Source organism: Oncorhynchus nerka, linkage group LG22, assembly GCF_034236695.1.
Source record: "Oncorhynchus nerka isolate Pitt River linkage group LG22, Oner_Uvic_2.0, whole genome shotgun sequence".
Classification (NCBI taxonomy): domain Eukaryota; kingdom Metazoa; phylum Chordata; class Actinopteri; order Salmoniformes; family Salmonidae; genus Oncorhynchus; species Oncorhynchus nerka.
The window spans coordinates 25323198-25385581 of NC_088417.1; the positions used below are offsets into that span (position 1 = coordinate 25323198).

The 62384-nt window shown below is 41.7% G+C and overlaps 4 protein-coding genes across 12 annotated transcripts in view; 3 read left to right on the top strand and 1 right to left on the bottom strand.

Annotated features, from left to right (window-relative positions):
- LOC115105035 (rho guanine nucleotide exchange factor 4-like) overlaps positions 1–18377 on the top strand; it is a 171078-nt gene extending 152701 nt beyond the window's left edge. For 5 of the 6 annotated variants that reach the window (XM_065007081.1, XM_065007083.1, XM_065007082.1 and 2 more), the window contains 9 exons: positions 6618–6797; positions 7221–7421; positions 7753–7932; positions 9824–10056; positions 10294–10423; positions 10593–10724; positions 11249–11492; positions 12098–12175; positions 17683–18377. In XM_065007081.1, coding sequence (XP_064863153.1) covers positions 6618–6797; positions 7221–7421; positions 7753–7932; positions 9824–10056; positions 10294–10423; positions 10593–10724; positions 11249–11492; positions 12098–12175; positions 17683–17840 — 1536 coding nt within the window. In that variant the 3' untranslated portion in view covers positions 17841–18377. Of the gene's footprint in view, positions 1–1607; positions 2565–6617; positions 6798–7220; positions 7422–7752; positions 7933–9823; positions 10057–10293; positions 10424–10592; positions 10725–11248; positions 11493–12097; positions 12176–17682 lie in introns of those variants that run through there. The other variant, XM_029626571.2, reaches the window with a different exon arrangement.
- A 7308-nt stretch (positions 18378–25685) lies between these two features.
- LOC115105037 (myelin-associated neurite-outgrowth inhibitor-like) lies at positions 25686–34156 on the bottom strand. 2 transcript variants are annotated; one of them, XM_029626574.2, is made up of 7 exons: positions 33791–34156; positions 33158–33252; positions 32929–33015; positions 29811–29953; positions 28279–28465; positions 28024–28136; positions 25686–27724 (listed from the first exon to the last, which is right to left on the bottom strand). In XM_029626574.2, exons 2-6 carry the CDS (start codon positions 33231–33233, stop codon positions 28036–28038), a joined length of 594 nt encoding a protein of 197 aa, XP_029482434.1. In that variant the 5' UTR covers positions 33234–33252; positions 33791–34156; the 3' UTR covers positions 25686–27724; positions 28024–28035. The 2 variants fall into 2 exon arrangements, with proteins under 2 accessions (XP_029482434.1, XP_029482435.1); XM_029626575.2 differs by having other exon boundaries at positions 28279–28462; positions 33791–34154.
- Positions 34157–38028: 3872 nt separating this feature from the next.
- Positions 38029–41728, top strand: fbxo45 (F-box protein 45). Of its 2 annotated transcripts, none has more exons than XM_029626573.2 (3): positions 38029–39065; positions 39508–39864; positions 40309–41728. In XM_029626573.2, the coding sequence occupies exons 1-3, from the start codon at positions 38748–38750 to the stop codon at positions 40492–40494; spliced, it is 861 nt and encodes a 286-aa protein (XP_029482433.1). In that variant the 5' UTR covers positions 38029–38747; the 3' UTR covers positions 40495–41728. The 2 variants fall into 2 exon arrangements, with proteins under 2 accessions (XP_029482433.1, XP_029482432.1); XM_029626572.2 differs by having other exon boundaries at positions 38034–39065; positions 40288–41728.
- Positions 41729–44505: 2777 nt separating this feature from the next.
- On the top strand, positions 44506–56589 carry nrros (negative regulator of reactive oxygen species). 2 transcript variants are annotated; one of them, XM_029626576.2, is made up of 3 exons: positions 44506–44650; positions 46185–46305; positions 52513–56589. In XM_029626576.2, exons 2-3 carry the CDS (start codon positions 46198–46200, stop codon positions 54478–54480), a joined length of 2076 nt encoding a protein of 691 aa, XP_029482436.1. In that variant the 5' UTR covers positions 44506–44650; positions 46185–46197; the 3' UTR covers positions 54481–56589. The 2 variants fall into 2 exon arrangements, with proteins under 2 accessions (XP_029482436.1, XP_064863158.1); XM_065007086.1 differs by lacking the exon at positions 44506–44650 and adding an exon at positions 47391–49911 and having other exon boundaries at positions 46218–46305.
- Positions 56590–62384: the final 5795 nt, after the last annotated feature.

Consider the following 62384-nt stretch of genomic DNA (forward strand, 5'->3'; position numbering starts at 1 on the left):
ACAAAATCAATGGGGGCCCCACAGTGGGTAATTCGACCATGATAACAAGTTTAGATAGCTGCCCGCTAGTTATTTTTTGTTTTTTAAACAACTAATTGACCAACATAGGTTCAATTATATGAATTTAACTTAAATTGTAAACACTTCTGTGAGCTTAATGCGCACATTGCAGTTTCTCTAGAGAGAAATCAGATCCAGCCTGAACTGTGCGGTTTAGTAAGGAGTTGCAGTTTCCAACATGGCAAATATTCTATGTAGTTTAGCGCATAAAACATAGTCATTAACTACAATGACCATAATCCATTGCGCATCTACTTGTCCGGTCTGTGTCTGCTACGGAAGAGACAGAAGATTGCGCTATCTTGAGGAGATATAGTGAGCAGTTGTTGCTTCACGAGGTATCTCTACCTGAAAATTCATAATCAAAGTGATTGATAGTTGGTATTCAGCAGTCCTAAAAGTATGCCTTATTTACTGAGAATATTTTATCAGACAGCATAGGCAACAGCTCTATAGAGATGATGACCTGGAATTAAATAATAAAATTATTGAATACCACAAATATAATATACACAACAACCTGAAATATTTGAGTATTATGATGGTAATGTGATGGTTAATAAGTGATCAGCAGTAATGGACAGTCACTACCATCACGGGACTTGTATTGTTTTATTCTGTTGTTACAGCATTCAACCCACATATTGCATTTCATGTTAGAAAAATGACCAAAACTGAAATAATATAACATGAGAATTTTTTCATAATCGAATCAAAACCGAACCGACCTCAAAAAGCACTAATCACTCAAACTAATTTAGCAATCAAAAAAATGTTATCTGACATGGGCTTATTGACTGACTATCAGTGACTGACATAACAAGAGAAAAACTGATGATGCACAGCCATATTTCGAAATTGCATCTTGTGCATTCCACTATTCTAACTCGCAACAGTAAATTGAGTCCCAGACTGAGTTCCTAAAAGAAATACAAATAAAAGGCCTTCCATGTAGTAGACCGTCTAAATTAGAGTCGGAGTGAGGTGGCCTTGCTCATCATATTCTGTTTAGTTGAGTGGATACGGGCGGCTGCAGTAAATACTGTAGGTCTGTTTGGCTACACCTGGGTATCCAGGTCAGAGAGAGAGAAGAGAAAGAGAGAGCGAGAGAATAGAGAGAAAGGGACCGGGGGAGGGGGGAGAGAGTTGGAGAATCCAATAATTTCATCAGGTCAGTGATTGTATGTTAATTAATTGGCTAAAATAGCAGTATGATAATCCTGTATAATAATCCGATGCATTAATCCCGTTCTCTCCTGTTTTAATCAGACATATTAAGTCTGTGAGTGACGGGCCAGCCATCAGCTGATGAGGCTAATAAATTCTAGGCAGATCACACTCACACGCGCGCACACACACACACGCAGCCCACATACCCCCTCCCTTCCCTCACACACAGTCTATTATTCTGCATCCTCCTGCTCCCTCCTTCCCCTCCTCCCTCTCCCCATCCCCCACCCTCCCTGGAGTTGCTAAGGCCCTCCTCATCCACTCTGGTATCCAGGATACGGAGACACACTCAGCCACCTGATTGGCTGCTCGCGGTAGGAAGGTGAAAAAAAAAGAAAGAAAGAAAAAAAAACTGCGATCCAGGGAGTTGGATGGATGGTTGTGCTAGTGTAGCTTCAGGCAGACCCCAGCACCATTTTAGCTTCAGAGTACACTTAAAAGGGAGCGCAAGAGAGGGAGGGAGAGAGAAAGAGAGAGGGAGATAAAGGGAAAAGAGCTGCCATGTTAGAGGACCACAAATAGCGGTGTGGACGTAACCCAGATACGGGACGAGGAACGACAGAAGAGGACGGAGGACAAGAAAAACTAAAGGAGGTGGAGGGGAAATGAGGATTGTATTGAGAAAGATGCAGCATTATCTCTACCTCACATCCTGACAAGACGAAGAAATAGCGAAGACGGCGAGAGGAAGAGAGAAGAGGGAGAGAGAGAGGGGGAGAGAGAGGACGTGGAAAACAGGGAGGGAGAGAGAAGAGGGGAGTGCTCAGACACAGGCAGCAAGGCGTCGCAGTGAAGCAGAACGAGGGGAGCCTGGCGGAGAGAAGAGGAAGAGAGAGGCGGAGGACAGGCCGGCTGGCTAGTGAAGGAGGAGAAGAAGAGGAGGAAAGAGACGGACAGGGGGGGAGGGGTGAGGGCCCTGCCGGGGCCTACGTGATGGCTCGCGGTGGTGGCGCTCACCGCGCCCGGCAGCGTTTGGGCTACCTCAACACATTGCTGCGCTGCAACCTCCACCCAGAGACTCAGAAGGTGGTGGTTTTCATGATCATGATGCTGCTCGTCATCATCAACGTAGTGCTCATGTTCCTCCTGGCCTTCTAGTAGAGAGACACACACGCCGACGTCACACACACACACACACACACACACACACGCAGCGTATCGTCGATCAAGGAAGACAGAGAGGAGGAAGGAGGAGGAGAGAGGGAGGATTCCCTGGTGGAGAGTTGGGGGTACAGCTGTGGATGGGAGTCCAGGATAAAAGGACGAAACCACAGGTAAAACCGAGCAAAGGATGAGCTAGACTGGGTAGAGGATAGGACCACTATGCTGCTGCTTAGCCCAGAGAGTGTGTCGGACGGGTTAGCTAGCTTGCACCATGGGGGTTGTTGACAAACCGTGGACGGTAGCAAATATTCTGTCTTGTACATTTTGAACATTTTTGGTCTGTAGTTCAGTGTTTTCCTATGCCTGTGTTGTGAATGTGTGAGAAGAAGAACCGGTTGTGTTTATTATTTGTGTATGTTTGTGTTATTTATGTGCCTGAACATAATCCATTTCTCTGTTGTTGGGTCTATTCTTAACAATATGGCGTTGTACGTTGAGAATACGTGCGTTATTGCTTGAATGATAATTGGTCCTGTGTGAATCTACAGAATGCGTTTTGTATAGGCCACTGTTTAGCACCAGTTATGTGCTAAACATGAGATCTCTATGAGATATATGTAGGTTACAATGTTTAGCACGTACAGATGAAGTCGGAAGTTTACATACACTTAGGTTGGAGTCATTAAAACTTGTTTTTCAACCACACCACAAATGCCTTGTTAACAAACTATAGTTTTGGCAAGTCAGTTAGGACATCTACTTTGTGCATGACACAAGTCATTTTTCCAATAATTGTTTACAGACAGATTATTTCACTTATAATTCACTGTTTCACAATTCCAGTGGGTCAGAAGTTTACATATGCTAAGTTGACTGTGCCTTTAAACAGCTTGGAAAATTCCAGAAAATTATGTCATGGCTTTAGAAGTTTCTGATAGGCTAATTGACATCATTTGAGTCATTTGGAGGTGTACCTGTGGATGTATTTCAAGGCCTACCTTCAAACTCAGTGCTTCTTTGCTTGACATCATGGGAAAATCAAAATAAATAAGCCAAGACCTCAGAAATAAAATTGAAGACCTCCACAAGTCTGGTTCATCCTTGGGAGCAATTTCCAAATGCCTGAAGGTACCATGTTCATCTGTACAAACAAATGTAGACAAGTATAAACACCATGGGACCACGCAGCCGTCATACCTCTCAGGAAGGAGACGCATTCTGTCTCCTAGAGATGAACGTAATTTGGTGCGAAAAGTGAAAATAAGTCTCAGAACACCAGCAAAGGACCTTGTGAAGATGTTGGAGGAAACAGGTACAAAATCTATATCTACAGTAAAACAAGTCCTATATCGACATAAGCTGAAAGGCCGCTCAGCAAGGAAGAAGCCACTGCTCCAAAACCACCATAAAAAAGCCAGACTATGGTTTGCAACTGCACATGGGGACAAAGATCGTACTTTTTGGAGAAATGTATTCTGCTCTGATGAAACAAAAATAGAACTGTTTGGCCATAATGACCATCGTTATGCTTGGAGGATAAAGGGGGAGGCTTGCAAGCCGAAGAACAGCATCCCAACCGTGAAGCATGGGGGTGGCAGCATCATGTTGGGGGGGTGCTTTGCTGCAGGAGGGACTGGTTTACTTCCCAAAATAGATGGCATCATGAGGCAGGAAAACTATGTGGATATATTGAAGCAACATCTCAAGACATCAGTCAGGGCTTTAAAGCTTGGTCGCAAATGGGTCTTCCAAATGGACAATGACCCCAAGCAAACTTCCAAAGTTGTGGCAAAATGGCTTAAGGACAACAAAGTCAAGGTATTGGAGTGGCCATCACAAAACCCTGACCTCAATCCTCTAGAAAATTTGTGGGCAGAACAGAAAAAGCGTGTGCGAGAAAGGAGGCCTACAAACTTGACTCAGTTACACCAGCTCTGTCAGGAAAAATGGGCCAAAATTCACCCAACTTATTGTGGGAAGCTTGTGGAAGGCTACCCGAAACGTTTGACCCAAGTTAAACAATTTAAAGGCAATGCTACCAAATACTAATTGAGTGTATGTAAACTTCTGACCCACTGGGAATGTGATGAAAGAAATAAAAGCTGTCTAATGACAGGGAATTTTTACTTGGAATAAATGTCAGGAATTGTGAAAAACTGAGTTTAAATGTATTTGGCTAAGGTGTATGTTAACTTCCGACTTCCACTGTATATAACCGTCATACAGTGGAAGGAAACATGTGGATGATCCATGTGGTTGGGTCAGATGTGTGTGTTTACCGCTCGGCTGCTCTCGCTAGGGTTCAGCTGCACAGAGCGAGGGGGATCAGCTGTGTGTGTATGTGTGTGTGTGTTTCTTAGGGAAGGGGAACATGTGTGCCCTGGTTAGCTATGTGTGTGTGTGTGTGTGTGTGTGTGTGTGTGTGTGTGTGTGTGTGTGTGTGTGTGTGTGTGTGTGTGTGTGTGTGTGTGTGTGTGGAGCATTAGGGGCTTGGAGCGTTGCCGAGAGGGGTGACGAAGCAGCTCAGGACACAGAGAGGCTGGTTTGAAACGGAGGCAGGGGTGTGATGAGAGGGGCAGTAACAAGGCCTAGAGCTACTGACCAGGACACTCAGGGAGAAGTGCACTGTTTACATCCACCGCCTGGCAGAGATACACTCACATTACAGTGTGTTTTTATGTTTGGATTCTCCCTCTATGTTCCCCCTCTATACAAACTCATATTGATGTCCCAGTACAGCTAATACTACAATATTTATGTCTTCAACCTGGTTTCTACTCTCTGTGAAGGGAGATATTCTGGTGTTTTGTTGTATAATGATGGCAGGATCAGTAGAGGAGAGAAGAGGCGAGATGGTGGGTGTGTCGCCTAGCAACAGGCCCAAAGACCTCCTCGCCATGACGATGGATCGATGGCAGGACAGACATAGAAATAGACACTTAGTAGATCACCCTAACCAACAGAATAGACATAGAAATAGAAACACATAGATTACCCTAGCCCCCATAGAACCGACATGGAAATAGACACAGAGATCGTGTTCTGGTATCATTTAGCCTCTGCTTGACCTTCTGAAGGCCTTGCATAAGTATAGAAGCCAGCACTTGAGGAGTTACATTATAGTTAGTTAGTTAGTTAGTTGTGGCTTTTTGAGCAATAATACAATTATGACAAGCATCCTTTCCAGAGTGTTGTACTTGCTCATGCTATAGAAACAGGAGATGCCCTATGGGCCATTCTGGCTTTGATAAGGCTTACTGCTACTATGGAAGAATGACACAAATGCCCCTCTGACGCCAGCATGATGTTGACGCAGTAATGTGTGTGTGTATGTGGCAGTGTGAAATACGAGCACTGCAGTACATTTATAAGTAACGCAGGCTTTTTAGCTCTCTCTCATTCTCCCTCTCGATCTCTCTCTCTCCCTCTCCCTCTCGATCTCTCTCTTTCGCTCTCTCTTTCTCTCTCTCTCTCCCTCTTGATTTCTCTCTCTCTTTCTGTCTCTCCCTTTCTCTCTCTCTCTCGCTCTCTCTCTCTCTATCTCTCTTATCTCCACATTGATCTCTGTCAAGCCCCTCTCAGACTCAGTGGCTTGGCTCAACAGAGCAATCAATGCTTTAGGACCTGTCTCACTTAGCTTATCTAGGGCTGTAGCAGCAATATTATCATGTTGTGTCTGTTACTAAAATGTAGCTTACTGAGTAGAAATATTGTTGTTACAAAGTCATCATCTCTGTGTTGGAACAACATTGTGTACGTCTTGTGTTGTAGATGTAAAGTCATCCCTTGTGCGATGAATGGTATTCTATAGGTTGTTTGTGTCATGTCTTAAAGTCACACGTTACAGTTGAGTGATACGGGACAGACCCACTACCTTCTAAATCATGTCTCTACTCTCTCTATCAGCCACTTTGTCTTCCAGTGATGTTATTGATGTTATTTATAGACCAGCTTCACCTTGTTTTACAAAGTCATCCATTCTGAATGAAGAACGGACAGAGTTTTTCCGGACCACCTGACCAGGGAAACCTCCAGGGCCCCTAGGTAGACCATAACTAGAGTTTTCCTTGGTCAAGAATACAAATGTGGGCCTTCATAAAGTATTTCAAGCTTGTTCACCATGTATTACAAATGTTGTACATTTTTTGTTATGTCACTGTGAAGTCCTCCCATACTGACCTGTGTTGACCCCTGTCTGTCCCCTGTCCTTTTCCCCTCCCCAGCTGATCAGTGATGGCAGCTGTGTGTACGCCGAGGCCCTGTGGGACCATGTCACCATGGACGACCAGGAGCTTGGCTTCAAGGCGGGGGACGTCATCGAGGTAGTGGATGCCACCAACAAGGAGTGGTGGTGGGGACGCATCCTGGACAGTGAGGGCTGGTTCCCAGCTAGCTTTGTTCGGGTAAGAAACTAACTCTCCATATCTCCCATCTCTCTTCTTCTCTCTTTCTCTCACTCTTTCTCTCTCCATCTCTCTGGGAAACTAAAGACAACATGAATTAAATACTCTTTACCTTGCTTATCTTTGATATCTATTATTGCTGCTACAGTACAGGGTTAGATGGGCAGCTAGAGCTGTTGTCGGCAATTTGGGGCAACTGTGAAGCATTATCTCATTTAAAAGATAAAGATTGTTTTATTTTTTTTAATGTTGACTTTCTTATGGTCCTTACATACCAAATGAATGTTTGTACATTTTCTCAGTTGATCCACATAGGTAGCCTAACTGAAAAATAAGACAGTATAAGAAATGTTCGTAGCATCTAAACCGATCTGTTAGTGAGGCTATTCTATAACAATGACCCTTTCTTCTTGGTCCCTTTAGTTGCGTGTGAACCAGGATGAGCCCATGGAGGAGTACCTAGCCCAGCTGGAGGAGGCTGGGGCTGGGGAAGTGGACCGGCCAGGGGTGGGTCTGATCCTGGGACCAGGCCTGCCGTGTAAGGACCAGATGAGGACTAACGTTATCAATGAGATCATGGGCACAGAGAGAGACTACATCAAACACCTCAAAGACATCTGTGAGGTCAGTAAAGTTCCATTCAGACAACATCACTGTCCGCCTGTAGACCCTTTCCTTTGACACAGGCCATTATAGGACTTAGAAACTATTTGCATCAAAAACTCCCGGAAGAATCTGCCTTTTGTCTTCAAGTGTCTCTAAATAATCACACCAGCCTTTGTGCCATCATAACCAGCACATAGGACATTGTATTTCTGAACAATACAACTTCGTCCAATAAGACAAAATATATTCTTCAGTTTTAACTTGGATATTTCTGGGAATTCTTAACATGTAAAATCAGGTATAAGTCTGTTCTACATGTGGTACCATGAGTCTACTGTTCCTCTCTCAGGGTTACATCAAGCAGTGCCGTAAGAGGATAGACATGTTCACAGAGGAGCAACTGCGGTGTATATTCGGCAACATCGAAGACATCTACCGCTTCCAGAAGAAGTTACTGAAAGGTCTGGAGAAGAGGTTCAACAAGGAGCAGCCGCACCTCAGCGAGATCGGATCCTGCTTCCTCGAACACGTGAGTATTGTACAGCACACGACCCACTGGGATTCTACACCTGTGACCAACCGCCTAAATTCTGTCTTATGTAGCAAAATTTGAAATTGTTTTTACATTGGATAAAAGTAGAGACTCAGAGCTAGAAAATTATATATCATACGCTGCAGTCGAGGAACAACGGGAAAGTATTTCTGCTTTTAATGTGAGTAAACTTGTAACCCCACTTTTGAGTAAAAGGCCTTTGAATGTTTTGATTCACCTACTGGAGAGCTCTTCTTTGCCTACACCTATTCAGCATCATTCACACCCTTTAAGCCTTATTTCCACATATCTCTTTATGGATTCACATGTGAGACCATGTGGTAAACACATGCTATATCAACGTTTATTTGTCACATGCACGGGATACAGAAGGTGTAAACGGTACAGTGATAGTACTTGCATAGTAGCAATATCAAAAACAGAAAGTGTCCACATAAAAATATTTGATAAATATTTGATCGTTATTAGATGACGCTTACCTGGCACACTTAACTAAATTGATGGGTCATGTGAAGGAAATGCTATAACCACCCCCCAGCCACATCTAGCTGAGTGGATGGGTCACTATTGTCTAGGCATGTACACATGTTCATGAAATACAATCGATGGCTGTAATCACCCCCAGACACATCTGCTAATTTGATGGGTCATGTAATAATCCAGCCTAAGTGGAATCTTTTGTTTAGACATGTAGCTAGCTAGGTAGATAGCTAGCTAAACAATGAACTGTCATAACCCCAACTCATGCTACTACCAGTACAAACATTGTACTAGAGTAGGTTCAATGTTAACTAGCTAACATTAGGCTATAACTAGCAATGCAAATGGTTTTCTGATTCAAATAATATTACTACACAAATCATACACAAGCCAGCAAGCTAACGTTTGCTAGCTAACTAGTAGTATTCTTTAACTTGCAAAAATAATGACTTTCTGACAAAATTAGAAACTTATATCTGGAAAATGTAGCTAGACTCTTACCTGTATATATGGATGAATGCTTCACGGCAGACCGGAACCTTTTAACCGTTTTGTTTGTAGCTACATGTTGTTTGTCCAGCGTTGTGTGAAGTCACTGGTTTACACTGACCTTGGCATGTGCAGAAATTAGCCCATCACTTTTTCCTACTGATCTGTCGATAGCGCCTGCTAAATTCAGGGTATCAATATTGTTGAGAAAAATACCAGAACTTTTGTAGTTATCGATAGTGAACGTTATATCATTCAAAAACGGCATGGTAGAAAGGACTGTCAACACATACTGAACAGCTCACGTTATAGACAGAAGCATGCTACATGGCAGACCAATCCAAACTCATCTCCCGGCATGTCCAGCCCATTCATTATCTCAACCAATCATGGCTAGTGGGAAGGTTCCCGCTTTTTCCATGGCTAAACCAACTAGGCTCGTAATGTTACAACTTTATTCGTATTTATGGATGGAATACAAGTTTGTTATTAAGGCACATGAAAGTTCACATGTTCAAGAAGGCATTTCTGACAACAACAAAAAAAACGCATTTTGATTTTAAAAAATCAATGTTTACGTTCAAATGCTGCTCATCTGAAGTAGTGACGTGCGGCATACACCTAGTTTCATGATGCATTATGTAGCGTTATGGCTTGCATAACGCTACATAATGCTATCATAAACATGACATAACATGACATAATAGGGGACATTAAATCTGCTTAATAGATAACTACTGTATTATTATACACACTTTATGTTGGGGATTCAAGTCAAGCAACCTCTCTGGAGCCCAAACATTCATGTAACATTCCAGCAACCATCAATTTCGCCATTTTAAACCACCATTTTAAACTGCCATGTTAACGTTTCCTGTCTCCTCCTCACCATCCTCAGCAAACAGACTTCCAGATCTACTCGGAGTACTGTAACAACCACCCCAACGCCTGTGTGCAGTTGTCCAGACTGATGAAGACCAACAAGTACGTGTTCTTCTTCGAGGCCTGTCGTCTGCTGCAGAAGATGATTGACATCTCGCTGGATGGCTTCCTGCTCACGCCCGTTCAGAAGATCTGCAAGTACCCTCTGCAGCTGGCCGAGCTACTGAAATACACCAACCCTCAGCATAGGTAAACACACACACACTTGTACTGTGCACACATGCAAGGAGCTGCACGTGTTCCTTCTTATCTCCCAATTTCGCTCTCTGAAATCGCTGAAATTTCTTTCAGAAATCACATGACACTGATAGGTTATTAGTTGTGTTTCGTTTTTAAGTCGAAAGTTATTACAAGTCTATCATTAGACTAAAACAATCATGTAAGACCGAGAGGGCCTGATGTGTTTGTCTGTTCTGGGCAACCCAGGGACTATAAGGACGTGGAGGCTGCCTTGAACGCCATGAAGAACGTGGCCAGGCTGATCAACGAGAGGAAGCGGCGCCTGGAGAACATCGACAAGATCGCCCAATGGCAGAGCTCCATAGAGGACTGGGAGGTGAGTAAAGGTGCATCGAGGGTAATGGAACAGAATCCATGACTAGGGCCATGACTAGGACCAAGTGACTTGTTCTGGAAACATGTTGCCAGGACACAACTTTTTTTGGCTGAACAAACTCTGTCTGTAGGCTCTAACAGATGCTTGGTGTGCGTTTGAACATCCTCAGGGAGAAGACATCCTCAGTATGAGTTCAGATCTGATCTTCTCTGGAGAGCTGACGAAGATCTCCCAGCCTCAGGCTAGGAGCCAGCAGCGCATGTTCTTCCTCTTCGACCACCAGATGGTCTACTGCAAAAAGGCGAGCAGCACTGTTAAAATGATTGTTATAATGTGGACATGAAGCTGGTAAGGGTTACGGTTGAGGCTACGGTTGTGATTGAACCGTAATGTGGACATTAAGCTGGGCAGGGTAGCCTAGTGGTTAGAGCGTTGGACTAGTAACCGGAAGGTTGCAAGTTCAAACCCCCGAGCTGACAAGGTACAAATCTGTTGTTCTGCCCCTGAACAGGCAGTTAACCCATTGTTCCTAGGCCGTCATTGAAAATAAGAATTTGTTCTTAACTGACTTGCCTAGTTAAATAAAGATTTATTTTTTTTTAATATAAAAAAAAGTTATACCTGGAACCAAAAAGGGATCTTCAAAGGTTCTCCTATGGGAACAGCCAAATAACCATTTTAGGTTCTAGATAGAGTGTAGGGATGTTTATGAAGTGGGTTAGTAGCAGTTCTCTCCCCCCTATAGGACCATGCTGTACTATAAGGATTAGAGTTAGTAACAGTAATATATAACAGCATTATCACGTATCCCTATGGTTTTTTCAGGACCTCCTGCGCAGGGACATGCTGTACTATAAGGGTCGTATGGACATGGACCTGATGGAGGTGGTGGATGTGGAGGACGGGAAGGAGAAGGACTTCAACGTGTCGGTGAAGAACGCTCTGAAGCTGCGCTCGCTGGCGGGGGACGAGGTCCACCTGCTGTGTGCCAAGAAGCCTGAGCAGAAACAACGCTGGCTCCGAGCCTTCCAGGACGAGAGGACGCAGGTGCAGCACGACCTCGAAACAGGTGAAACAGTTATCTGTCTCTCTGTCTGATGTGCCACAGTTTGAAAAAGGACCCATTCCTACTTAGCTTGCTAAGCTAAAGCAACTCAGACATACAGAATGAGTAGAAAACACTAATAGAATACTAGGAGACTGCAATGAACTGCTTACCTGTAGTATTACTAGTCAGCTGTACAAAGCCACTGGGTGTGTATCCTTTCCTATTAGTAAAAATATGAGCTGTGTCCTCCTGTCTCTCTCTGCCCCCAGACTACTGCGGTATTAATAGTTTGTGATAAACGTTTCTGACAGTGGCTCCGGTCAGAGAATCAGGGAAGAGAAGTGTATGTGTAATATGTAACAGCTAATGGATCAGAATGTCGTTAATCCCTCAGATAAAAGGAGCTATAAATCCATTGAGCTGCCCCCTTCGCTTCTCAGCCATAGTCTCTGGGTTTTATCTGGGCTGTAACAGAGCATGCGGATATTACCGAAACTTTTCATCCAACAATCTGGCCTTCTATTATTCTGTTCCCTCCGTAATAGCTGGGTATTGATAGGTGGCACTGGCAGAATGAATCTGTGATATCCACATTGACCTGTGACCTATGTGGTTTCCTCCTCCAGGATTCTCCATCACTGAGGTCCAGAAGAAACAGGCCATGCTGAACGCCTGCAAAAGCCATCCAGCTGGGAAGCCCAAAGGTATGTCTGGGTAATGGGTGCATGGCAGGAAAACTCCATTTCCATGGCTGTTTGGATGGGTAGCAGCGTGTTGTGCGTGTTTAATTTTTTTTTAAAGAGGATTACGTTTGCCAATATTTATACAAATGTTGTTTATCATATGTGCTTAATATTCATATAAACCACTTTAGATTCAAATGTGGTCGTAATCCCCCCCCCCATCCTCCCTATAGATATGTATAACCCCTAGTCTCTCTATGGATATGTATAACCCCTAGTCTCTCTATGGATATGTATAACCCCTAGACTCTCTATGGATATGTATAACCCCTAGTCTCTCTATGGATATGTATAACCCCTAGTCTCTCTATGGATATGTATAACCCCTAGTCTCTCTATGGATATGTATAACCCCTAGTCTCTCTATGGATATGTATAACCCCTAGTCTCTCTATGGATATGTATAACCCCTAGTCTCTCTATAGATATGTATAACCCCTAGTCTCTCTATGGATATGTATAACCCCTAGTCTCTCTATAGATATGTATAACCCCTAGTCTCTCTATGGATATGTATAACCCCTAGTCTCTCTATGGATATGTATAACCCCTAGTCTCTCTATATGGATATGTATAACCCCTAGTCTCTCTATGGATATGTATAACCCCTAGTCTCTCTATGGATATGTATAACCCCTAGTCTCTCTCTATGGATATGTATAACCCCTAGTCTCTCTATGGATATGTATAACCCCTAGTCTCTCTCTATGGATATGTATAACCCCTAGTCTCTCTATGGATATGTATAACCCCTAGTCTCTCTCTATAGATATGTATAACCCCTAGTCTCTCTATGGATATGTATAACCCCTAGTCTCTCTATGGATATGTATAACCCCTAGTCTCTCTATAGATATGTATAACCCCTAGTCTCTCTATGGATATGTATAACCCCTAGTCTCTCTATGGATATGTATAACCCCTAGTCTCTCTATGGATATGTATAACCCCTAGACTCTCTATGGATATGTATAACCCCTAGTCTCTCTATGGATATGTATAACCCCTAGTCTCTCTCTATGGATATGTATAACCCCTAGTCTCTCTATGGATATGTATAACCCCTAGTCTCTCTATGGATATGTATAACCCCTAGTCTCTCTATGGATATGTATAACCCCTAGTCTCTCTCTATAGATATGTATAACCCCTAGTCTCTCTATGGATATGTATAACCCCTAGTCTCTCTATGGATATGTATAACCCCTAGTCTCTCTATGGATATGTATAACCCCTAGTCTCTCTATGGATATGTATAACCCCTAGTCTCTCTATAGATATGTATAACCACTAGTCTCTCTATGGATATGTATAACCCCCATCCTCCCTATGGATATGTATAACCCCTATTCTCTCTCTATGGATATGTATATCCCCTAGTCTCTCTATGGATATGTATAACCCCTAGTCTCTCTCTATGGATATGTATAACCCCTAGTCTCTCTATGGATATGTATAACCCCTAGTCTCTCTATGGATATGTATAACCCCTAGTCTCCCTATGGATATGTATAACCCCTAGTCTCTCTCTATGGATATGTATAACCCCTAGTCTCCCTATGGATATGTATAACCCCTAGTCTCTCTCTATGGATATGTATAACCACTAGTCTCTCTATGGATATGTATAACCCCTAGTATCTCTATGGATATGTATAACCACTAGTCTCTCTATGGATATGTATAACCCCTAGTCTCTCTATGGATATGTATAACCCCTATTCTCTCTCTATGGATATGTATAACCCCTAGTCTCTTTATGGATATGTATAACCCCTAGTCTCTCTATAGATATGTATAACCCCTAGTCTCTCTATAGATATGTATAACCCCTAGTCTCTCTATAGATATGTATAACCCCTAGTCTCCCTATGGATATGTATAACCCCTATTCTCTCTCTATGGATATGTATAACCCCTATTCTCTCTCTATAGATATGTATAACCCCTAGTCTCCCTATGGATATGTATAACCCCTAGTCTCTCTATGGATATGTATAACCCCTAGTCTCCCTATGGATATGTATAACCCCTAGTCTCCCTATGGATATGTATAACCCCTAGTCTCTCTATGGATATGTATAACCCCTATTCTCTCTCTATGGATATGTATAACCCCTATTCTCTCCCTATGGATATGTATAACCCCTAGTCTCCCTATGGATATGTATAACCCCTAGTCTCTCTATAGATATGTATAACCCCTAGTCTCTCTCTATAGATATGTATAACCCCTAGTCTCTCTCTATAGATATGTATAACCCCTAGTCTCCCTATGGATATGTATAACCCCTAGTCTCTCTATAGATATGTATAACCCCTAGTCTCTCTCTATAGATATGTATAACCCCTAGTCTCTCTCTATAGATATGTATAACCCCTAGTCTCTCTCTATGGATATGTATAACCCCTAGTCTCTCTATGGATATGTATAACCCCTAGTCTCTCTATGGATATGTATAACCCCTAGTCTCCCTATGGATATGTATAACCCCTAGTCTCTCTCTATGGATATGTATAACCACTAGTCTCTCTATGGATATGTATAACCCCTAGTCTCTCTATGGATATGTATAACCACTAGTCTCTCTATGGATATGTATAACCCCTAGTCTCTCTATGGATATGTATAACCCCTAGTCTCTCTCTATGGATATGTATAACCCCTAGTCTCCCTATGGATATGTATAACCCCTAGTCTCTCTCTATGGATATGTATAACCCCTATTCTCTCTCTATGGATATGTATAACCCCTAGTCTCCCTATGGATATGTATAACCCCTAGTCTCTCTCTATGGATATGTATAACCCCTAGTCTCTCTATGGATATGTATAACCCCTAGTCTCTCTATGGATATGTATAACCCCTAGTCTCCCTATGGATATGTATAACCCCTAGTCTCTCTATGGATATGTATAACCCCTAGTCTCTCTATGGATATGTATAACCCCTAGTCTCCCTATGGATATGTATAACCCCTAGTGTCTTTATGGATATGTATAACCCCTAGTCTCTCTATAGATATGTATAACCCCTAGTCTCTCTATAGATATGTATAACCCCTAGTCTCTCTATAGATATGTATAACCCCTAGTCTCTCTATAGATATGTATAACCCCTAGTCTCCCTATGGATATGTATAACCCCTATTCTCTCTCTATGGATATGTATAACCCCTATTCTCTCTCTATAGATATGTATAACCCCTAGTCTCCCTATGGATATGTATAACCCCTAGTCTCTCTCTATAGATATGTATAACCCCTAGTCTCTCTCTATAGATATGTATAACCCCTAGTCTCCCTATGGATATGTATAACCCCTAGTCTCTCTCTATAGATATGTATAACCCCTAGTCTCTCTATGGATATGTATAACCCCTAGTCTCTCTATGGATATGTATAACCCCTAGTCTCTCTATGGATATGTATAACCCCTAGTCTCTCTATAGATATGTATAACCCCTAGTCTCCCTATGGATATGTATAACCCCTAGTCTCTCTATGGATATGTATAACCCCTATTCTCTCTCTATGGATATGTATAACCCCTATTCTCTCTCTATAGATATGTATAACCCCTAGTCTCCCTATGGATATGTATAACCCCTAGTCTCTCTCTATGGATATGTATAACCCCTAGTCTCTCTATGGATATGTATAACCCCTAGTCTCTCTATAGATATGTATAACCCCTAGTCTCCCTATGGATATGTATAACCCCTAGTCTCTCTATAGATATGTATAACCCCTAGTCTCTCTATGGATATGTATAACCCCTAGTCTCTCTATAGATATGTATAACCCCTAGTCTCTCTCTATAGATATGTATAACCCCTAGTCTCTCTCTATAGATATGTATAACCCCTAGTCTCCCTATGGATATGTATAACCCCTAGTCTCTCTATAGATATGTATAACCCCTAGTCTCTCTCTATAGATATGTATAACCCCTAGTCTCTCTCTATAGATATGTATAACCCCTAGTCTCCCTATGGATATGTATAACCCCTAGTCTCTCTCTATAGATATGTATAACCCCTAGTCTCTCTATGGATATGTATAACCCCTAGTCTCTCTATGGATATGTATAACCCCTAGTCTCTCTATGGATATGTATAACCCCTAGTCTCTCTATAGATATGTATAACCCCTAGTCTCCCTATGGATATGTATAACCCCTAGTCTCTCTATGGATATGTATAACCCCTATTCTCTCTCTATGGATATGTATAACCCCTATTCTCTCTCTATAGATATGTATAACCCCTAGTCTCCCTATGGATATGTATAACCCCTAGTCTCCCTATGGATATGTATAACCCCTAGTCTCTCTCTATGGATATGTATAACCCCTAGTCTCTCTCTATAGATATGTATAACCCCTAGTCTCTCTATGGATATGTATAACCCCTAATCTCTCTATAGATATGTATAACCCCTAGTCTCTCTATGGATATGTATAACCCCTAGTCTCTCTATAGATATGTATAACCCCTAGTCTCCCTATGGATATGTATAACCCCTAGTCTCTCTATAGATATGTATAACCCCTAGTCTCCCTATGGATATGTATAACCCCTAGTCTCTCTATAGATATGTATAACCCCTAGTCTCTCTATAGATATGTATAACCCCTAGTCTCCCTATGGATATGTATAACCCCTAGTCTCTCTATAGATATGTATAACCCCTAGTCTCCCTATGGATATGTATAACCCCTAGTCTCTCTATGGATATGTATAACCCTAGTCTCTCTATAGATATGTATAACCCTAGTCTCTCTATGGATATGTATAACCCTAGTCTCTCTATGGATATGTATAACCCCTAGTCTCTCTATAGATATGTATAACCCCTAGTCTCCCTATGGATATGTATAACCCCTCGTCTCTCTATGGATATGTATAACCCCTAGTCTCTCTATAGATATGTATAACCCCTAGTCTCTCTATGGATATGTATAACCCCTAGTCTCTCTATGGATATGTATAACCCCTAGTCTCTCTATGGATATGTATAACCCCTAGTCTCTCTATAGATATGTATAACCCCTAGTCTCTCTATAGATATGTATAACCCCTAGTCTCTCTATGGATATGTATAACCCCTAGTCTCTCTATGGATATGTATAACCCCTAGTCTCTCTATGGATATGTATAACCCCTAGTCTCCCTATGGATATGTATAACCCCTAGTCTCTCTATAGATATGTATAACCCCTAGTCTCTCTATGGATATGTATAACCCCTAGTCTCTCTATAGATATGTATAACCCCTAGTCTCTCTATAGATATGTATAACCCCTAGTCTCTCTATAGATATGTATAACCCCTAGTCTCTCTATAGATATGTATAACCCCTAATCTCTCGTCACAGCCTTAACATTATCATGTAAAACATTTAGTAGCAGATTTGATTCTGGATGCCATGATTACTTACCCCGCTCTGTTCTCCTCTCCCCCAGCGGTGACCCGGCCCTACTATGACTTCCTGCTGCGTCAGAAGCACCCGTCTCTGCCCAGCACCGTACCCCAGCAGCAGGTCTTCATGCTGGCTGAGCCCAAACGCAAGGCGACCACCTTCTGGCAAAACATCGGCAGACTGACGCCTTTCAAGAAGTGAAACGTCGGAGAGGAGGATTAGAGGAGAAAGGCTAACGCCTGAACTGACTTTTTTATCCCCAATCCTTTTTTTTCCTTCTCTCGTTTGTTCTTTGTTATACATAATGTTATCCTAATTCATATACTGATTATTGTGAAAGATCAACATGATGATGATGATATTTTTTCTTTGAGAAAGCACTTTATAGGTTGGTTACAATCAGACTTGGGAATGGTTCTCCCGGACATCGTGTATACTTTGGGAGAATGTTACTAGGACTATTTTACCTGCTACTGCTACTACAACTTCAACCAAGCACCGATTGGTACTAATATTACTACTGCTGTGTGATCATGTGACTGCCAATGAGGCTCCTCTTTTTGGAAAGACATTGACTGACGCAACTAAATGATTTTTTTCCCCCAGTGTTTTTGTTTTGTTTCGACAAATGCCAACTGTTCACAGTGCCAGATCAATTTTGCTTTTGTATTTAAGTTTGTGCTGTGTCTGCTATTGAAAAAAAAGGTGAAAAAGGGGGATAAAGTTTATTGTACTTCTCTTTGTGCAAAGATGTTTTCCTGGTTTATTTTGAGCATTTCATAACAGTCGATACTTAAGGGTGTGGTGGGGTCTTAATGTTAGTGTAAACAGTCTGAGAAAAACAAATGGTACCCAGATTCGATTCTCAATTCTTCACAAATCTCCCGTTTGAGTTGCAGCAGCCCACAAACGCACACACACACCTGACCTTTGTCATTAGCCTTACACAGTGCATATGAGTAATTAACCCCTTTATGGAAGTGCCATCTGAAGTGTGTCCTGGATGCTTTGAAATAGTGTGAAGAGTATGTTTTACCTTTTGTCAACCCCTGCAATTACATTCATTTAGCAACATTTTCAAATTCAAGATGTATTCTCCTACTGTGGCAAAATGAGGCTCGATTAAAAATATATATTTAACCTTCATTTAACTAGGCACAGTTAAGAAAAAATTATATTTACAATGATGGCCTACACCGGCCAAACCCGGACGACGCTTGGCCTATTGTTCGCTGCCCCATGGGACTCCCAATCACGGCCGGTTGTGATACAGCCTCTTAAGCGCTGAGATGCAGTGTCTTAAACCGCGGCGCCAGTCGGGAGCTTGATTGAAATGGTACAACTGCACTTTCGTCCCCCTGGTAAGTGCAATGCTACAATACCACATGATTTCATATAATCAGAACATTTAACAGACTTTAAATATTGAATATTGAAAGTCTAATGTTAGATTTTTCTAGCCTGGTCCCACATCTGTTGTGCTTCTGGCAACATTGCTGTCATGACAATTCCACAAGGTGTTGGCAAGAGCACAGAAAGACTGGTATCCAGGCTACTTCTTTTCCATACAAGTTTAACAGGGTGGATCACCTTCTGGAAGTTCTACCCATTTCCTCCATGTCCCCAGAGGCTTCATCAGGACGTTTTCTGTTTGTCTGCGACACCTTTCATTTGTAGATGAATATTCATGAGTTTCTGGCAAGACAAAGTTGACTGTTGTGACAAAAATGTATTTTTGTGTTCCTGCTGATGAAGAGACTACAGGGAGCTTGAAGAATCCCAGGAAGTAGGTTAGCTGGGCGAGATGACAGCAAAACAACACCTACTACTGATGCTTTTCATCTCGCTTCACTGTCCAAAAGAACTACAAATTCACATTTGAGAAGGGTAACCTATTTTTTAGACGATCTGAGGCACTGAATTGTTAGTGCGCTGCAGACATTGTGGGTTTCTGTCTACTAAAATCGTAAAGATGCTAAAGACTGGAGTCATAAACCATGCCTTGTATGCCACCTTCTTAACATGATGGCATAGGCTTTTTTTATGATTCTGATTTTCCCTTTCCATTTCCAAAAAGACAAACTGATCATATCAGCGGCTCAATACATATAACACACATTTATAATCAATCAATTGACCATGGCTACTGTATATTGACTGTGATCAGGTTCAAGAGGCCTACAATATTATGGGGTTGACACAAAGAAGCCTGAATCCAGCTTTCAGTTGGAGATGTTTTCCTCTTCAAAAGAAAGTAGCTCGGTCATGGATTGCTCTCCCCTGGGATCCAATGTGATGTCTGGAGAACCGGGAGACACAAAGGGATGTGTGCGTGTGTGTGTGTATGATTTCTAAAACAAAGTGTGTGTCTTGTCGCCTCGAGGTAGAGATATGGAACATGGCCTCTCAGAATTGAGTATGCAGCCCTATAACTCACCTGTCACGAGGGTTGTGCAGCACTATAACTCACCTGTCACGAGGGTTGTGCAGCACTATAACTCACCTGTCACAGGGGTTATGGATCCCTATGACTCACATGTGACCAGGGTTTTGATAGGGTTTCTTTTGGATCCACACAAGCATTCTCAAACAGGCAGATACCATATGGATCTTGAAGCTGGACATTCAGGTATCTATGGCCTAGCGTGCTAGAATAACCTTGGTTTAAAAGCAGCATTCATCTAACATTATCCCAAATGGTTTATTTTGACATTTGAGAAGGTTTGGTAAATTGGAATTACATTTGTTACATCATGTTTTGACTAAATTGAAGACTGCATGCATAGACCTAAACAGATGTTTTGTAGCTAATGTTGTGTTTTGCCTTTAAAATGCAGTCAGTGTTTTTACAACCTCTGCAGAACATGGCAGTTTCTCTGCTTTGATATGTCAATATCAATCAAAAAGTCGTTCAAATGTCAAAGGCGATTTTGCCCATGACTGAACTGCATGCCAAACACTCCTAAAAAAACATTTTCAAAAAGTCTGTCGGTCTGGAGTTTACTGACTCTTACTAGAGCTATAATTGGCTGTTGAATATACTGTATACTCCCCCTGCCTCTCCACAATTTGTACACTCATTTTCGATCTATTGAGACATAATACAATCAATACTTTCCCACTGTCACTAATTAGCAAATGATTACCGCCCCCTCCCCCCAATCATTAGTTCATTGTAGTGACAGAGTAATTACACCTGAACTGATGCTATTGTTGTTGTTTTTTTTACCTGTATTTAACTAGACATTGTTTTTTAACTAGGATCGTTGATGACCTGGTTCTGAATAGACATCTTTAAACTCATATGTCCCTCTGGTGAGAAGGAAGAGGAGATGCAGTAGACTACTTCAGTCTTTCAGTGGTATAAAAACAACCCCAAACATTTCTCTGAATGGTGAATTCCTTGAAATGGTGACTGAGCATTTTTTTATTTGACCTTTAGTTTGACCTTGAAGTGGGCTGGTCCAATGAGAATGAAATGTCCTCTGCAAGAGAACTGTTCTGCCAACGAGTCATTGTTAACTTATATATTGCTGTACACATTTCTATTTTCCTGGGTTGGGTGAGTTCTTACTTTCAGTCTCGTTCTTTTCAGAAACACATTAAACACTGAGCCAGGGACAGTTCCAATGTTTCAACTTAAATATGCGTGCTTGTAAAAATAAAATAAAAAGTTTAAATATAGTTTGTTTTAATTACGAAATGAAAAAGGAGGTGTTTGTATGGTTGTTTACATATGCACTCAACTATGAGAAAATAAAACGATTCAAAATGTGTCACTGACTGAATTGTGTCCATTTCAGGATCTAATATATATACAGTGCCTTGCGAAAGTATTCGGCCCCCTTGAACTTTGCGACCTTTTGCCACATTTCAGGCTTCAAACATAAAGATATAAAACTGTATTTTTTTGTGAAGAATCAACAACAAGTGGGACACAATCATGAAGTGGAACGACATTTATTGGATATTTCAAACTTTTTTGGTCACCTCCCTCAGTTTGGCTGGGCAGAAAGGTCTAGAAAGAGTCTTGGTGGTTCTAAACTTCTGCCATTTAAGAATGATGGAGGCCACTGTGTCTCTTGGGAACCTTCAATGCTGCAGACATGTTTTGGCACCCTTCCCCAGATCTGTGCCTCGACACAATCCTGTCTCGAAGCTCTACGGACAATTCCTTCGACCTCATGGCTTGGTTTTTGCTCTGACATGCACTGTCAACTGTGGGACCTTATATAGACAGGTGTGTGCCTTTATAAATCATGTCCAATCAAATGAATTTACCACAGGTTGACTCCAATCAAGTTGTAGAAACATCTCAAGGATGATCAATGGAAACAGGATGCATCTGTGCTCAATTTTGAGTATCATAGCAAAGGTCTTGAATACTTATGTAAATAAGGTATTTCATTTATTTATTTTTTATAAATTTGCAAACATTTCTAAAAACTAATTTTGGCTTTGTCATTATGGAGTATTGTGTGTAGATCGCTGAGGAAATGTTTTTATTTAATCAATTTTAGAATTGAAGGCTGTAAGGCTGTAACGTAAGCTGTAACGTGACAAAATGTGGAAAAAGTCAATATACAGTACCAGTCAAAAGTTGATACACGTACTCATTCAAGGGTTTTTCTTTATTTTTACAATATTTTACATTGTTATTTAATAGTTCTGATGTCTTCACTATTATTTTACAGTGTAGAAAATGGTAAACATAAAGAAAAACCCTTGAATGAGTAGGTGTGTCCAAACTTTTACTCGTACTGTAATGTGTATATATATATATATATATATATATATATATATATATATATATATATATATATATATATATATATATATTACATTACATTACACACACACACTACATGGACATCTGCTCGTCAAACATCTCATTTCAAAATCATGAGCATTAATATGGAGTTGGTCCCTCCTTTGCTGCTAGAACAGCCTCCACTCTTCTGGGAAGGCTTTTTCCACTAGATGTTGGAACATTGCGGGGACTTGTTTCCATTCAGCCACAAGAGCATTAGTGAGGTCGGGTACTGATGTTGGGCGATTAGGCCTGGCTCACAGTTGGTGTTCCAATTCATCCTAAAGGTGTTTGATGGGGTTCAGCAGTGGCGGATTTAAGCATAGGCAACATGGGCAGCATCTTGCCGGGGGTGGCATGGGGCGCTCGCACATAAATATTCTGAATGTTGACATTTGCTCAATCGGTTTTCTATCACTCATTTGCACGTCAATTATATCATTTCATCGTGTGGGACTGTGTGTCAATTAACCTTGTCGGAGTGGGCGCCCTGATTCTAGTTTGTGAGCTAGGCAGGCTACTGCCTGGGAAGGTCTCCCACTCAGAAGTACGAGATGGGGAGGGAGGCGGGGGTAGGTTGACCTCAGGTCTCCCCACTGGAAGCCAGAAGTAGGGGGAGCGAGGGAAACTATCAAATAGCACACCTCTAACTTTGTACAGTACTAATGCATTTAGTAATGCAGTTAGGTGTGCAATTTAGTTTGTGTTTCCTGTTTGAAGTGCAATAGTGTAATAATCAGGTTCTCTTCTTTATAAGTGTTATTCTATGTGTGATATGGAATTTGTGCAATTTAGTTATGTGTTTTTTGTTAGCAATAGGGTAATAGCATAATAATTTGATTATCTTTTTATTTGAATTTATATACTACAATTTGTTTCTATTTGTCTTTGTTACATCTTTTTGATATTTATTAGTATTATTTTTGTGTATGTATATATATATATATATTTTTGTTTTGATTATTTATTTATGTTGTTCCAAATGTCTGAATAAAAATTAGTTAATGCATAATGGTGCTTTTTTTGTTGGGGCGGGGGCTGTAGAGGGGGGGGGGGGGGTCACCCAGGAAGTCATACAAGCTAGAACTGCCACTGGGGATGAGGTCAAGACTCTGTACAGGCCAGTCAAGTTCTTCCACACCGATCTCGACAAACCATTTCTGAATGGTCCTCGCTTTGTGCAGGGGGCATTGTCATGCTGAAATAGAAAAGGGCTTTCCCCAAAATGTTGCCACAAACTTGGAAGCACAGAATCTTCTGGAATGTCATGGTATGCTGTAGCGTTAAAATGTAAAACCATGTAAAACATCCCCAGACAATTATTCCTCCTCCACCAAACTTTATAATTGGCACTATGCATTCAGGCAGTTAGTATTCGCCTGGCATCCACCAAACCTCGATTTGTCCAGCCAGATGGCAAAGCGTGATTCATCACTCCAGTGAGCTTTACACCACTCCAGTTGACGCTTGGCATTGCGCATGGTGATCTTAGTCTTGTGTGCGGTTGCTCGGCCATGGAAACCCATTTCATGAAGCTCCTGACGAACAGTTCTTGTGGTGATGTTGCTTCCAGAAGCAGTTTGGAACTCGGTCATGAGTGTTGCAGACGATTTGTACACACTACACTCTCCAGCACTCGGCGGTCCCGTTCAAGCTCATTGTGTGGCCTACCACTTCGTGGCTGAACAGTTGTCGCTTCTAGACGACAACTAGCTGAATTGCACAAAAAGGACTTCACAGGCAAGGATATTATATTTGTCGGATCAGCAAGTACTTCAAGGAGAGCGGCTCAATTGTTGTGAAGAAGGCTTCAGGGCAGTCAAGAAAGTCCAGCAAGCGTCAGGACTGTCTCCTAAAGTTGATTCAGCTGCGGGATCGGGGCACCACCAGTACAGAGCTTGCTCATGAATGGCAGCAGGCAGGTGTGAGAGCATCTGCACGCACAGTGAGGCGAAGACTTTTGGAGGATGGCCTGGTGTCAAGAAGGGCAGCAAAGAAGCCACTTATCTTCAGGAAAAACATCAGGGACAGACTGATATTCTGCAAAAGGTACAGGGATTGGACTGCTGAGGACTGGGGTAAAGTCATTTTCTCTGATTTTCCCGGATGCCACAGACAAAGCTTGTCCGGAGAAGACAAGGTGAGAGCTACCATCATGTGTCATGTTGTCATGCCAACAGTAAAGCATCCTGAGACCATTCATGTGTGGGGTTGCTTCTCAGTCAAGGGATGCAGTGCCCTAGACCACTGCGCCACTCACAATTTTGCCTAAGAACACAGCCATGAATAAAGAATGGTACCAACACATCCTCCGAGAGCAACTTCTCCCAACCATCCAGGAACAGTTTGGTGACGAACAATGCCTTTTATTATTTTTATTTGACCCCTTTTCTCCCCAATTTTGTGGTATCCAGTTGTTAGTAGTTACTATCTTGTCTCATCGCTACAACTTCCGTACGGGCTCGGGAGAGACGAAGGTCGAAAGCCATGTGTCCCCCGAAACACACCAACCAAGCCGCACTGCTTCTTAACACAGCGCGCATCCAACCCGGAAGCCAGCCGCACCAATGTGTCGGAGGAAACACCGTGCACCTGGCGACCTGGTTACCGCGCACTGCACCCAGCCCACCACAGGAGTCGCTAGTGCGCGATGAGACAAGGATATCCCTACCGGCCCTCCCTATACCAGGATGATACTAGGCCAATTGTGAGTCGCCCCACGGACCTCTCGGTCGCGGCCGGCTGCGACAAAGCCAGGGAGCGAACCCAGAGTCTCTGGTGGCTCAGCTAGCACTGCCCTAGACCACTGCGCCACTCTTCGCATCAACTTCATGTAATTGTCAATAAAAGCCTTTTACACTTATGAAATGCTTGTAATTATACTTCAGTATTCCACAGTAACATCTGACAAAAATATCTAAAAGACACTGAAGCAGCAAACTTTGTGAAAATTAATATTTGTGTCATTCTCAAAACTTTTGGCCACGACTGTAGACGCTGAAGGCAGATATGAGACATATGGTTCACCTAGTGGGCATTTAAACAATGACTTGCATTATCTGACCAGATTACTGCAGTGAGCCTGAAAACAAAAAGGTATCACCATGGGCTAGCTAGACGCAGGCTTCAGAAGACAGCTTGGAGCGTGTTATAGTGGTCAGCTTAAACACCATATAGCCTGGGTCCCCAGAACTGTGAAGGTGACATGATTCAATGAAATTCTTAAATAAAAACAATTGACAATTCTCATAATTGTATTTTTTGGTCTTTCTTGAAAATAAAAAAAACAAAAACACATAAAACATTACAAAACAGATTCAGTAACTGAGGTGACATCTTGTAAAGGCACTATAGACGAGCAAATCAAAGACAATGATATATTGGTAAGTTCTGGTGGAGCCTTGAGGTGACTAGCAAACAATGTCAAGTTCTGGCTTCCTTAAAACAGAGCATCTCAAATGTGTATTTTCTTCCAATAGCGCTATTCTAATTCTAATCTATTTAATCCATTCAAATAAATCCAGGATAAAAGTTTAAAACCTGTTAAAGTCTGTAGCTCTTGGTGTGGTTAAACCCAAACCAATAACAGAAAGGAATCTGTAGAAATGTTCAGGTGTGATACATACATTACGTCTGTCTGCACAATGGCTTTAGTATTTGAATCCGCGTTCAGCTAATAGAATTAAACACAAACACGCTCACATGCATACAAATGCTCTCGCTCCATCACTCACTGTCGGATGGAGTCCGAATAGTTGTAAATTGCTTCCTTTCCTCAAATCCTTTCCTTTGTGACCAGAAATAGATGAACTGTCATGACAGGTCTGAGTCATCCTGCTAGGGCCAGTACTTGAGTTGAACTGAAATTGGTGCCTGTACTCATTTTGGGTGCCAGATACTTTTTAGCTAATGGGAACAGGAGCTCAAGCAGTAAAACATTGGAGGTGCCTGTACTCAGGTCCGGTGAAGTAAAGCACTGTTCAGGGTCTCATCGTTTCCTTTCTCTTGGACCATTGGCCTAAGACCTTTAGGACTCAAGTCTGTGTCACATCTTCCATGGGCAAAGAACGTGAATAATGTTTTCGTGTTGGATATCAGACATCTGAGACAGAGGTTTAAAACTCAAAAAGGCCAATTTTCCCATAATACGAAAATGGCCAACAGACAAATGTTAACACAGCATCCCCCAGAGAAATAAATGCATCCTAGCAACATTACCAAAAACAAGCAACGAAAACAATTGTTCTGCACAGCATTGTGTGTTAAACTCAAGTTACCTGTTTGTGTGAAATTAACTTGTTCCTTTCTTTTAATGTTTCACATTAAGAGATGGCATCAGTCATTCAAAATTGCAGTTTTTTTTCTTTCTTTTGTAGTTCATTAGAATTTTTCTTTTTGATGATTTTGCATTAGTCACGGAAGGTAGATTGAGCTCGTGTTATTTCTTCTTTTACACTGAGAACATTAAGAACACCTGCTGTTTCCATGAGACTGACCAGGTGAATCCAGGTGAAAGCTATGATCCCTTATTGAAGGATTTTCAAGCCTTGAGACATGGATTGTGTACGTGTGCCAATCAGATGGTGAATGGGCTTGGCAAAAGACTGTCTTTGAACGGGTTATGGTAGGTGCCAGGCGCACCGGTTTGTGTCAAGAACTGCAACACTACTGGGTTTTTCACGCTCATTGATTTCATTGTGTATCAAGTATGGTCCACCACCCAAAGGACATCCAGCCAACTTGACACAACTGTGGGAAGCATTGGGGGGAGTCAACATGGGCCAGCATCCCTGTGGAATGATTTTGACACCTTGTAGAGTCCAGGCCCCAATGAATTAAAACGGTTCTGAGGGCAAAGGGGTGTGCAACTCAATATTAGGAAGGTGTTCCTGGTGTTCATACACTCAGTGTATATACACACACACACATTCAACTCAATATGGATCCCAACAGCAAAACAAATTCAAACTCCCTTTGCACCACTTAATAGAGTTAGCTATAAAAATTGCAAGGCAGTACACAAAACACAACTTAGCCGTCAGACACAAGATATGCAGCAGAGTGAGTGAAGGACTCTTGGACAGCATCATTCAAAACAGGAATAGTCAGCAGTAGGAATATTCCCTTCATCCTGTTCTGAACACACCTGGTGTTGTTTTGTAGTTGGGCTTCAGATTCACAGTATGCTTGGAAAGGAAGGAAGAACAGCTGACACGAGACACCAGAGAGCGTCATCACCAACTGGAGTGTGAATGCATATCTACGATCTTCTGACCTGAAGAGAGAAGCAGAGAAACAGTTGATTAAATACACAGTAATAATACGTACTGTTGGTCTATCAACACATAAAAGTACTTCTACTGACAGGGGGTATTATCCTAATTGACATGAAGCTATTGCCCACAGCGAACCTTCCCCGCCCAACAAAATATAAATACCCTACCTGCATTTAAATATTTCCTGACTAGAAATTGTAACCATTATGTATTCTAGTGTCAGTGCTGTTTCCCAGTGTTCATTCCCATCCATATTGACCAGAGAGAATATGATATGGAGGATGTATTTAGTACTCACAGTGTCATCACTTTACCACTGGGGGGGAACATAGCTGTAGGTGGGCACGCCTGGGTGTCGATATGTGGGCATTGTAACTTGGTGGGGGGTCGGGGAGTGCGTCAACAAAGTTCCTGGAGAAAGGAAGGAGGTGGGAGAGGTCCGGAAATTAGAGCAAAACCCATTTATTTAACACTGTTGCGACCAGATTATATACATAAAAAAAAAAAAAATTAAAAGGTAAAGCATTAAAAAAAAAATCTAAATGGAACTCGCCGGCTGACATGGCCATAGTGGTCCCTGCTATCATCCCCGTGGCTACGCCGTTGTGGGGGCGGGACTGGTGATGCATGGGCGGGGCATACATGGCTGCTGGCATCCCATTGGACTGGACCACTGTAGTGTGATGAATGACATGGGGTGGGGCTGCGTACAGAGGCTGTGTGTAGTAAGTGCCTTGCTGCTGAGAGAGAGAGAGGTCAAAGTGTTAATAGGTACAGTTTTATGAAACAGAATGTAATATTTTAAACTGTATATACAGTTGAAGTCTGAAGTTTACATACACCTTAACCAAATACATTTAAACTCAATTTCACAATTCCTGACATTTAATCCTAGTTAAAATTCCCTGTCTTAGGTCAGTTAGGATCACCACTTTATTTTAAGAATGTGAAATGTCAGAATAATGGAGAGAATCTTGTATTTCCTTCATCACATTCCCAGTGGGTCAGAAGTTTACATTCACTCAATTAGTATTTGGTAGCATTGCCTTTAAATTGTTTAACTTGGGTCAAACGTTTCATGTAGCCTTCCACAAGCTTCCAAATGGTTGGGTGAATTTTGGCCCATTCCTCCTGACAGAGCTGGTGTAACCGAGTCAGGTTTGTTGCTTCAATATATCCACATAATTTTCCTGCATCTATTCTGTGAAGTGCACCAGTCCCTCCTGCAGCAAAGCACCCCAAAAAGTACAATCTTTGTCCCCATGTGCAGTTGCAAATCGTAGTCTGGCTTCTTCCTTGCTGAGCGGCCTTTCAGGTTATGTCGATATAGGACCCGTTTTACTGTGGATAAAGATACTTTTGTACCCGTTTCCTCCAGCATCTTCACAATGTCCTTTGCTGTTGTTCTGGGATTGATTTGCAGTTGTCGCACCAAAGTACGTTCATCTCTAGGAGACAGAACGCGTCTCCTTCCTGAGCGGTATGATGGCTGCCTATCAGAAGCTTCTAAAGCCATGACATCCTTTTCTGGAATTTTCCAAGCTGTTTAAAGGCACAGTCAACTTAGTGCATGTAAACTTCTGAGCCACTGGAATTGTGATACAGTGAATTATAAGTGTAAGTAATCTGTCTGTAAACAATTGTTGGAAAATTACTTGTGTCATGCACAAAGTAGATGTTCTAACCGACTTGCCAAAACTGTAGTTTGTTAACAAGAAATTTATGGAGTGGTTGAAAAACGAGTTAATGACTCCAACCTAAGTTTATGTAAACTTCCGACATCAACTGTAACTGCCTTAATGTTGCTGGACCCCAGGAAGAGTAAATACCAATACTAAATGTCAGTGCCACAGTGAGACAAGCACAACTACAGCAGCAATAAGCAGCAAGCTAATGTGGATCTGAATTATCTAAGGCAGACAGATATTATTACATTCCGTCTGACCTATGTAACTGTTATGACCTTGTAACAATGCAGCGATAAATACCAATTCTGCAGTACAACAAATAAGATAAACAGGTTCAGTTACATCATACTACTTCAGACGGTAGAGGCAGATGATCTCAGTTGACTAACTGACTGACCTGTGTGTAGGGGTTCTGTTGGGGGTAGGTGCTCCTCACAGGGAAGACTGCTGCAGGATAGAGGTTGGGTGATGAGGAGTAGGGTGGGACAGCCCCCGTGGTGGGCGAGCAGGTCATTTTAAAAGGAGTGCCCGGAGCGTAACCTATAAGAGAGGGTTTCAGAGATATAAACACACAACAAGGAGAGGCGTTGTTAACACACCGTCTAGGGTATTACACATTACACCCCCAAAAAAAATCCAATTTTAGGCCTTTGTCCATAGGCAGGGTTCCCCAACTGGTGGCCCATGGGCCGAATTTAGTCCGCCATTGGTTTTATTTGGCCCACCACGTTCTGAGCAACAACAATATATACAGTTGAAGTCGGAAGTTTACATACACTTAGGTTGGAGTCATTAAAACTCATTTTTCAACCACTCCACAATTATCTTGTTAACAAACTATAGTTATGGCAAGTCGGTTAGGACATCTACTTTCTGCATGACACAAGTAATTTTTCCAACAATTGATTACAGACAGACATGGCTTTAGAAGCTTCTGATAGGCTAAATGACATGATTTGAGTCAATTGGAGGTGTACCTGTGGATGTATTTCAAGGCCTACCTTCAAACTCAGTGCCTCTTTGCTTGACATCATGGGAAAATCAAAAGAAATCAGCCAAGACCTCAGAAAAAAAGGACCTTGTTTCCTCCAGCATCTTCACAGGTACAAAAGTATCCATATCCACAGTAAAACAAGTCCTATATCGACATAACCTGAAAGGCCGCTCAGCAAGGAAGAAGCCACTGCACATGGGGACAAAGATCGTACTTTTTGGAGAAATGTCCTCTGGTCTGATGAACCAAAAATAGAACTGTTTGGCCATAATGACCATTGTTATGTTTGGAGGAAAAGGGGAGGATTGCAAGCTGAAGAACACCATCCCAACCGCGAAGCACAGGGGTGGCAGCATCATGTTGTGGGGGTGCTTTGCTGCAGGAGGGACTGCTGCACTTCACAAAATAGATGGCATCATGAGGAAAGAAAATTATGTGGATATATTGAAGCAACATCAAGACATCAGTCAGGAAGTTAAAGCTTAGTGGCAAATGGGTCTTCCAAATGGACAATGACACCAAGCATACTTAAAAAGTTGTTGCAAAATGGCTTAAGGACAACAAAGTCAAGGTATTGGAGTGGCCATCACAAAGCCCTGACCTCAATCCTATAGAATATGTGTGGGCAGAACTGAAAAAGTATGTGCGAGCAAGGATGACTACATACCTGACTCAGTTACACCAGCTCTGTCAGGAGGAATGGGCCAAAATTCACCCAACCATTTGGAAGCTTGTGGAAGGCTACATGAAACATTTGACCCAAGATAAACAATTTAAAGGCCATGCTACCAATTGAGTGTATGTAAACTTCTGACCCACTGGGAAAGTGATGAAAGAAATAAAAGCTGAAATAAAATCATTCTCTCTACTATTATTCTGACATTTCACATTCTTAAAATAAAGTGGTGATCCTAACTGACCTAATACAAGGAATTTTTACTAGGATTAAAATGTGAGGAATTTGAGTTGAAAATGTAGTTTAAATGTATTTGGCTAAGGTCTATGTAAACTTCCAACTTCAACTGTAATATACACACACTACCAGTCAAAAGTTTGGACACCTATTCATTCCAAGGTTTTTCTTTATTTTTACTATTTTCTACACCATGGAATAATAGTGAAGACATCAAAACTATGAAATCATGTAGTATCAAAAAAAGTATTAAACAAATCAAAATATATTTTATACATGACATTTTTCAAAGTAGCCACCCTTTGCCTTGATGACAGCTTTGCACACTCTTGGCTTTATTTCAACCAGCTTCATGAGGTAGTCACCTGGAATGCATTTTAATTAACAGTTGTGCCTTGTTAAAAGTTAATTTGTGGAATTTCTTTCCTTCTTAATGCATTTGAGCCAATCGGTTGTGTTGTAACAAGGTAGGGATAGTATACAGAAGATAGCCCTATTTGGTAAAATACCAAGTCCATATTATGGCAAGAACAGCTCAAATAAGCAAAGAGAAACAGCAGTCCATCAGTACTTTAAAACATGAAGGTCAGTCAAACCAGAAAATGTCAAGAACTTTCAAAGTCTCTTCAAGTGCAGTCAAAAAAAACATTAAGCACTATGATGAAACTGGCTCTCCCGAGGACTGTCACAGGAAAGGAAGACCCAGTTACCTCTGCTACAGAGGATAAGTTCATTAGAGTTACTAGCCTCAGAAATTGCAGCCCAAATAAATGCTTCACAGAGTTCAAGTAACAGACACATCTTAACATCAACTGTTCAGAGGAGACTGCGTGAATCAGGCCTTCTTGGTCGAATTGCTGCAAAGAAACCACTACTAAAGGACACCAATATGAAGAAGAGACTTGACTGGGCCAAGAAACACAAGCAATGTACATTAGACCAGTGGAAATCTCTCCTTTTGTCTGAGGAGTCCATATTTGAGATTTTTGGTTCCAACCGCCGTGTCTTTGCGAGATGCAGAGTAGGTGAACGGATCATCTCTGCACGTTTGGTTCCCACCGTGAAGCATGGAGGAGGACGTGTGATGGTGCTTTGCTGGTGACACTGTGATTTATTTAGAATTCAAGGCACACTTAACAGCATGGCTACCACAGAATTCTGCACCAATAAGCCATTCCATCTGGTTTGCACTTAGTGGGACTATTGTTTGTTTTTCAACAGGACAATGACCCAAAACACACCTCCAGGCTGTGAACGGGCTATTTGACCAAGAGGGAGAGTGATGGAGTACTGAAAAACCTTTGAATGAGTACATTTATCCAAACTTTTGACTGGTACTGTATACCACGGGTATGACAAAACATGTATTTCTACTGCTCTAATTATGTTGGTAACCAGTTTATAATAGCAATAAGGCACCTTGGGGGCTTGTGGTATATGGGCAGTATATACCACAGCTAAGGGCTGTATCCAGGCACTCCGAGTTGCGTCATGCATAACACTAAGGTTGTGGGTTCAATTCCCAGGGATCGCATACAAAAACAATCTATGCACTCACTGTACAAGAGTAGGCTATATGCAGCTCTCTGAAAGGGACTGATAACTTACCTGTGGGGAAGGCTGGGTGGTTGGCTCCAGGGTGGTACATGTTGGGAGTGTAAGCAGGGCCAGCCGAGTACCCCCCAGGAAATCCAGCTGCAGGGTCAAAGGTCATAAGTGACAAGAAAATCAGAAGCGTCAGACATACATTAAGAGAAACAGTGTGTGTTAATTACCCCCTGGTCTGTTTGGGTGGTATACATTTCCCAATCCATTACACACTAGTTACACTGCTTACCTGGGTATCCTACTAAATGTCCCTTAGGGTTGACATAGGGGACCCCTGTTGGTGCAGGGTTGTACACTGGGTTCATAATGCACTCCTTTCAGATACTGCAACAAAGACAAGACACATTGTTGAGAATATGTATTCAGATTGTAAAAAATAGTATTTTATTCCGTGGCTATATAACTAGATAACGTTACATTGATCAATGATTTTTGTCATTCATAATTAGCTATCATACGGCGCCTTTTCGCTTGATGCCTGTGGTTAAACGTAATGGGACCCTTGCCTTGATTGCAGCAGTAGCTAACGTTAGCAAGCTAAATGTATGTTGGTTATCAAAATATAAAATGCCTAGCGTAGCTAGCAAGCTAGATTTAAACAAACTAGATTTAAAACATGTTATTGTCCGTCTGTGCTGATAAATTCCATCAGGTAGCTATACTAATTTAGCTAGCTACCTAACAGACATGCGTTTATCAATAGGCGATGCAGTAACTCCACAAAAACACAAGGGCCGGGCGTTTAGCATCTAACGTTCTCTATGTATCGTGTACTGGCTCTTCCAGTCAACCTTCAACTATCTCTTCGTCTTTGCCAATATTGGCAACAGGTTTAACAATAGATGTCAACTGTGATGTTTACCTCTAGTTTTCAATGATACAGTTGTAATTCTCAGTTTCCGACTGCTGTTCTTTGGCTCGACTCTTTACTTTTGGGTATTGTATTTTGGTTCTCACTGTCTGGTTGAGTTGACACTTTTTTATGCTTGGCTCACTGCACACTAAAATGATCCAGCAGCTGGCGTCACTTCCGAGTACAGCTTGTGGCGCTTTCATGAAAACTGGGATCTCAGGAAAAACAAGGTAAAATCATGACGTTTAGTGATCTTTAGGTCGGAAAGTCGGAGGCATCTTGAAGGCATTGATATCGTAATTCAGGGATTTCCAAGTTCCCAGTTGTTTTGAAAGCTGTATGAAGCTCATCTTGCCCATGTCACATGATGTGGTACTGTATAAAATGTTGACTTTCGCTTTACTGTCTCTGGGTCTGGGACGGCATTTATGTGAAACATTTTATACACCATTATATAACTCATATATCCCAAGTAGAGTAAAGAAAACACTGATGCATATAGGCAACGTCTGTCTGGAACCAAATAATTACGAAGTTGTACAAGTTATCATATTGGACCTGTTTAGGTGCTGGCATTGCTCAGCAATAAATTATTCATACAAAACCGGTATCAAATCTCAAAGAAGCATTCTTGCATCCATCGAATAACAATTCTAACCATGAGTATTACACTATTATACAACGGGTTGGTCTAATCCTGAATGTTGATTGGTTAAAAGCGCATTCCAGTCGGTGTCTATTCCACAAATTTCCACCGGCTAAATATATGACCTTAACCCTCCTGCTGTGTTCTGGTCGAATTGGACCGATTTACAAGTTTTCTCTCTGAAAAATGTAGTTTTTAAAAAATCGGATTGTCATAAGGTTCCATGACTTTACACACACAGGGCATCTGAACACACAAAGTACATTTTGATGATTTCATTAAATTTGGGGTGTTTTATTTAACTTTTGTACACCTGTGGTGTTCCCGGTCATTTTGACCAGTCATTAGAAATGAATGGGTGGGACTTCAAATAGTGTATAAAATTGAGTTCAGGCACATGCCCATTCATCAGATGGACACATTTCCTCTCCCAGACCCCCACACGCATGTGTGTTTGAGCACATACACACACCTCACTCCCCTTCTTGGCTTCCTTGGCAACCCCCAACCCCCAAGGGAACCTTTCCCCAATATAATATTTCCCCCCACGGGAACCACACCTGTTGACATTCTCACAAACAATCGCAACATTGTTTCAATAGTATATGGAACTTTTCTCACAGCTCTGGTATATAAAGCTTTTTTGAGGCCTTGCTCACAATTCATTCTGTGGCAGCACAATGACCAAACTTTATACTGTATGTGAGGCTCTTGGTCATATCTTTGATCATGACACTGGTGAGGAGGAGAGAGGCCTTGTTAAACTTTGACACAAAGTAGTCTGTGATAAATAGCACAATTTGTTTCATCTGAGTATTTGTTATAGTCAAAATAATCCATACATTATGCTTTTTTTTTTCTTCTCAAAAACGAGTTGTATGAGCTCAGGTCAATGAGGCCTACAGGCCATAAATAGCAAATAGAAGTTCAAAACAAGTAATGTTCACAAGAACTTCAGTTGATAAAAAGATTTAACACAACATTAGGTGTTAATATATGTATTATTATGGATTTATAGCTGGGGCGGTCATTTTGGACCCGGGAACACAGAATTAATTAACATGAAATGAACATAACAGGACGGTTAAAATGCCTATTTACTCTGTTCCATCTGACTGTGCAATCGACTGTCTCATCAGCCCAGACAGGGAAATTATTAACTTGATCTCCAATATAAAAAGCATATAGACATTATCACATTTCTTTTAGTCTAACATTCAGCCAGTCGAAATCATGAATCAGCTGGCATCATTTTCATGGATATACACAAAGAAATGTAAATTGAAAAAATGTAAAACGAAGTGCAGATAGATAGTTTGCGGTCTTTCCAGCTTCAGTTTGACGTTTTTGTGTTAGCTGTTTTGTTGGTTAGCTCTTAGCTCCTCTGAACAACGGTGGCCTAACGAGAAAACACATTTTCTATGCCAGGCGAAATCGTGCCTCATTAGCTTATTGTTATGGATGTATCCAAATAAATGTCACTAGAAAACAGGTTAATTAAACAAATGCAGCTACTGTTATTCTGCCTGCACTGTTTGAAGTTAGCCGTAGTTGGCTAGTTGGCAAGCAAGGGATAAGAATGTTGCTAGCCAGTATAGCGATAGAACATTTAGAACCTACGACTGGGTCGCGTCCATAGATACAGAACAAAAAGACTGAACGTCTGGGTTTTGTCTGTGGCAACCGAACCAATTGAACGACCAGCCGGCTTGGGTAGCAACCATAGATTTGTTTCGGGACTATATCTTGTGGAAGGAAGAAATAGTATGAATAAATTCATCAAAATAACGTTTTTAATGAACATCTGTCAATCATTATTTAGCAGCTGACGTGAGGAAAATATTTAAACGTGTTAACCCTCGCAGGGCTGTAGGCCCAGACGGCATCCCCAGCCGCGCCCTCAGAGCATGCGCAGACCAGCTGGCTGGTGTGTTTACGGACATATTCAATCAATCCCTATCCCAGTCTGCTGTTCCCACATGCTTCAAGAGGGCCACCATTGTTCCTGTTCCCAAGAAAGCTACGGTAACTGAGCTAAACGACTACCGCCCCGTAGCACTCACTTCTGTCATCATGAAGTGCTTTGAGAGACTAGTCAAGGACCATATCACCTCCACCCTACCTGACACCCTAGACCCACTCCAATTTGCTTACCGCCCGAATAGGTCCACAGACGATGCAATCTCAACCACACTGCCCTAACCCATCTGGACAAGAGGAATACCTATGTGAGAATGCTGTTCATCGACTACAGCTCGGCATTTAACAACATAGTACCCTCCAAGCTCGTCATCAAGCTCGAGACCCTGGGTCTCGACCCCGCCCTGTGCAACTGGGTACTGGACTTCCTGACGGGCCGCCCCCAGGTGGTGAGGGTAGGCAACAACATCTCCACCCCGCTGATCCTCAACACTGGGGCCCCACAAGGGTGCGTTCTGAGCCCTCTCCTGTACTCCCTGTTCACCCACGACTGCGTGGCCACGCACGCCTCCAACTCAATCATCAAGTTTGCGGACGACACAACAGTGGTAGGCTTGATTACCAACAACGACGAGACGGCCTACAGGGAGGAGGTGAGGGCCCTCGGAGTGTGGTGTCAGGAAAATAACCTCACACTCAACATCAACAAAACTAAGGAGATGATTGTGGACTTCAGAAAACAGCAGAGGGAACACCCCCCTATCCACATCGATGAAACAGTAGTGGAGAGGGTAGTAAGTTTTAAGTTCCTCGGCGTACACATCACAGACAAACTGAATTGGTCCACCCACACAGACAGCATCGTGAAGAAGGCGCAGCAGCGCCTCTTCAACCTCAGGAGGCTGAAGAAATTTAGCTTGTCACCAAAAGCACTCACAAACTTCTACAGATGCACAATCGAGAGCATCCTGGTGGGCTGTATCACCGCCTGGTACGGCAACTGCTCCGCCCACAACCGTAAGGCTCTCCAGAGGGTAGTGAGGTCTGCACAACGCATCACCGGGGACAAACTACCTGTCCTCCAGGACACCTACACCACCCGATGTCACAGGAAGACCATAAAGATAATCAAGGACAACAACCACCCGAGCCACTGCCTGTTTACCCCGCTATCATCCAGAAGGCGAGGTCAGTACAGGTGCATCAAAGCTGGGACCGAGAGACTGAAAAACAGCTTCTATCTCAAGGCCATCAGACTGTTAAACAGCCACCACTAACATTGAGTGGCTGCTGCCAACACACTGACTCAACTCCAGCCACTTTAATAATGGGAATTGATGGGAAATGATGTAAAATATATCACTAGCCACTTTAAACAATGCTACCTAATATAATGTTTACATACCCTACATTATTCATCTCATATGTATACGTATATACTGTACTCTATATCATCTACTGCATCTTTATGTAATACATGTATCACTAGCCACTTTAACTATGCCACTTTGTTTACATACTCATCTCATATGTATATACTGTACTCGATACCATCTACTGTATCTTGCCTATGCCGCTCTGTACCATCACTCATTCATATATCTTTATGTACATATTCTTTATCCCCTTACACTTGTGTGTATAAGGTAGTAGTTTTGGAATTGTTAGTTAGATTACTTGTTGGTTATTACTGCATTGTCGGAACTAGAAGCACAAGCATTTCGCTACACTCGCATTAACATCTGCTAACCATGTGTATGTGACAAATAAAGTGTGATTTGATTTGATTTAGGAACCAGTTGTATAAAAGTGATAATGTCCTCGAAGCAGGTGTTTTGGAGGATATGGCACCCGTGCCGATATCTTCCAAAAAACGCCTTCGAGGGCATTATCACTTAATTAGGGCAACCCACAAAATAGAAATTGACCATGTGAACAGATCTAGGATCAATCAGTAAATCATACTACAAATTTGAGGATGGACTCTTAGGGATAAAAATCTAAACTGCCTGTAGATCAGCTGCGAGGGCCGCTGTATGACCGACAAAAGGTCCTAACAGGTACACAAAGTAAAATACACCTATTATAATTTAAGACAAAACGTTGATCATGGGATTATCTTTGTCTCCTTCTTTATAATTGAAGATGGCGGATCAGAATAAATATTTAATTTATAAATATATGATTTATCATTGCCATACAAAAATGTCCGGGACCTGACTGGATTTCGCGTTTGTTTCCACTTTGCCAACCGGGTCTGGGTCCATCGAATTAAATGCCTGACAATATCACCGCCGTGATTTAGCTAGTATTTAGAAATGGTGCATTTTAATACATTTTAGTTAACAATTTATGCTGTAAAACACTGTTCATCGGTCGTTATTCTCAATTTAGCAAATTATGTCGGGAGCGGCCGCCGGAGGGGCGTCCTCTTGCATCGGCGCAGCCGCTGCCAGTTGTAGCTCAGCTGGGTCGTCCTATGTTGCAGCGGGCGGGGAAGTGGGAATAGCAGGCAGGCTACCTAGTCGGGTTCTGGAGCATGTGTTCTCCTATCTGGACTTGTATGATTTGATGCGGTGCTCGTTGGTGTGCTGGCACTGGAACAACTGCCTCGCCGATGAGAACAGCGAGGTGTGGCGGAGTCTGTGCGCTCGCTCTCTTAGTGAAGAGGCACTGCGCTCCGACATTCTTTGCAATCTGACAACATACAAGGGAAAGGTAGCAGCTACTAGCTAAGCTAATAACGTTTGTTTACTATTTGAATACCGAAGTGAAGGCCTATAGCTGTTGTTACAGATTTGGATTTCAATCCAGAAGATACCACATTGTGAAAAGATCACAAACCCAATCAGCACACATTAACTTTCCATTCAATCATAGCCTAGGCTACTCATCAATGGTATGAGTCTCCCTGTCTGTCATGCACAGACTAGTGGCTAGCCGTCTATACACACACGCCCAGTTGTTTATATATGCAGCAACGCCAGCATTAAATACGATCCATAAGCATGGTGCAATCATTTCCTTGAATGAGATAATATTTTAAGTCAAATGGAATAGCAATGATTTTTGGTTGGCATGCATGTTGATTCTGCTCTCAATCACTTGGATTTATGTCCTCTTCAAAACCCTAGCACATCTTTGTCTGCCTCTCCTGCAGCTCAAGTCCTACCTGCACGCTCTGAGTTCCCACGACTGCTCACGCAACGTCTACGTGAAGAAGAACGGTTTCACCCTTCACCGCAACCCCATCGCCCAGAGCACAGATGGAGCCCGCGGCAAGATCGGCTTCTCTGAGGGCCGCCATGCCTGGGAGATCTGGTGGGAGGGGCCCCTGGGGACCGTGGCAGTGATCGGCATTGCCACCAAGCGTGCTGCCATGCAATGCCAGGGCTATGTGGCCCTCCTGGGCAGTGACGACCAGAGCTGGGGCTGGAATCTGGTGGATAACAACCTGCTCCACAATGGGGAGGTGAACGGGAACTTCCCTCAGTGCAACAACGCACCCAAATACCAGGTAGGTTAACGTTTTTCTTCTGGGTCGTATTGATAAGTGCACACCATAGCAAAATGTGTTGCAACGGAAACGACAGCTAAGCCGTGAGATTAGTGCCAGAGTTCAGGGACTTTGTCATCATGGGGTGGGTATAGGCTGCAGACAGGAATAGACAACATATCTGTATGCATCAACAAAAAATGTTCAATTGAAGTTCTAAGCCATTGTTTTAAACTGATGACCCATCCCAATTAAGTGATTCTAGTTGAAATATTATAAACATTTATTGGTGGGATGAGTTAGGCCTGTGCAGTAGAATACATGTCAAGAAGAACGCTACCTTAAATTAGAAGTTCTCTCAACAGTAATCATGTTAAATTGTAGCGTGAAAGAGAAGCCATTCCCTGTATTGTAGCTGTTACTTATTGTTATATTACTTTCTAGTGTAATGGTGTCCGTCCACAGATCGGGGAGAGGATACGAGTGATTCTTGACATGGATAACAAGACCTTGGCCTTCGAGAGAGGCTTTGAGTTTCTGGGAGTGGGCTTCAGAGGGTTGCCTAAAGCCTGCCTCTTCCCGGCTGTCTCAGCTGTCTATGGCAACACTGAGGTGACCATGGTCTACCTTGGCAAGCCTCTGGATGGATAGCACCGCCACAACACCCGCTGGTGCCACGTCACATCAGGTGTGCCAAGGATAATGACTGATGGTTGACACCGAGAGGATTCTAAACGAACATTCCACAACCACAGGAATGGACTACAAAATCAACATGGATGAGAGTGAACTATTGATGGACAAGAGGGTTTGACTAGGTTTTTGGGAAGTGATAATTGATGGGGGGTGGGGGACTGGGGGCTGTTTCAAAGGTGTTTCTGACTCAACGTGGATCCTATCCACTTCAGCTGCTGGACCATTTTATTTACAGTACAGGAGGACTTTACTAGTTTTTTAATGTTATTTTATGAAGTAACAACACTGAGTCCTGTACATGCGGACGGTTTTATGAGGCAAAACCAAATATGAACTGTGGCAAATAAAGACAAATCATAACGTGTGTGTGACAATGCAAGCTGTAACATTTCTAGAGTACACGTGTAACTGCCATGGATGGAACAGCAAGGGGGACACTTCAGAGGACTATACCGTATGGGACACTTGGAAAAGACTGCTTCAGTAGAAAAGCTAGTCATTGCAGTATAACTGAAACGTCTCCTCTCTTCAGATACATTGTATAGGAGAGCAGAAGTGAGGAGACCATGCTACTGTGAATCCATTTTAATTGTGGTGGTATTCATCATAGTATTTCATGATATTTATTTATAGGTTTTAATTCGTGGTACTATTGAAGAGGTCATGGAACCTTCAAAATAAAGTCTACCTGGTGCCAGTCTGTAATTGATTGATTGAGTGTTTCATAATGCTTCCACAAGAGGGCAATCATTGACTTCTATATTCTATATAAAATAAGAACCACCCAATGATATTTGTTGTGAAATCTGTGAATGTATTGTCATTTTTTTTAAATTGTATAAACTGCCTTAATTTTGCTGGACCCCTTGGCAGCAGCAGCTAATGGGGATCCATAATAAATACAAATAGGACATTATTTGACTTACTTCCCAAATTGAAAGCCAACTTTCAATGTCTCTAGTCATATTGTACTCTCCCTTTTATCTACAATCAAATGATTTCTGTTTTGTCTGACTTTCTCATACAATTGGTGTTTGTGGGCTGAGTTAACTGCAGCACCATGTAATTTCCTATGCCCCAGGTGACAAGTGTTGGCAGGTTTCTGATATAAACTGAACAAAAATATAAATGCAACATGTAATGTGTTGGTCCCATGTTTCATGAGCTGAAATAAAAGATCCCAAGAATTTTCCAGACTCACAAAAACCTTATTTCTCTCAAATTCTGGAACACATTTGTTTATATCCCTTTGCCAAGATAATCCATCCACCTGACAGGTGTGGCATATCAAGAAGCTGATTAAACAGCATGATCTTTACACCTTGTGCTGGGGACAATAAAATGCCACTCTAGAATGTGCAGTTTTGTCACAATACAATGCCACAGATGTCTCAAGTTTTTGGGGAGCGTGCAATTGGGAAAGTGACTGCAGGAATTTCCACCAGAACTTTTGCCAGAAAATGTCATGTTAATTTCCCTACCATAGGCTGACATCAGCAAACTGCTCGCCCACACAATGCCATACACACAGTCTGGCATCTGCCCGGTACAGTTGAAACCGAGATTCATCTGTAAAGAGCACACTTCTCCAGTGTGCCAGTGGTCATCGAAGGTGAGCATTTGCCCACTGAAGTCGGTTACAACGCAGAACTGCAGTCAGGTCAAGACCCGTCCCAGGGAAGCTCATCTGCTTGCTCGTTGTCCTCACCAGGGTCTTGACCTGACTGCAGTTCTGCGTCGTAACCGACTTCAGTGGGCAAATGCTCACCTTCGATGGCTACTAGCACGCTGGAGAAGTGTGCCCTTCACAGATGAATCCCAGTTTCGATTGTACCGGGCAGATGCCAGACTGTGTGTATGGCGTCGTGTTTGGACAACAAACACAATTGCATTTTATCGATAGCAATTTGAATAGACAAAGATACCGTGACAAGATCGTGAGGCCCATTGTCGTGCCATTCATCCGCCGCCATCACCTCATGTTTCAGCATGATAATGCACAGCTCCATTTCGCAACAATCTGTACACAATTCCTAGAAGCTAAAAATGTCCCAGTTTTTCCATGGCCTGCATACTCACCAGACATGTCACCCATTGAGCATGTTTGGGATGCTCTGGATCGGCAGCGTGTTCCAGATCCCGCATATATCCATCAACTTCGCACCGCCATTGAAAAGGAGTAGGGTAATGTTCAGTTCTATGCGAAGGATATGTGTCACGCTGCATGAGGCAAATGGTGGTCACCAGACTTGTTTTCTGATCCACAACACTACCTTTTTTCTAAGGTATCTGTGACCAACAGATGCATATCTGTATTCCTAGTCATGTGAAATCCATAGATTTGGGCCTAATACATTTATTTCAATTGACTGACTTCCTTATATGAACTGTAATTGCTGCATGATATGTTTATAATTTTGTTCAATATAGTTTGCGACAATAATGTACCAGTTTGTCAAGCTTCCTAGGTGTGTGTGTGTGTGTGTGTTTCAACCACATGAAAGCTTAGCATGTCATTGGGGTTCTACCTCAATGCTGCGCACACACTTTTGATGAGGGAGCATTTAATTTTTGTATTTTATTTAACCAGGCAAGTCAGTTAAGATCAAATTCTTATTTACAATGACGGCCTACACAGGCCAAACCCGACGACACTGGGCCAATTGTGCGCCGCCCTATGGGACTCCCAATCACAGCCAGTTGTGATACAGCCTGAATTCAAACCAGGGTGTCTGCAGTGATACCTCTAGCACTGAGATGCAGTGCCTTAGACCTCTGCACCACTCGGGAGCCCATGAGGGATGTCTGTGTTTGTAGTTTCTACTGTGTACAGTTTTTAAAACAGGCATATATGTGTTTTTCTAAATAGGATATTGGAAGAAAAGAGATCTAGGCTTAACATTTGAAGGGATGCCAAGCCTATGAAAAATGAATGTCAACTGAATTAATGAATTCAACTGAGCATAAAGCTGGCTTCAGCTGCCAATCACTTAATCAAGTCAGAAATTAGAACGAGAGGAGAGGACTCACTGCATGAAAACGGGAAGGAAGCCCCAACAAATCACCACTGCGATGGCAGCTCCATCACTTCCTGATTCTAATTCCCTATTCTAATTCCAGAACTATGGGAAAATACGACACAAACTACGCTGTAGGCCGCAGAATTAAACATAATTACCTGTACTTTCTCAGTGTGTGTGTGTGGAGAGAGAGTGCGCATGGGGAGCACCAATTTTAATCTGTTTTGTGGTAAACTCGTATGTCATGGTCAGTAAGTTCACAACCAGGTACTATGCTACTGATAAAAAGCTGTGTTTCTCTTCCAATGGTTCATGGTAAATGAGAGGGCTGGTTGAGTATTTACAGTGTAAATGTCAGTATGACGTGTCAAAGTAAATGTAAAGTAGCTGAACAAAATACAAAGAATCAAATCGTTCCCTTGGCTGTTGCAAAAGTGTCAGCTAGGCAGGAAGGGTGTGAATGTTTAGTGGTTTCCTCTCTGTAGTATCTGATGTTCAGAAACAGGAGTTGGAGAGTGAGAGGTGAGAATGGGGTTTGTCGGTAGGTTTTTGTAGTAGCCAAGATAAGCCTACACAAACACATGCACACACAAATCATGGTGTGGATTGCAGGTTTCCAATTATACCAGTTTTTTTTGTGAGAGGATGAAGTGCTTCACATTGCAAAAGTTTTTCTTTTTTTAAACAGAATTCCCAAATAGAAACAGATAGGTTAGAAAGTTGCATTTGATGTAAGTCTATTATCTGCAAATAACATAAGTTGACACTGATGTACTATGGGCATGCATGAAATGCATCACAAACAAACACAGGGAATCTTCTAGTTCCAATGCAATATGTACAGGACATGCATGTCTCTGACCTAGGCCTGCGAACCTATATATATAATCTTGCTTGTCCATGTGACTTTGGTTTCCGTTGCTTGCCTGCTTCCGCAAATACTACAAGCACCGCTCAGCTATGTAGAGAACACACACCGCTCCACATAGATGAGAACCGACTTACAGACCGACGCTGCGTCGAACAAACCAGAGAATATGGTCAGGAGCTCAACCGTCAGTGGCTTGAATAATACACACCTAACCACCAGCGTAAGTAGTAGATGCATGGCGCCTTGTGCACTTGCTCTACCTGTGCGTGACCTATCTACACTCAACAGCGTCTGACAAAGTAATGAATGAATAACATCAGCGCAAATGGCACACTTCTCAGTACGTGCTTGTAACATCAGAACAGAAAGTGTGACTTTGAATGTATTGTCATTCATGCTCTTAAGTCAAGGAATGTTACTTTGTAGCTTAATATCCTTATCGTTATACAGCCTATGCTAATTCGTTGCATTCCTCAATCTGCTTATAAATTGATAATACACGATTAGTTTATTTTACTATTAGTTAACGTCTTGTAAAGCATTATACTGTGCATTATCTGTTCAGATATGTAATATGTCAATTCAATATTTTGGATTTATAAGTAGATTTATATATTATTCCTTATTAATGTATTTGATTACTACAGTAGTGGAGAGTTCAAAAGGTAGTCGCACTCAAACCATGATAAGGACTAACCCTGAGGCTGAGATGCAAAAATTATAAAGGCCTACTTAATTTAATCAATGCTCAAAAGAATATAAAGGGTGACAGTGAAATGTGTTAAAAATTTAACATAAAATAACTTACATTTCAGACAAGCATGTATTAAATGAAGTATGTTCTTTTTGCGTCTCAGCCTCCTTGGGTTATTCATTTTCATGGTTTGAGTGCGAATACCTTTTGAACTCTCGGTATATACAGTATTACAGTACAGTATTGATCAGATGTAATGGTTGCAGTATGAAAATAATTAATTGAACGCTTTATCAAGGTTAAAAGATAACGGAGATATACAGCTGTTATTCTGTTTTTATGGTTGAGAGACTGCGTTGGTGTTATATTGTCTGGCATCCACTCAGTGGCCAGTTTATTGGGTACAGCCATCTAGTACCAGGTCGGACCCCCTTCCTTGCACCCAGAACAGCCTGAATTCTCGGTTGCATGAAAACATTGCTTACTAGGTATCAAGGGAACTAATGTGGGCCAGGAAAACATTCCCCACACCATTACACCACCACCACTAGCCTGTACAGTTGACACAAGGCAGGTTGGGACCATGGACTCATGCTGCTTACGCCAAATCCTGACTGCCATCAGCATGACGCAACAGGAACCGGGATTCGTCAAACCAGGCAATGTTTTTCCACTCCTCAATTGTCCAGTGTTGGCAATCACGTGCCCAATGGAACTGCTTCTTCTTGTTTTCAGCTGATAGCAGTGGAACCCGGTGTGGTCGTCTGCTGCAATAGCCCATCTGTGACAAGGACCGACGAGTTGTGCATTCCAAGATGTTGTTCTGCACACCACTGTTGTACTGTGCCGTTATTTGCCTGTTTGTGGCCTGTCTGGTAACTTGCACTATTCTTGCCATTCTCCTTCAACCTCTCATCAACGAGCTGTTTTCGACCACAGGACTTACCGCTGACTGGACATTTTTTGTTTGTCACACCACTGAGTTTGGGAAAACCTGACATAGATTACCTCTCATTTTCTGAGTCTCAGTCGTCTCCTGCTCCCCTTCTCTCCTCCACAGTGAGGATGTTAAGATGCCCATCCAAGGCCTACTCCCTACCCTGGTCTGTCTCACCATATGGACCCTGTGGAGCCTGCTAATACCTGCCCTCAGCCACCCTCACCACAGCCTCTGCAGACTGGTAAGAGCTACATTTCTTGAACAAGCTTATTAGAGCGTAGAGGGAGAAAATATACACTCTAAAAAGAATGTTCCTATAGGCACCTCCAGGGCTTCCTCTAATTGCAACTCCAGTGGAACCCCTAAAGGTGCCTCCTGGAACCTTTTCCCTGAGGAAACTTTTAGGTTTTTAAGGATCCTGTAGGAACCTTTTATGTCCCATGTATTCTCTTATGAATAATATAAATAATAATACTATTAATACTAATAATACAAATAACATTGAGTGGCACACTTATAGTCACAAATTCATTTGATTGACTTTGAAAGTCACAGAAATCCAAATACGCAATCAATAAATAAAGCACAATGCCAACCGTTGACAAACATTCATATTTAATGTGTATCTACAACAAGATAGGAGCCTATACTAATCTGAATCTTGTGAGAAAATACAATAACTATTGTCATCAACAAGACAAATCAAATAAAAAGATGTTACTGATAAAAATGATATGTTTAGACACATGGAGAATATTTCACAGGTCAATAATAAAACTCATAGGCATGTATAGCACATTGAATAACAGCTTTTCTAAGTAGTTTCTAAATTGTATACGGTGAGGGTCTGAAATTATTGACATCCTTGATGAAGATGAGCAAATGTTTTATACTAATACAATTGCTCAGAGAAAGAGATGAGTTGAAGAACACATTGGGATGAATTTTAGACCATTCCTCCATATAGAATCTTTCTAGATCCTTGATATAATTCGATCTGCCCTTATGGACTGCCCTCTTCAATTCAAACCACAGGTTTTCAACGGGTTTCAGATCCGGAGACAGATGGCCTTTGCAAAAAAAATTGTGCCCAATTAAATATTTTTTTGTGCATTTTGATGTGTGCTTGGGGTTATTGTCTTGCTTCAAGATGGCCACCATTGTTCCTATACTCATGAATGCAAAGGTAACTGAACTAAATGACTATCGCCTCGTAGCACTGACATCTGTCCTCATGAAATGCTTTGAGAGATCAGTCAAGGATCATATCACTTCCACCTGACCTGTCACCCTAGACCCACTTCAATTTGCTTACCGCCCCAATAGGTCCACAGACGGTGCAATCGCCATCACACTGCGCACTGTCATATCCCATCTGGACAAGAGGAATACCTATGTAAGAATTCTGTTCATTGAGTCCAGCTCAGCATTCAACACCATAGTACCCTCTAAGCCCATCATTAAGCTCGAGGCCCTGGTTCTGAACCCCGCCATGTGCAATTGGGTCCTGGACTTCCTGACAGGCCTCCCCCAGGTTGTGAAGGTAGGAAACAACACCTCCACTTCGCTGATCCTCAACACTGGTGCCCCACAAGGGTGCGTGCTCAGCCCCCTCCTGTACTCCCTGTTCACCCATGACTGTGTGGCCATGCACGCCTCGAACTCAATCTTCACGTTTGCAGACAACACAACAGTAGTAGGCTTGATTACCAACAACGACGAGACAGACTACAGGGAGGAGGTGAGGGCTCTGGGAGTGTGGTGTCAGGAAAATAACCTGTCACCCAACATCAACAAAACAAAGAAGATGATCGTGGACTTCAAGAAACAGCAGAGGGAGCACTCCCCTATCCACATCAACGGGACAGCAGTGGAGAAGGTGGAAAGTTTTAAGTTCCTTGGTGTACATACAGTTGAAGTCGGAAGTTTACATAGACCTTAGCCAAATACATTTAAACAAATTTTTTTCACAAATCCAGACATTTAATCATAGTAAAAATTCCCTGTCTTAGGTCAGTTAGGATCACCACTTTATTTTATGAATGTGAAATGTCAGAATAATAGTAGAGTGATTTATTTCAGCTTTTATTTCTTTCATCACATTCCTAGTGGGTCAGAAGTTTGCATACACTCAATTAGTATTTGGCCTTTAAATTGTTTACCTTGGGTCAAACGTTTTGGGTAGCCTTCCCCAAGGTTCCTGCAATAAGTTGGGTGAATTTTGGGCCATTCCTCTTGACAGAGCTGGTGTAACTGAGTCAGATTGGTTGGCCTCCTTGCTCGCATGCACTTTTTTAGTTCTGCCCACTAATTGTCTATGAGATTGAAGTCAGGGCTTTGTGATGGCCACTCCAATATCTTGACTTTGTTGTTCTTAAGCCATTTTGCCACAACTTTTGAAGTATGCTTGGTGTCATTGTCCATTTGAAAGACCCATTTGCGACCAAGCTTTAACTTCCTGACTGATGTCTTGAGATGTTGCTTCAATATATCCACATAGTTTTCCTGCCTCATGATGCCATCTATTTGTGAAGTGCACCAGTCCCTCCTGCAACAAAGCACCCCCACAACATGATGCTGCCACCCCCATGCTTCACGGTTGGGATGGTGTTCTTCGGCTTGCAAGCCTCCCTTTTTCTTCCAAATATAACAATGGTCATTATGGCCAAACAATTCTATTTTTGTTCCCATGTGCAGTTGCAAACCGTAGTCTGGCTTTTTTATGGCGGTTTTGGAGCAGTGGCTTCTTCCTTGCTGAGCGACCTTTCAGGTTATGTCGATATAGGACCCGTTTTACTGTGGATATAGATACTTTTGTACCTGTTTCTTCCAGCATCTTCACAAGGTCGCTTTACTGTGCTGTTGTTCTGTGATTGATTTGCACTTATTGCATCCAAGTACGTTCATCTCTAGGAGACTGAACGCGTCTCCTTCCTGAGCGGTATGACGGCTGTGTGGTCCCATGGTGTTTATACTTGCGTATTATTGTTTGTACAGATGAACGTGGTACCTTCAGGCGTTTGGAAATTGCTCCCAAGGATGAACCAGACTTGTGGAGGTTTTGGCAGATTTTTTTCTTTTGATTTCCCCATGAAGTCAAGCAAAGAGGCACTGAGTTTGAAGGTAGGCCTTGAAATTCATCCACAGGTACACCTCCAGTTGACTCAAATTATGTCAATTAGCCTTTCAGAAGCTTCTAAAGCCATGACATATTTTTCTGGTGTTTTTTTCCAAGCTTTCCAAGCTGTTGAAAGGCACAGTCAACTTAGTGTATGTAAACTTCTGACCCATTGGAATTGTGATAGTGAAATAATCTTGTCTGTAAGCAATTGTTGGAAAAATGACTTGTGTCATGCACAAAGTAGATGTCCTAACTGACTTGCCAAAACCATAGTTTGTTTACAAGAAATTTGTAGAGTGGTTAAAAAAAACTAGTTTTAATGACTCCAACTTAATTATATGTAAACTTCCGACTTCAACTGTATCACTGACAAACTGAAATGTTCCACCGACACAGACAGTGTGGTGAAGAAGGTGCAACAGCACTTCTTCAACCTCAGGGGGCTGAAGAAATTTGGCTTGTCACCTAAAACCCTCACAAACTTTTACAGATGCACTAGAGAGCATCCTGTCAGGCTGCATCACCACCTGGTACGGCAACTGCACCACCCACAACCTCAGGGCTCTCCAGAGGGTGGTGCGGTCTGCACAACGCATCACCGGGGCAAACTACCTGCCCTCCAGGACACCTATAGCACCCAATTTCACAGGAAGGCCAAAAAGATAATCAAAGACAACAACCACCCGAGCCACTGCCTGTTCACCCTGCTGTCATCCAGAAGGCGAGGTCAGTACAGGTGCATCAAAGCTGGGACTGAGAGACTGAAAAACAGCTTCTATCTCAAGGCCATTAGACTGCTAAACAGCCATCACTGGCACAGAGAGGCTGCTGCCTATATACGCAGACTGTAAATCATTGGCCACTTTAATAAATGGAACACTAGTCACTTTTAATAATGTCACTTTAATAATGTTTACGTATCTTGCATTACTCATCTCGTATGTATATACTGTATTCTAAACTATAAACTGTATCTTAGTCTATGCCGATCTGACATTGCTCGTCCATATATTTATATATTCTTAATTCCATTCCTTTACTTAGATTTATGTGTATTAGGTATTTGTTGTGAAATTGTTAGATATTACTTGTTAGATATTGCTGCACTGTCAACTAGAAGCACAAGCATTTTGCTACACCCGCAATAACATCTGCTAAACACGTATGTGGCCAATAAAATGTGATTTTATTTTATTTGGAAGAGCCACTCCTGGCAGAGGCAACCAGCTTTTTGGCTAAAATATCCTGGTGCTGGGTATAGTTCATGATGTCGTTGACCTTTAACAAGGCCCCAAGGACCAGTGGAAGCAAAATAGCCCACTAACATCAAAAATCCACCACTATATTTTATGGGTTATTTTCTGCTTATGCAGACACACAACCCAAAACCCATAACTAGCCAAAAAGCTCTATTTTCATGTCATCCAACAACTGTAAACGGCAGGAGTTTGCTAAACAGCGGTGGCACTTGGATTGGAATTGGTGCTTTGGTCAGATGACATGAAAATAGAGCACGCCAGTGGTGGGTTTGGCGTCAAAATGAGAGTACATGAGAGAAAACGTACACTGTAAAATATGAATGTACCCAGGAAAACTGGCGGCCCAGGGACCCCCCCCCATCATACGTTAGCAAAAATGTCTTATCAAGTAAATTAAGTAACATGAGTAGACTTGGTAGATAGTTTTTCATTATTTTGACCCCCCCCCACATTATAATTGGAAGAGAAAGTGTAAACTCTAATATAGCCTATTAGACAGAAAGGTACTCCAAACACTTTTGCAGCTGTTTAGCTGGCTAAACAAAGTTTAACCATGTGTTCGCAAAAATGTATGTCCAAGGTAAGGAAACTTACCAGCATCCAGCGTCACTTGCTACATTGGTAGACTATTCATGGGTGTGTGAGTGTAATTGGCTCCAATTAGTGTAATTTGCTCAATATTAGGAGTTAAAGGTCCAGTGCAGTCAAAAATGAGATTTCTCTCGTGTTTTATATACACTGAGTGTACAAAACATTAGGAACACCTTTCTGATATTGAGTTGCACCCCCTTTTGCCCTCAGACAGCCTCAATTTGTCGGGGCATGAACTACAAGGTGTAGAAAGCGTTCCATAGATATGCTGGCCAATGTTGACTTCCCACAGTTTTGTCAAGTTGGCTGGATATCCTTTGGGTGGTGAACCATTCTTGATACACAACAGGAATCTGTAAAAATACTGTGAAATTGTGAAAATGATGATAATACCCTTTTAGTGTAAGAGCTGTTTGAAAAGACCGCCTGAAATTTCTGCCTGTTTTGGTGGGAGGGAGTTTTGGCGTTCCATGGTGACATCACCATGCAATGAATTAGTTAATTGACCAATAGGAAAGAGTTCCACGCCTCTCTGCCAATAATAGCACATTTTCAGTCTTCCTCTCCCCACTCAAACCACTCCCAGACATTACTAGCAAAATTCTTGCTTGAGAAATTGCTCTTTGCTAAGAATAAATGTTTCATTCTTTTTGACCATTTTAATTTAAAACAATCACAGTAAGGTACTTAATTGTTACCCAGAAATGATTTGATATTGAGATAAATGCGGCTGCATTGGTACTTTAAGAAATAAGTTGACATCATTAGAAATAAGATATCCTCCTCTTTTCTACTGTAGGTATGTAATTCATACCTACATATGATTGCTCGCGATATTCCTTTTTTATGCACTATTTTTGAAGACCCCCTGCAGTTTCTTGGGCTGCGGACCCCCGGTTGAATACCTCTGGTCTATGATTTCTCCCAATGTGTTCTCCAACTCATAAAATATTTCAGAAAAAGGCTCCGTTTTTTTGGAGCCTACAACATAGCTCAGTATTTGAAATATTTGTTTTATACAGTCATTTTTGTTCATCTCGATCAAGGGTGTCAATAATTTCAGGTCCCACTGTAACTCTCAATAACAATAATAAACATACAATACCGAGTAAAGAAAGTTCCTTCGAAATATGAATTTGAGAGCTTGTGGTTCTCACTGAAAGCTGTGAAAAAGTGCCTCTGATGACATTTTCATAAGAAATGCAGCTTACACTTTGGTTTCTGAAGGGAAGAGAGAGCCTACGTTACCACAATAGATATAATCAAAGGTAATTCTATCATGGAAACTGCTGCTACTGCTGGTTCTCAGGGTTTCCGTTCATGCATACATGAAATACTTTTTATACCTTCGTATACTCTCTGGTCTGATTTGTGGTATAATACTTTGCTGTTTTAAAGTATTTTAACATATAAAATGAAGTATTTTAAATTGTATTGATCTCGCGTACACTGCATTTCTCTCCCTTTCTCCTTACAGACCCAAAAGATTGCTCTCTGTAGTGATAGTGAGATCTCATCTGTGCCGAGGGACCTACCGGACAACATAGAGGAACTCCACCTGACACATAACCACATTCAGATGCTACAAGATGACTCCCTCTCCCGCTACATCTCCCTTCGCACTCTAAGCTGTGCAAAAAACCGCTTGGAGACAGTGGGGTCAAAACTCTTTCACAACTCACCTCATCTAGAGAGCCTCAATCTAGCTGCCAATCAACTTCACGTTGGATACCAGGAAACTAGCAGGGCACTGCTCACCCTGTCTAGACTCAAAGTTCTGGATCTGTCAGAAAACCAGCTTACAAACGACATAGCTTCGGTCCTCCTCCAGAATATGACGTCCCTGGAGTACCTCAACCTTTCCAGGAACCTCCTGCTGAGGCTGGACGAAAGTTCCTTCAGCGACCTCCACCAGCTCAGAGAGCTGGACCTGCAGAGGAACATGCTGTTTGAGATCGTTGATGCCTTTGACCACCTGCACAAGCTCCAGAGACTAAACCTGGCCTTCAACCACCTGGCCTGCCTGATGGACTTCGACATGACCCAGCTCGTGGTGCTCAACGCAAGTCACAACAACATTGAGTGGTTCATAGCCAACCAGGACCTCCAGGAAACTTTCCAGCTGGAGACCCTGGATCTCACCAACAACAACCTCCTTTTCTTCCCCTTCCTTCCCATCCAGAGCCGCCTGAGGAACCTCCATCTGTCCCAGAACAGGGTGAGCTTCTACGAACACCTGGCAGACACCGCTGGCTACCCAAACTGGACCAACAGTGTCCAGTTCTTCAACCTGAGGGGCAACGTGACCAATGTCACAGCCCAGCTGTGGGACGAGAGCCTTCACGGTGACATCTCCTCTCTAGACCTGCTGGATCTGAGTGGAAATCAGGTGGGCTACTTCCCCCAAGGGTTTATCAGCAAAATGCCTAGCCTGGTCAGGCTCAGGATGCAGACAAACTGTCTCGAGGTTTTAAATCTAACACTGGAAAAACTTCCAGGGACGTTGTACGAGTTGGATGTGAGCAACAATAGATTGACGGAGCTCCATGCTGACCAAGGTAGTTTAAGTGAGTTAGGAAAACTGAGCTATCTCAACCTGAGCCAGAATGACCTGCAGAGTCTTCCTCCTAGACTGTTCTCCTCTCTCACCAGCATCAGCTCTGTGGATATCAGCTTTAACAGAATTGGCATATGCCCCCTTGAGGAATGGGGCGGGAACAGAGATGGGTGTAACCAATCAGACTGTGTTGTTTGGAGAAACATCATCTCTCTGAGACAGCTCCACCTATCAGGGTGCAACCTGGGGAGACTGCCATCGTCAGCATTCACAGGGACACCTCTAACACACCTGGAGCTGTCTAACAACCCAGAACTCAACATTGGGCCCAGATCGATAGTAGGCCTCAGCAGAACTTTACACCATCTAGGATTGGGAAACACAGGCCTGAGAGACTTTGACTTCTCCCCTTTCCACCACTTAAAGTCTTTGAACATTTCCAGAAACTCTCTTACTCAGCTCCCTGCTTCACTACAACGCCTTGAGCTGAGGCTGCTGGACCTGAGGGACAACAAACTTAACACTGTCCCCTCAGATCAGGCTAACACATTAGCCTTGAAACTACAGACTGTTTTTCTTAATGGAAACACTTTCAACTGCTGCCAGTTGGACTGGTACAGGACGTTTGAGAGGGCGAAAACGGTCAATATCATCGACCTCTCAGACATTTCATGTCAGGATCTGACAAAAAATACACACAAAGTGGTGTTTTTAGACCCTTTAATGTGTGGTAGGAGTGAGGAGGAGTCTGTATACTGGTACATCCTGTTGTTTATCGTACCTGTCCTCTGCCTGGTTGGGATTTCTGTCATCTTCCTGCTCACCTTCAGGCCCAGACTGCTTCCCAAGGCCATTAAAAATAAATGCCGGAGGCCCACGTCATACTGACATTTCAGTCACCTTCCCTGTGTTGTGGAGGAAAGGTCAAATGATTAAGACAATGTGGTACATTCTGTCCAAGTGTGATGTTTTGCACATGGGTCGTTTCATGTCATTTCAGCAAGTCATGACATCCACCATCTCAGATTGTTCTGAAATCGTTTCTGTAGTTAGAAACAGATACGGGGTGGCAGATAGCCTAGTGGTTTGAGCGTTGGACTAGTAACCGAAAGGTTGCAAGATCGAATCCCAGAGCTGACAAGGTAAACATCTGTTGTTCTGCCCCTGAAGAAGGCAGTTAACCCACTGTTCCTAGGCCATCATTGAAAATAAGAATTTGTTCTTAACTGACTTGCCTAGTTAAATAAAGGTTAAGTAAGATAAGCATTCCGGAAACATTATTTTGTTGAAAAATAATTGGATCTCTGAGAAATTAAGCTAATTGATTTCACCCAAATTGACCACTTTAATTTATAGGATTCATTATAATATTCAATAATTATAGTACCAAATTATTTTCTAACAATGAGTAAGACGTGAGAAATCCTCACACCAATCCCAACCCAGCAAAGAGTATATAATATCAGTTCTCTATGTTTGACACGTAGTTTGGAGTTGCGGCTCTGAGCATTGTTTCTTCATCCTATGTAATGTATTCTCAGTGAATTTGGTTGAATTTGGTTGTTGTTAGGTTACAAAACTAACAAAACCTTTCTCCTGATATTACCATATCCAATGCAAGTCAAATGTACCTATATTAGCATTTTTGCACTTCATATCCAAATCATCTATAAGTCACATCATTTACATTTTTAAATACTTTAGGATGATTTGGAGATGAAGTGTAAAAATGCTAATATAGGTACCAGGATGTAGGATGGGACATACAGTGCCTTCAAAAAGTATTCACATCCTTTGACCTTTCCAAATGTGTGAATACGTATGTAAATGAGATATTTCTGTATTTAATTTTCAATACATTTGCAAAAATGTCTAAAACATGTTTTCACTTTGTCATTGTGGGGTATTGTGTGTAGATAGGTAATTGTTTTAAATATTTAATCCATTTTGAATTCAGTCACAACAAAATGTGGAATAAGTCAAGGGATATGACTACTTTCTGAAGGCACTGTAAAAAATAATATCACCAAAATCACTGAGAATACATTACATAAGATGAAGAAACAATACTCAGAACCGCAACTCCATACTACCTGTCAAACATAGAGAACTGATACTATATAACCATTGATGGGTCGGGATTAGCGTGGGGTGTGGGGGGTCAATGGGTGGCGTTTAACCATGTCTTTGGATTCTTCATGTCTTACTCATTGTTAGAAAAAAGTTTGGTTCAAATCAGATGTAAGGTACTACAGTATATTTATTGAATATTATATGAATCCTATAAATTTAAAATGTCCAATTTGGGTGCAGTCAATTAGCTTAATTTTAAAGAGATTAAATTATATTTCAACAAAATAATGTTTCCGGAATGCTTATGTTAACTGTTTGTAACTACAGAAACGATTTCAGAACCGATTTCAGAACAATCTGAGATGGTGCGTGTTGAAATCCTCTTTCTGGTGCTTTTTGAGGAAGAACGATATCAATGCAATTCCAAGGCAGAAATAAAAGTTTCCTTACAAAGCAATTGAGTTTAGGTTAGTAACTAAAACATTTATATTAGGAGAGAGTGGGGTAAATTGAGCCACAGTTGTTTCTAGGAAACCATACACAAAATGAATCATTTGACCAAATATTTAGGAAGATGTCATCATTTCATGGACTCTGTGAAGGAAGAAAACACATTGAAAAAGTAGTAAGCAAGTTAGATCCAAAAAATTGATTTTCACCAAGTCAAAAAGATGTATTATGTTAGAGGTTTCATGATGCTTGTATCTTAACCAAAGTAGATCATTTAAAGATCGTTCTATACATCAGTTTTGGTCTCTATAAGCTTCCATATGAGGTCCAAACCTAACATGAAAGTGCATCCCTGTAGCTCTGTGGGATAATATAGTCAAAATGTTTGCCTTGGGTTAAGTTGAGCTAATTAAAAGTGTTTTCTTCCCAGGTCGCTTTTTATAATAAAATAAAGATATGTATATTTTTTTTGTTGATGCCTGTTTTGCATGTTATTTTGGCATTAATACGTGTCAGATATCAGTTTGCATGTCACATACAGTGCCTTGCGAAAGTATTCGGCCCCCTTGAACTTTGCGACCTTTTGCCACATTTCAGGCTTCAAACAAAGATATAAAACTGTATTTTTTTGTGAAGAATCAACAACAAGTGGGACACAATCATGAAGTGGAACGACATTTATTGGATATTTCAAACTTTTTTAACATATCAAAAACTGAAAAATTGGGCGTGCAAAATTATTTATGTTTGAAGCCTGAAATGTGGCAAAAGGTCGCAAAGTTCAAGGGGGCCGAATACTTTCGCAAGGCACTGTATAAAGCTACATACAAACATGGTCTCCTTATTGCTTTCTTGAGTAAGGCAGCTCCTAAATGCAGGATTTTCTGCCTAGTTTAGTGCTTTCTGTGGTGGAGGGGCAGCCAGCGGAAAATACAGAGCATGGGGATTAGTAATCTTCTCTAGTTGCGCCGTGATTGGCTCAGTGTTCTGTCACTCACCGGTACACAATGTCACCGAAAAATCTACAGGGAGAGCTGGAAAGTTCAAGCCCCCTTGGGTACTGCCATAGATTTACATCAGAAGTGCCCATCCAAGAAGGCTCAAGGTCATTGGCCACAGATAAAAGGATGTCAAATCACATTATATCTACCGTAGCTTTGATTGGACTGATCATGTCAGCATTATACTTTCAAAATCGTAGCTAGCAAGCTAGACAAGCACTCATCATCATGATTCATATCAACAATCTACTGGCAAATCCTTTCCAATCCTTGTCATATGAAGAGAAATTATAGATAAAAACGTATCAGTACTTATCAGCCATTGGACATAAACATTACACAACAAGATAAACATTTCAAATTCAACAATGAGTAGTTTGCAAAACAATCAGCTATTGTCCTTCCCCTGCTATTCAGTGGAGAGGGTGTGTGGTCCAAGTCTGGGTTTAAGAGTCTCTTTTCCAAGCTTAAAAGGATTAACATTCACACGTAACACCATTGGTCAGAAAAGGTTGAATATATTGGCCATGCTATCAATACAGCATGACTTCTGCTGCGTTCAAAACAACTGGAAAAACGGAACTGGGAAAACTACCTCAGACTGGAAAAATACATTGAAGTCGGGAACTCTGGCCTCTTTCTAGAGCTCAGACCTGAAGATCACTGATGTCATGATTCAACCTTGTTTTTTTCAGAGTTCCCAGTTGTCTTGAAAGCACCATAAATCCAGAGAATGGCAGACCTTGATGGCAAAGGTTCATGAAAAAATTGGCACACAAAAGTCCAAAAATGTATTCTATGCTGCTGCATAAATGATGTAATATGCCAGGGAGATATGTATACGGTAGCTAAGAAAGTCATTCTAAGTGTATGTTATATAGTAAGCTGTTAGTAGCCCATTTGCCTCACCTTAATAATTTGGTCCCTTTCCCCCTCCTAACTTCGCCTACTGTTCTGACTTAGAGGTGCCCGTGTAGCCTATAGCCTGTTTTTAGAGAAATGTCATCATCAAATTTTGTAAGAGCTTTCATTGTCTGCATATATGCCCCCTTTATTTATCCTACGGTTTTGACTTGATGTACAGGGAGAATACTGTAAGAATGGCCCATGTTCTGAATTCTGTCCCTGTACATTTTAAAAGTGCTGAACAAATAGTTATATTGACCTCGTCCGTCATAGCTCGCTCATTCATGTCTTAATCGAAATTACGGATTGCCTCTTATCCGCTCATCGTTCACTTATGCCATCGTTTGTACATCTCAATTGTCAGTAGAAACCACATTTGTTTAAGTAAGTCAGCCATATCAGCTATGTTTAAAAGGCAGTAAACAAGGCTGAATTAATTGTTTCACTGCTAGACAAGGCTTCGCTGATAGCCAGGTGTAGCGGTGGTAAGGATTCACTCCATGGTGCTGAAAAGAAAGCTCTGCTGTTGGGACAGCTTTATGTCGGCCCTAACAGTTTGTGGGCACCATTTGTCACCGTTATAGTGCAATTAATGTATTGTTGAGTGTTGTGTAGTTGCTATGCTGGCATGCATCTAAAAAAAATGTGTGGTTTGCCACACCAAGATTTACATGCTAAAATCCCCACTGCCCAGGCGTAATGCAAGGCATTATTGCTGGGATATGAGGTAACAACAGGGCCTGGCCTATGTTATAGTGTAAAATCAAAGTGTTTGTTAGATGTTAAACTTGTGTTAAATGATGCTTAAAATGATTAAAAGACAAAAAGTAATTGCGATTGTGTTGAATTAGATAGACAAGGTTTTAAAAATGTTGTGGTAATATTTGATTTGGTACAGAAATTTATAGGCGGCTTAACTTACCCTGTCCAGCGGCTCAACTTACCACATAACTTCTGCCAAGAGACCATTTTTTTTTGGACAAGCTATGTTTTCAAAGCTGTAATGTTAACATGAGTTCTGATTATGTAACCCCACTCTCCTCTACATGTGGTGATTTCTCATATTGACGAAATATAAAACAAACATACCGTATCCTGTTAAAATAACCAGATGTGATAAATAACTGCGTGCTATACATTTTTCGGAAGCCAGTCAGGATTTCCCATAAATTTGCTCGACCTTTTTGCATTGTTATAATCTGATGGCGCAATGTGTAGTTGGTTCACACAATCCCTGCCTCTACGGGCCTATTGTGTGCGCATGATGTGTGTATGTGTGTGCAGAAGTCTTGTGATGCAAACTGTTGCTAAAAGTGGCAGAGGAAACATGAAATTTCCTGTTTTGTTGAGTTGTGCAGCAATTGCCCAGTTCTTTATCTCAGAAAGGAGGGGTTGCCCTCGAGTCGCATTTGTGAGGCACAGTTACAACATTGGCCACAGGGACCGTATCCAGTATTCCACCAATATGGGTTTGAAAGGTACAATTTTAGTATAAAAGTGTGTTAGACTACGGCACAACTTTATCCTTCACATTTGCTATGTTGTCAGGTCAGTCCTACGTACTGAACTAAGAGCAGTTAAAGGTTCTGGATTTCCTAAAAGTATTGTGCTTTCACTGTGTTTAAAACTGACAATCACTATGCTCCGTACAAATAAACCCTGCCTACAGTGAAGCACCAATCAACACCCGATGAAAGAAATGACACAGCTCAGAAAGCATTAACAACCTGTCTCGGGGCCACATTTCACGATCGGCACATGGGCCAAAATAATAAATGTAAGTAAGAAACAGCACATACCTTTATCGTCATGTTCTTCAGCTCTAGTTTAGTTTGTGCTCGTATACTTTCAACTTCATCTGGTCATCTGGGCATGATGTGATGAAAAGTGGGTCTTCCATAGCTCTAGGTTGAAGATGACAAAGGTTAAGACAACAGGATTCTAATAGGCCATAGCTATTTGCAACAATGGGACCAGCTTTGCTAGTTAACAACGGTGCTGGTCCCAGATTTGTGATGGCGTTGACTTAACCTGTATGTTTTCGACTTAGCTGCAGCTTGTCCTCCATTGCGGATGTAATCTCCTCCTCCAGTCCGGTGTCCCTCCTGAGCTGGTCCTCATAAGTGAACCTATGAGTGGAGAAATTACAAATTAGAAATGGATTGAATTACATGTACATTTAATAAAATAATGGTTTAGTTAAATTAACCAGTTCATTAATTCAGTCCAAATTTAAAGCCAAAGTTCAGTATTTTATTTTTGCTCACACTGAAAGTAGTCTAAGAGCCAGGTGAAACTGTAATCCACAGCCACTACAAAGCTAACCTTAGCCACAGCTAGCTAACAATCAATGGAAGGGATTGGGGCAACCGGTTTATTTCAGTGAATATAAAAAACCCTCTTCATGTTCTTAGCCTACATTGGGAAGTACATAGACTTTTTGTTTATTCAAACATAAACAACCTGCCATGTAGACAGTAGACACCCATATAATTAAATACAAATGCAGAATCCAGCAGAGGCGAAACCCATTTTCACAAAATACCTTTATGATGAGACCACTTAACCTTTACAGAAAGCCTCTAAATAAACATAGCAGATTTGACGCATTAGGCCCACTCCACAGGCAGCAGTTTTTCAAAATGGCCACCAACCAGCTCAAAGGAACCAGACTAAGAGTGGTTTAAATGGCAACAACTATCGAGCGGCTTAAATAGCTTGAGATGGTCTGGAAGACCAAATAAAATGAATTACACATTTTCTTTCAAAGTTTTACTTTACCAAACAACCACACAGTTGTAAACCTCTAAAGTAGTTACACGAGAAAATGCTGTATTATTATGTTTCTTAATCACTGCACCACACAGACCTCAGGTCTAGCTACTTAAAACAAAGTTACAGAATAAAAACCTTGGCAAAAAACTGAATCCTATAGATCTAGGGGAGACCGGGGCACAAAGTAACGCAGGCCACAAAGGAACAACTAAATAGTGTATCTACATTCCTAGGAAGTTTTGCTTAAATCCATGAATTAAAAAAAATAATGAATTGACAAAAAAAAAAATCTGGCCTAATTCTAAATATTCTTGCTGCCACTCATTTTTGATTATTGACCTGTGCAACATTCCCCATGAAGGCTATCTAATCATAATCACATCATTTTGATCAGTAAGATGAGATCTTGATTGGTATAGTTGATGACAATAATTATTGTTGTATTTTCTCACAACCACTTACCTACAATGCAATGGTATTTTATATGGTATTAACAGTAGACACATTCACATAATGATACTAAACAGGGAGGCCCTTGGATCAGTTTCCCAAAAAGGAACAATTTACAATTCAGAGTTAGAATAGTAGAACACACAAGATGCAGTTTCTAAATTTGGTTGTGCATCAGCAGGTTTTCTTTTGTCATGTCAGTCACTGATAATCAGTCAATAAGCCCATATCAGCTACAATTGTTTAGATTGCTAAATTAGTTTAGAGGCCAGCTATCTAAACTTGTCATCATGGTCGAATTACCAGCCAGGGCGACCCCAGTGATTGTGTCAGTCTCACTCAGATATCATATAAAAAATGGAAACATTTCTGTAGTCACGGGAAAGAGGGTTGCTCACCGGGCTGAAAGCATCTTATATAAAATGTATTCATTTTGGCTACTCCGTTTTTGGTCAATATGATATGACTATAAGATTAAATGAATCATTTATCATTTATAATTAGGGTATGTTTATCCAAATATCAGTTTCAAATCAGAAATGTTTTCAATTACCCCTAATTTTTTACAATCGAAGTTAGTAACCAGGTCTCCATCCAACCATTTCATGTGGATTAATTACCTGACGCATGAAAAAAGTCTGGGCTGATGGAAACAGGACATGCCAGTACAATTTTCTAAATGTCGACAGACAATTTGTTCGTTTGACATGGTGGGATCTTTTTGTGTCGGTGGTTGTACTTGATGAACATTTTAGTAAAAGTATGAATTTCAGCAAACAAAGAAAGGCACACAACTACAGAGAACAAGCAGTTTCCTAAATGACATTTTTTGAAGTATTGGCCTTGGGCAAAACGATGTAGGCGGATCTGAATTCCACAAAGCCTGGTCTCTGCTCAATTCCGTTGGTGGAGTTCATCAGAAACGTCCTTCACCATGGAGTTGAGTTTAGTCAGCTACCTTAGCTCTGGTATGTAAGAGTGTTGGTGTGTGTGTATCAGTTCAGGGCCCTCAGGGTTACTGGCAGGCAGGCATTACTGGGTGTCAGTCAGGATGGCTGTGTGGAGCTGTGGAGTGTAGAGCAACCGTGATGTGGAGTGAAGGCTTAACCAGAGCGTAACCAGATTACCACTGTGGTT

Bases quoted from the DNA above. Each gene is read 5' to 3' on its own strand.
- nrros (XM_029626576.2), top strand. From the start codon at position 46,198: ATGCCCATCCAAGGCCTACTCCCTACCCTGGTCTGTCTCACCATATGG. The intron at 46,306-52,512 runs GTAAGAGCTACA...TTCTCCTTACAG, and splicing joins ACCACAGCCTCTGCAGACTG to ACCCAAAAGATTGCTCTCTG.
- LOC115105037 (XM_029626574.2), bottom strand. From the start codon at position 33,233: ATGAACCCAGTGTACAACCCTGCACCAACAGGGGTCCCCTATGTCAAC. The intron at 29,954-32,928 runs GTAAGTTATCAG...CCTCTCTTATAG, and splicing joins CCACCCAGCCTTCCCCACAG to GTTACGCTCCGGGCACTCCT. The intron at 28,137-28,278 runs GCGAGTTCCATT...TCCTTTCTCCAG, and splicing joins CACTATGGCCATGTCAGCCG to GAACTTTGTTGACGCACTCC.
- fbxo45 (XM_029626572.2), top strand. From the start codon at position 38,748: ATGTCGGGAGCGGCCGCCGGAGGGGCGTCCTCTTGCATCGGCGCAGCC. The intron at 39,066-39,507 runs GTAGCAGCTACT...CCTCTCCTGCAG, and splicing joins TGACAACATACAAGGGAAAG to CTCAAGTCCTACCTGCACGC. The intron at 39,865-40,287 runs GTAGGTTAACGT...ATTACTTTCTAG, and splicing joins ACAACGCACCCAAATACCAG to TGTAATGGTGTCCGTCCACA.